This window comes from Silene latifolia, chromosome 10 (genome assembly GCF_048544455.1).
Source record: "Silene latifolia isolate original U9 population chromosome 10, ASM4854445v1, whole genome shotgun sequence".
Classification (NCBI taxonomy): domain Eukaryota; kingdom Viridiplantae; phylum Streptophyta; class Magnoliopsida; order Caryophyllales; family Caryophyllaceae; genus Silene; species Silene latifolia.
Window position 1 is genome coordinate 135,801,179 of NC_133535.1, and position 72,089 is coordinate 135,873,267.

Below are 72,089 nucleotides of genomic sequence, written 5' to 3' on the forward strand. Positions count from 1 at the left end.
ACAGCTAGGGCGACTTCCGGCTCCTCATGAAACTCGACGGGCCGAAAATGGACGCGGTGTGAGGGGGGATAAAGGTAGGGGTGTGAATGGTCTGCATACCAAGACATGTATCCACTAGTACACTCGAAAGGCATATATGCTTTCTTTGACAGGTTTCGGAGGTGTATGGTGGATATCTCGGTCATCCATGTCCTATCGGGCTCTTGCCCGAAGTCCACCCTGTAAAGCCCGTTCGCGGGCCGAGACTCATTCACTGCAATAGGCATCGAGACCGGGACATCCTGACGGTACCCAAACTGACGCATGCACCGATCCGGCTGGTACGGCTCTACTATATCAAGATGTCTGATAAAACCCGAGTAAAGCGATTCTCTGCAAGCTCCCTGAGGACGGTTCCCGTAAGGCAACCATCGGACATGCTCTGACCTAAGATCGTCCAAACTATGACGATACAACTGAAAAGTACGAGACTCGCCCTTACTCCGAGGCAAGTTGGCCCAAGCCTCAACAAGAGGACGGTCCTCAAAAAAGAATCCACCACCGGGTCGGAACCTGGGAAAGTACTCGTATATCCACGCCTGGAGTAACGGTAGACACCCACTAACACCAGCACTATCTCTGTAATACTCCGTATTTATATGTCTTGGGGGTACTCTATCGAGTAGCCCTTACTCTGTCGAGTATGGGCAAGTTGCGGAATAAAATAGTTTCTGACCTGTGGGGTACTCGATCGAGTAGTCAGCACTCGATCGAGTAGGGGGTACTCGATCGAGTACCTTGGGTACTCGATCGAGTGTCCGATTTTACGGGGAGTTTTCTCGGGTTTTGTTAATTACGCGATTAAGGTATTTAAACATATTCGTAATTGTTTTAAATCACTTTTTACAAAACCTAAAACCTGTTTAAGAGAGAAAGCAACTAGTTCTTCTTCCTAATCGCGTTCTTGACAATTCCGGAGTTCGACGGTCGCCGTATCGTAGTTCGTGTCGTTGGATTCCTTGCGTCGAGGGTAAGCTTTTAATATAATTTCTATAATGTTTTGTTAAGATTGATGAAACCCTAATTTAGGAATTGGGGGTTTTTATGAGTAGTATTTGAATGGTAGCATCTATGTGTTGTATGGTAGGAGGAGAATTCGTAGAGGAGCCGTTTTGATACAAACGTAGATACCGTCTGCGTGTTGTGCTTTCCAGGTAGGATTTCCTACTCGGTATTAGTCCCATAATGGGATATTGGTGATGTCTTTGTAGTTAGTTGTTTGATATGATGATTGTGATTGTGATTGTGATTGTGGTTGTGTTTGTTGATGGTTCTCGAGATGCGTTCTCGGTTGAGTGGGGTCACTTGCGGGAGTGATCTCACGCCCTAGTTTCGCCCTTCGTGGAACCCGCCACGAAAGGGGATGTGCACATTAATGGACGGGGTTATCGCTCGTACGATGAGCGGGGCTTAGGTGGGAACGGGCATGCGGTCCCCCATCGCGTGGTGGTCCAAAGGGACGTCGATTGAGATGATGGGAGTTGGTGGTGTGTGTATGTGTGTGTGACGACAGTCAATATGTTTTGTCTTATTATTGTTATTTATATTGATTGTGTGATTAGTGACGACCCCTGTTGTTTTGTAAAACTGCGGTGATCCATTCGGGGATGGTGAGCAGATATTGAACAGGTATAGAGATGAGTACTGGGATAGCCGGGATGGCCACGACATGACGATAGAGTCTTCCGCTTGTAGTTTAGCATTTATTTACATTTCGATTGAGAAAGATAGTTTGGAATAATGTATTGTACTTTGGTTTGGTTTTGAGGATTGCATTTATCATTAAACTATTTATAATAAATATTGTTTCCGTTTTGTCTATTTGATTATCATACCTCGGGCGACCGAGATGGTGATGTCTTCGTACCTGAGTGGTCCTGGTAAGGCACTCGGAGTATGGGGGTGTTACAAATGGTATCAGAGCGACGATCCTGAAACCTGTAACCAATGAACTTAACGAACATAGGGAGTCAATTAAAATGATTCCGGGGTAAAAGTTGTAGGAGCTAGTGCAAAGGCTTGGGAGACGTCCTAAAGTCGCGGGGGTCGCCCTACAACTTTGAACCGGTCACATGGGGAAAGTGTTTGTCGAGTCATCTGTATGTTTGATTAACGTATGCAACAAAGTGATGAAGTGTGTTGATTGTTTGGTGTTGAAATAGGAAGTTGAGCAAGTGAAAGGAAATAATATGTGGAACATGTTAATGAGATGATAACATGTTGAATGATTTACAATGTGGCTTTAATAGCATGATGAATTGAGCTTGTTGATAGTAGAATAGATGCGTAGCATATTTATTCTGATAGCATGTGATTTTATAAGGTTAGCATGTAGCATATGACGTAACATGCGGGTAGCTTTAACGTATTGGTGATACTCGATCGAGTGGGGCGGACTCGATCGGGTGGGTTTTTGGCGATTTTGAGTCCAGAATCGCGTTTTGGGGCACTCGATCGAGTAACTAGGGGTACTCGATCGAGTAGAAATCACTCGATCGAGTAGCCTAGATACTCGATCGAGTGGGTTAGAGATCAGAAGGTCCGTTTGGTTCTTGAGTTTGGGTACTCGATCGAGTACATGGGGCACTCGATCGAGTAGCCCGTTACTCGATCGAGTGGGTTTGGATACTCGATCGAGTAGGTTCTGGGCAGCGTGTTTTCGTGTTTTGAAGTTTAGTACGTATGTTCATATCTACCCTTTCTTATATATGTATAGTTTCAAGATGCCGCCAAAGAGAAATGCTTTGTACGCGAGGCGAGCTTATGACCATGGATGACATCGTAAAGATGTTAGAACACCAAGATGCTCTCACCGAGACCCTAAAGAAAGTGAATGAGGACAAGAATAAGGATAAGGAGAAGGAGGTTGACCATGCTAAAGTCAGCCTCTATATTGCGAGGTTTAACCCGAAGGAGTACAAGGGAGTTGAGGAGCCTAACCTTCTTGATAGTTGGCTGAGGGAGATGGAGAACATACTAGATTTAGTTCACTGTCCTGATGAGATGAGAGTGGATCAGGCTGCATTCTATCTGAGGGAGGCAGCTGGCAAGTGGTGGGATTCAGTGAAAGTGAGTGCCAAGGAGATATATACCAACCAAGGGTTACCTGCTATACCTTGGGAGGAGTTTCGTAGGGGTCATGAGGAAGGAGTTCGTACCCGAACATGTGAGGAGTAAGTTGAGAGAGGAGTTCGACAAGTTTAAGATGACTCGCCGAGATGTCTCGTGGGCTGAGTACTACAGCAGCCTTCAATGAGAAATCGAGATATCTTTGAGGATATGGGTTTGAGTGAGGAGAATCTGGCTTTGAGGTTTGAGAGAGGGCTAACCACGAAAATTATGGATAAGTTACCCGTGGGAGTCCTTACGATGTAAAGGAAGCGTATGAGAGGGGGAGGGAGAGCCGAGAGACTAGTGGAGATGGCTCAGGAGAGGTCGGGTGGAGAGAAGAGGAAGTCCGAGAGCGAGGGTGGTGGCCAATCTAATTTCAAGAAAGGCAACCACAATCGCCTAAGGATTTTCTTCCGGGTCCGGGTTTAGTGCTTTGGGACTTCCTTTGGGCGAGGCCGAGGGAGTGTGAGTAATAGTTGGGGAGTGACCTGCTTTGGTTGTGGTGGAGTAGGCCACAAGAGACATGAGTGCACGAGTGCACCGGGATCTGTTCAGAGACCTGCACAGAGCTTTGCGAGCAACAGACCAGCTGGATCATGGCCAAACCGGGGAGGTCAGAGCTACCAGAGTAGAGGCAACCGCAACGGCGGTAATTCTTATCAGAGGACACCGATGAACAACAACAACAACAATCAAGGGTCGGGTGCTAAGCCGATCGCATCGCCCAAGATCTTGTCCAGGAGGTGGGCGTAAGACCATGGGAAGTTGTTCATGATGGACAAGAAGGCAAAGAGGAGGATGCGCACGTTATCACCGGTACATTCCTTGTTAATGGTATTCCTACGTTTGTTTTGTTTGATTCGGGGCTTCTCGATCGTTTGTGTCTTCGAGTCATGTAAAACAGTTGGGTTTGAGAGTATATGAGTCCGTTAGGGAGCAAGTTTTCATACCTTCGGGTGAGTCCGTATCGTGTGGGAGGTTGTTTAGAGATGTATCTTTGATAGTTGGGCAAGTCGACTTCCCCGTAGACTTGCTAGAGTTTCCTTTTAATGGTTTTGAGATGATAGTTGGGATGGATTGGTTAGGAAAGTATAAAGCCAAGATAGACTGTCATCAAAAGAAAGTGTCCTTAAGGGGTCCAAAGGGTGTAAGTGTGCCTTATCGTGGGTTTCTAGTCAAACCCAAAGTTAAGTTGATTGCAGCTGTTACCTTGAAGTCTTATCTAAGGAAGGGATGTCCTCTGATCTTGTGCCATGTGAGAGATGACCGGATAGAGAGTCCGACAGTTGATGAGATACCAGTGGTGGGAGAATTTGCAGATGTTTTTCCAGAGGAGATTCCGGGGTTGCCACCGAAGAAGGAGATAGATTTCACCGTAGAGTTGAAGCCAGGGACGGGGCCAATCTCTAAGGCACCGTACCGTATGGGTCCTAAGGAGATGGAGGAACTTAGGAAGCGATTGGATGATCGATAGAGAAGGGATACATTAGACCAAGTGTATCGCCTTGGGAGCACCATTCTGTTTGTGAAGAAGAAAGATGGGAGCTTGAGGTCAGTGCATAGATTACAGGAGCCGAACCGAGTGACGATAAAGAACAAGTATCCTTTGCCAAGGATAGATGACCTGTTTGATCAGTTGAGTGGTGCAACAGTCTTTTCTAAGATTGATTTGAGGTCGGGGTACCATCAGGTGAAGATTAGAGATGTGGACATACCGAAGACAGCTTTCACGTCAAGGTATGGCCATTATGAGTATGTGGTGATGCCATTTGGGTTGTCTAATGTGCCGGCAGTTTTTATGGATTTGATGAATAGGATCTTCAGACAGTTCTTGGACTAGTTCGTGGTGGTGTTTATCGATGATATCTTGGTCTACTCTAAGACTAAGGAGGAGCATGAGGAGCATCTGAGGATCGTGTTGCAGACTTTGAGAGATCATGAGTTGTATGCTAAGCTGTCCAAGTGTGAGTTCTGGTTAGAGAAAGTTGCTTTTCTGGGGCATGTAATCTCTAAAGATGGGGTAGCTGTGGATCCGGCGAAGATTGAGGTCAGACAAAGTGGGAAGCACCAAAGAATGTTCTTTGAGGTGAGGAGTTTCTTGGGTTTAGCTGGATACTACAGACGGTTCGTGAAAGATTTCTCCAAGATAGCTAGACCGATGACAGCGTTGATGAGGAAAGAGAACAGGTTTCGTTGGGATGAGAGTTGTGAGACGGCGTTCCAAACATTAAAGAAGCGTTTGACCACAGCTCCTGTCTTAGCATTGCCTGAAGGGAGCGAGAATTTTGAGGTTTATACTGATGCTTCGAAGAATGGGCTAGGATGTGTGTTGATGCAGAATGGTAAAGTGATTGCCTATGCTTCTAGGCAGTTGAAGCCTTATGAGGAGAATTACCCTACTCATGATCTGGAGTTGGGTGCAGTGGTGTTTGCTCTCAAGATTTGGAGACATTACCTTTATGGAGCAATCTTTAAGGTATTTTCTGATCACAAGAGTCTCAAGTACATCATCACGCAGAAGGAGTTGAACATGAGACAGAGGAGGTGGATGGAGTTGATTGGCGATTATGACATGGAAATCATCTACCATGAAGGGAAAGCCAATGTTGTAGCTGATGCTTTAAGTAGGAAGAGTGTACATTCTTTGTGTACAGCTCTATCTTTGATGAGGCTGAGAGATGAGGTAGCGAGGTTCGGGATACATATGATGCGAAAGGAGATGCCATGGGTGATATGACAAGACACTTGAGTTTTATGATGATATTCGGGATAAGCGGGCTTTGGATCCTAAGATAGTGGAGTGGAGAGTCAAGGTAGAGAAAGGGACAGTGTCCCTGTTTTCTATTCATACAGATGGTAGTTTGAGGTTTGATGGTAGGTGGTGTGTTCCTAATGATGAGGAGTTGAAAAAGACTATCATGACAGAGGCACATTGCACACCATATTCAATGCATCCGGTGGAGACAAGCTTTACAAAGATTTGAAGAAAACGTTTTGGTGGCCTGGGATGAAGAAAGAGACAGCTGAGTTTGTGTCCCGTTGTTTGACATGCCAGAGAGTTAAAGGGGAACAGAGAAGACCACAAGGTAAGGTTCAGTCTTTGGAGGTGCCTGAGTGGAAGTGGGAATCCATTTCCATGGATTTCATTGTGGGTTTGCCTAAGAGTCAACAAGGTAACAATATGATTTGGGTGATAGTGGATCGTCTGACCAAGTCAGCTCACTTTGTTCCAATGAAAGATACATGGACTAAGGCACAATTGGCTATGGCCTATCGAAAGAACGTGCTTTAAGTTACATGGAGTCCCTAAGGACATAGTGTCCGACAGAGATGCGAGATTTATATCGAGGTTTTGGAAGGAGTTGCGGAATCGTTAGGGACAAATCAAGATGAGTACACTTTTCATCCTGCGACGTAGACGGGCGATGAGAGAACAATCAAGACTCTTGAGGATATGTTGCGAGCTTGTGTGATGGATTTTGGTGGTAGCTGGGAGCAGAGGTTGGACTTGATAGAATTTTCTTACAATAACAGCTATCACACTAGTATTGGTATGGCACCGTTTGAGGCTTTGTATGGGAGGAGATGTAGGAGTCCAATCTGTTGGGACGATAGTGCTGAGGCAGTGGTCTTAGGACCAGAGATGGTGCATGAAATGGTGGAACAGATTAAGATGATCAGGGAAAGGATGAGAGCAGCTCAGGATCGACAAAAGAGTTATGCAGATCTACATCGTCGGGACATAGAGTTTCAGGTTGGGGACAAGGTTCTTCTGAAAGTGTCTCCTATGCGCGGGGTTATGAGATTTGGGAAGAAAGGCAAGCTAAGCCAGAAGTTTATAGGGCCTTATGAGATCTTAGAGCGAGTTGGGGAAGTTGCTTATCGTCTGGCTTTACCAGCTGCGTTAGAGAGAGTACATAATGTGTTTCATGTATCGCAGCTGCGGAAGTATGTGAGCGACCCTTCACATGTGTTAGAGGCCGAGAACTTAGAGCTTGATGAGTCTTTATCATATCTTGAGGTACCTAAGCAGATCCTAGACCGAAAGGTTAGAAAGACTAGGGGTGGTGAGACAGTTTTGCTCAAGATCCTTTGGTCTAACCACAAGACCGAGGAAGCTACATGGGAGGCAGAGGATATCATGAAAAAGCGTTACCCCTTCCTTTTTGATCAGGTATGTATGGTTACGGGGACGTAACCTTGTTTCTTTTAGGGGGGTAGGAGATGATCGCGAGCAGTTTCTAAGAGTTTTATACACCTTTTTATATGTTGCGTCGGTAGGTTGTCGGGATGAGTTGGGTAAGTAGTGTGTTTTATATTGAGTTTTGTTTTGGTTGTTGAGTCGGGAATGTTTTGGAGTACCTTTGTTTTAGTAGTGGTTTGAACTTCGGGGACGAAGTTCCTTTTAAGGAGGGAAGACTGTAATACTCCGTATTTATATGTCTTGGGGGTACTCTATCGAGTAGCCCTTACTCTGTCGAGTATGGGCAAGTTGCGGAATAAAATAGTTTCGACTGTGTGGGTACTCGATCGAGTAGTCAGGGGCACTCGATCGAGTAGGGGTACTCGATCGAGTACCTTGGGTACTCGATCGAGTGTCCGGTTTTACGGGGGAGTTTTCTCGGGTTTTTTTAATTACGCGATTAAGGTATTTAAACATATTCGTAATTGTTTTAAATCACTTTTTAAAAAACCTAAAACCTGTTTAAGAGAGAAAGCAACTAGTTCTTCTTCCTAATCGCGTTCTTGACAATTCCCGGAGTTCAGACGGTCAGTTCGTATCGTAGTTCGTGTCGTTGGATTCCTTGCGTCGAGGGTAAGCTTTTAATATAATTTCTATAATGTTTTGTTAAGATTGATGAAACCCTAATTTAGGAATTGGGGGTTTTTATGAGTAGTATTTGAATGGTAGCATCTATGTGTTGTATGGTAGGAGGAGAATTCGTAGAGGAGCCGTTTTGATACAGCTGTAGATACCGTCTGCGTGTTGTGCTTTCCAGGTAGGATTTCCTACTCAGTATTAGTCCCATAATGGGATATTGGTGATGTCCTGTAGTTAGTTGTTTGATATGATGATTGTGATTGTGATTGTGATTGTGTGTGGACAAGGCCCTCGGGAACTGCGTCCGAGGGATCCACACTAGGCATAATCGACTCGAGGTTCTTTCGAATCGAATTAAGACAAATTAGAGTCGCCACCAAGTTTTTTGGGAACTTGGAACCGTTCAGGTCAACTTTACACCTTTCATCGAAAAGCATAAAGCCAATCGACTACGAGTGATTAAAGATAAAGACTTGTACCCTATATCACTCGATTTGAATGACTCTCGTAATCCAATGGTATTTAGACGGATCCACAAACCATAGATCTTGAGTAAGGGGTGAGGGTACGTGTTGGGAAGCCCATAAGGACACCCAACCCCGCCCGTCGATAACGGCCTCTACTAAGTCAAGTGTCGGATTTCAAACAAGGTCATAGCTACTACGATGTATGATATGCAAACGTTGTTTTAACCCTAACATGTGACAACAATTTCTATGTCGTTTTAGATGCAACTAAACTAACTTTGTCAAAGTTGTAATTTAGCATGTGGGTTGATTAATCTAGCAACATTCAAACGAAACACACAAGGCTTGATGGGGAATGGGGGAGCCGTTGGGATCTACCTATTACAAACCAGGCATTTCATGCCGACACAACGATAAATAAATTACAACTCGATCTAATTACAATTGCTACATACAACTCAAAACACGACACAAAACACACGGCCATTGAGCCTTGAAAACCGTGCACATGAGGGTGGCCCACGGCTCACATGACCCACGGTCCTTGGGTCACTCCTCGTAATGCGTGCTCGCGCTTAATCTCATCGAATTAGACATAAGGCTACGCACCAAAGCATGCATTAGCATAAACCGGGCCATGTTGCTTTAAACAACATGCGGTTTACTACGCTCCTACAAGCATTGGGGAACAACCGTCTAACCAAACAAGACCAAGGTTTTGAAAAGGTTTTGACTCAATAAAAGAAAACAAACTTGAAAGATTACAACTCGATAAACCAACGATAAATTACAAACAATGAAACAACGAGAAAACAAACGGTATAAAAACAAAACGAGAAAGGTAAAGAAAACGGCCACCTCACGGCCCAAACCAACGGCCACCCTCACGGCCAAGACACGGCCAACCTAGTTCCTAAGTTAGATTCATTGATTAGATCGAGTGATTGCGAAAAGGGATAAGAAACAAGTTAGAAAACGAGTAAAAAAACGATGCCGATTGATTGTCGCGCAAGGGTGCATTCTACACGGCCTAAAGGGTCTAATTAGGTCAAGTTCGCTAATTAATTTAACTCATCGAGTGTCAATAAGAAGGTGCTAATCACGCACTCTTATACTAGCGAGAAATTAGGTGAAAGAGAGAGATGCATTCAATTAATTACAGAATTGTCGATTGATTTTATAACTTACGTCGAAGCCACCTATCGTGTCTAATTAAATTATTAAATTAAATTAAAGTCATCTAAATACGTCATAGGTTAACAACCAGAGGTTAAACTAACATGCAACGGGTCCTAGGGTCTGTCGATTTGGCCGAAACAAAAGGGGGTCGAAAACGAAGAACAAAGTTAGATAATTGTTTTATTTATGCCCTACTTTGAACACGAGGATATGTAAATGAGACGGGGGTGTACGACCGACAGATGTAGCGGTTTCTTTTCCCATCTCAAGTCAACGCGGGTGTTCATAGTGGTACTTTAACTCATACTCGGACTAACTAGTTTCATAGTTAATTTAAAACAATCGATAAACAAGCGAAAAAACAAACAAAAAAAGACAATAAAAAAAGGCATAAAAAAACGAAATAAAAGAGAAAAAAGAAGGGGATTTAATGCACCCTCAACCTACATGTATCGTTGACACCGTCTTGGGTCGTAATCGATGGTAGATTTTATCTCGAGAGGCCGTCGTCGACGAAGAACAAAGCAAACACGGGTTTTGGAAAGTTTCTGGACAGCGATTTTAAAACAGTGATATCTCCCTCGTTTCACGACGAAAATTCGATTCGAAAGATGTTTTAAAAACTAGAAAGAGAGGAGAACAAGGATCTTAAAGCAACCCCTGCTCGATTTGGGTTATTGGGCACGAAAAACGAGCACAAACAGAACTGGACAGACAAGAAGAAACCGCGAAAACAGAGTGTTATTTCACTCTGTTTTTCGAGGGATTTCGTGTACTCTCAAGGGCAATTTGGCTCGTAATTCTTTGTCTAATGTGTATATGGATGTTATGTGGTTAATTAGGAACAAGAAACTCGAATTTTTATGGAGTTTTGATGGAGGAACGAAAGGGTTTTCGAAGAGGACACACAAACAGTTTCAGTTTGTGTGTCGGTTTTGTTTAGGGTTTTTGAAGGATGTTTAGGGTTCGTTTCTGAGGTTTAAAGCTTGTATGTGATGCTTGGATGTATGGAGAACTTAAAGGAATGAATGTATGGTGAAGGGGTGGTATTTATAGGGAGTTAAAGTAGGTTAAAAGAGAGGAGGAGGCAGTCGGGCTCAATCCCGTATGGCTGCTGTCCATCGGTTTTTTGTGAGGGTTTGAGGGGGGTTTTCTTGGTGATTAAGCTAGGATAATATGGGTAGGATACTAGGGTATGGGTTAGGGTTAATGGGTACGGGTCTTGGTAGTGTTTGGAGCGGGTTTGGGCTCGGGAATTGGCTCGCAAAAACAGGGGGCTCGGTTTATGCGTGGGCTGCTTGTAGGGGTTTGGGACGAGGATTTGGGCTGCTTGTGAGGGGGTTCGAACATGGGTTGATGGGTATTGGTCTAGGTGGGTTAGTGTACTCGAGATTCGTGCCAATTCGCAAAGGAAACGGGCTAAAAAACCGAGCTAAAAACGAGGTCAAAAACAAGTGTTCAAAACGAGTTTTCTTCGCTTTTTAAAATCGATTTTTTCAAATCAAATAACCCATTAAAATAAATGACTTTTCAAATCAAATATACTCATAAAATGATTTTTCAAATCAAATATTTATTTTATTTCCAATAAAATAAACTTGGGAAAATAAATTCAAAATAAAATAAATTAAATTGAAATCACTTTAAAAAAGCTTTAATTTAAATATCATTTAAATTAATAAAATGAACTCACTAAAAAAAACATTAATTTAAATATCATTTAAATCAATAAAATACTTCATTGACGACGCCCATTCTATATCGTAAAACGAGCTCCAAATAATGACAATGACAACTAAAGAATACATGTGTCCTATCATCATCGGGTGTTTGTCGGGTTCTCTATAAATTCCAATATCGACGGATACGGGTATCTCTGAGCCCCCACTTTGACCGAGGCTTGGACAAGGCGAAAGTCAAAGTATACCCCAGTCCCTCTCGACCCGAGGATTCTTCGGTCGTTTATAGTCCATTAGACTTGCGTATATAAGCTCGCTTGACCATAAGAAGAGACCATACCCGAAACTTCGTTGGAGATTGACTCTTGCTTCTGTTGCGTCAAATTATCGTCGTTGGTCATCGACCCATAAATTGCATAAATGGTGGGTTGAGCCTTATCCTTAGGCGCCTACGTATCCGTTTCTGACGGAATCAAACCCGCGTCGTAGTTCGGCAACTGCTGACACATGCCCAAAGTTTATCATCTGCTGGCGTATGTCCAAAATTCATCATCTGCTGACACTTGCCCAAAGTTTATCATCTGTTGGCACTTGTCCAAAATTCATCATCTGTTGACCCTTGCCCAAAGCTTATCATCTGCTGGCAGGTGTCCAAATGGGACGGGACTTTCCGAGGAGGTTGCCGCCACTTTCATCATTTGCTTTCGGCTGCGGAATTCTTCCATTTCATACTCTTGTATTGAATTGAATTCTTGATGGATGTCATCCATTACATCTTGATAATGGTCTCTGAAGCCAACGGCTTCAGAGCCCCCAGTTTGCAATGGCTCTAAAGTCGAAGACTTTAGAGCCCCCAGTTGAAGCATATCCTGCTAAAATTGGAACACAAAAACGTACTAGCAATAATCATCACATAAGCACATTTGGATCATCGGTCTTGAAAATGGATCATTTTGAAGTACTGGGTCATCGACCCGAAAATTGAATTTGAAAAACTGGGTCATCGACCCAAATTTTGAATTTGAAATGAACCACTTGGATGCTGGGTCGTCGACCCAAAAAGTTTTTGAAATTTTGAAAGTTTTTGAAATTTTGAAATTTTGAAAGTTTTTGAAAGTTTGAAATTAAACCTTGATGGGTGAGCATGAAATGTGATTCAGACATTCTATACGACCGGTAAACAACGTGGGCGTAGCCCGCTACCGCAAAACAAAAAAAGAAAATAAAACCGTAAGTGTGCACGGGCTTTAATTCAAATATGGACTTGTCGAGGGTAGAAAATGTAAATCGGCCGTTCCGGCGCCAAAATATGGCAAATGGGAATCACAAGGTCGTCGAACTTGGGACGGAGATATCGTATGGCATGGGCGTGCTCCCAAGGGCACATGGGAATCAAGATCACTTGGCATTGACAAGGTGGATTAAACTCACAGAGGAACAACGTTGGCTTCGCCCAGACGCTAAACACAGGTTAATTTTATGAGAACACTTAGACATCACGTGTCACTCTTGTTGGGAACATTCTGTCACTCTTCTCCTCGCCTCCTTTCTTTTCAAATGAGTATTCATCATTTCTTGCCACCGCCTTCTTTCTTTTCAAATGGGCTTTTACTATTTTTCTTCCACGCCTTCTTTCTTTTCAGCGGGTTTTTACTATTTTTCTTCCACGCCTTCTTTCTTTTCAGCGGGTTTTTCATATTTTATGTTCCCAACACAAACCTACATCTATATGACTCGGCATCTTTGCCTAAACCGTTAGATAAAGCTCATTCCGAGACTTGACACTACTCATCTGAACCTATATCCTCGTCCTAGCCTACGTCGAGTGCTAAGACTGAGAAGACTCCTAAGACTGACTCACAGGTGACAGGTGTGTGGAAACGGTTGGGTTCAAAGGCACACTCGGGCTCAGCCTTAGAAGGGAGGCTTGGTCCTCGCTTGAGTGTAAAAGATAGGCTGGGCCCTCGGGAGGAAAGGACGATCCCTCCTAAGAAGCGCGCTAGACAGAACACAACTACCCCTCCTCCACAGGAGCCTCGGTCACGTGACCCAAAAGGCAAAGGGAAAAAGAAGATGTAGGAGCCTTCGACTCCAAATATATTATTTGATACTACTACTTATTATTTGTTGCTAGTTGTTTTCTTTTTTTCTTTGAAGGATGTAACGGGCATCGCCCGATCTTTAATAAGACTTACTATCTATTAAAAATTCCCAGTTTCTGCATAAAATTTCATTTTATTCAAGGAAGGGTCGGTTGTACTCTTTTAAAGAGTCGCCTACGTATCTCATTATCAACGAGAATCAAACCGAGCTCGTAGTTCCACAAAACAAATGCGCTACAATCATCGATTTATAACGCACAAAAAGCAGCGAAGCAAAAGTGCCGCGGCCTAGACTCGCTCACGAGCACTGCAATTCAAAATTTTTATTTTACGACATTGAGAATGAGTTCTACGGATAGTATTTCTTCAGTTGATCCAAATTCGTCGGATTCGCGAAGTCATTTCCATCTAGATCTGTCAGTCTGACTGCGCCTCCCGATAATATCTTCTTTACTGTAAGGACCGCCCATTCGGCTTGAATTTTCCCCTCGGGTCAATTGGTAGTAAAGCGCGGACGGACTTTAGGACTAAATCCCCATCCTTTATTCCTCGAGGTTTCACCTTTTTGTTAAATGCCCTTTGTATCCTTTTCTGATAGAGTTGAACATGGTGTAACGCATTTAGCCGTCGCTCGTCGAGCATGACCAAGGAATCATACCTGGCTTGCAGGCCGATCGACCGGGACCCGACTTTCTAACAGGATCCTTAAAGAAGGTACCTCTAATTCGATAGGTGAACCGCCTCCATCCCATATGTTAAATAGAACGGAGTTGCTCCGGTGGCCGTGCGAATAGACGTTCACGTACCCCCATAGTGCGAATGGTATCTTTTCCGGCCATTCGCGATAATTGTCGATCATCTTTCTGAGAATCACAGTGATTGTCTTGTTGGCGGCTTCTACTGCACCATTCGTTTGAGGTCGATACGGTGACGACTTGTGGTGTTTGATTTTATACTTTTCAAGTATTACGACAGTTTCAGCCTGGAAGTGAGTGCCATGATCGCTAATGAGCTCATGCGGCACCCCATATCTGCAAATTATTTCATTCTGAATGAACTTTGCTACCTGCTTTGCTTGTAAGACTTTGTATGATTTCACTTCTACCCACTTCGTGAAGTAATCGATGGCGACCAGCATGAAACAATGCCCACCTGTTCCAGATGGGTTGACCTTTCCGATAATGTCGATTCCCCATGTTGAGAAAGGCCATGGTGATGTCAAAGTATATAGCAGTGATGGTGGCACATGCTGTATGTTTGCGAAGATTTGGCAATTATGGCAATGTTTGACATATTGGCGACAATCTGTCTCCATCGTGGTCCAATAATACCCTAATCTCATGATTTTACGGACCAAAGATATGGGCATTCATGTGTGGGCCACACTCTCCGTCATGGACTTCTTCCATGACTCTTTTCGCAGATTGGTGAGTCTATGCATCGCGAAGGATGTTCTCGCGCAGCTTCTTCTGTACAATTGTCCGTCATTGGTTCTAACGAATTGAGCGGCTAGCATTCGAATAGCGCGCTTTCCGCGGTTATCCATGTCGGGTGGATACTCTCCGATTCTTTAAATTTCGAGAATAGCGTAATACCAAGGTTCGGCCTCGCTTTCTTCGTGTCTCCGATTACATTAACATAAGCAGGTGACGATCTTCGTTCGACACATATCGGCATAGTATCCATATGATCGGTATGTTGATCGAGCGGCTAGCTTTGACAAAGCATCAAAGAACTGGTTTTCGTCTCTGGGGAGGTGCACGTATTTGACCTCGGCGAACAACTTTTCTAGTTCTTCGATTTTTGCTTGGTACGGAGCCAAGCTATCACTTCGGGTTTTCCACGTCCCGGCCACTTGATTGATCACTAGTGATGAGTCCCCATGTACTACAAGCTTTTTGATGCCTAACTCGAGAGCACTGTGCAAACCGAGTAGGCATGCTTCATATTCAACCGCGTTATTAGTGACGTTAAAGTCCAACTTGATCGAAATAGGAACATGTTCACCTTCCGGTGAAATGAGTAGAACTCCTATCCCGTATCCCCTATAGTTCGATGCTCCATCGAAATAGAGGTCCCACGTATCATTGTCTATGTGAACGATATCTTCGTCGGAAACGACCATGTATCCACAACCTCGCTTCTTCTATCGGGTTATCTCGCCAGAAGTCCGCAACCGCCCTTCCCTTTATCACTTTCAGCGGTACATATTTCAGGTCGAACTCGGAAAGCATTAAAGTCCATCTTGACACTCTGCTCGAATCGGCTTTTCAAACAAGTATTTGATAGGGTCCATCTTCGAGTGGATGCAGACACTATGACTGAGCATGTAGTGCCGTAACTTCTTTGTCGCCCATACTAAAGCCAAACATGTCTTTTCGAGTTGGGTATACTTGATTTCATACTCCAAGAACTTTTTACTAATGTAGTAAATCGCTCTTTCCTCTTTATCGATGTCTGTACAAAGATTGCCCCCATTGCGATATCCGTGACTAAGATACAACAAAAGGGTAACCCACCGTTGGTGGGCTAAGCACGGGAGGGGAAGATAGTATTTCTTTGATCTTATCGAACGCAGACTTGGCAAAGTGATCATCCCATACGACGTGTTCCCCGACCTTCAATTTCTTGAAAATTGGCTCGCATATCATAGTTAGCTTTGCCACGAACCGACTTATATATTGGATTCTTCCCAGGAAACCTCGAATTTCCTTCTCGGTTTTCGGGTGAGGCATTTCCATTATGGCCTTTATTTTCGATGGGTCCACTTCGATGCCACGGTGGCTAACGATGTGACCCAACATTTTGGATGTGACTACGAATGCGCATTTTTGTGGATTCAACCTCATGTTATACTTGCGCATCGCTCAAGAATTTGCGTAACGTACCAAGGTGGCCATCACGCTCCTTTGACTTGACAATCATGTCGTCGACATAAACCTCGACTTCCTTGTGCATCAAATCATGTAACAATGTTGTCGCGGTCCTCTGGTATGTAGCCCCTGCGTTTATCAACCCAAAAGGCATCACTGTGTAGCAATAGGTTCCCCATTGCGTTCTGAACGCAGTCTTATGCATATCTTCTACCGCCATCTTGATCTGATTATAACCGGCGTATCCATCCATAAAGGATAGTAACGCGTGTTTTGCCGTGTTGTCCACCAGAATGTCGATGTGAGGTAATGGGAAATCGTCCTTCGGACTTGCCTTGTTTAAATCCCGGAAGTCGACACAAACCCGAACTTTACCATCTTTCTTAGGCACTGGAACGACGTTAGCCACCCAGTCCGAGTATTCTGACACCTTGATGAACCCAGCTTTGAGTTGCTTGTCGATTTCTTCTTTGACTTTTAGAGACCAATCTGTGTGCATTTTGCGTAGCTTCTGCTTGACTGGCTTATACCCCGGCTTGATTGGGATCCTGTGCTCTGCAATTTCCCTATCAATGCCTGGCATGTCTTTGTAGGACCATGCGAAAACATCTTTGAACTCATGCAACAAATCAATGAACCCCTGTCTTTCGGTGGGACTTAAAGTAGTTCCTATTTTAAGCTCCTGTGGTTCTAAGGTTGTACCCACATTGATGGTTTCGGTATCTTCGATGATCGAAGTTTTCTATTCGTACTCTTCCAATCCTTTTATCAACTGTAGAGGTGGTTCCATTTCTTCTTCTTCTTCTTCTTCGACCAACTGTTCATCCTCGACCTCAGTCCCAATGTCATTATTAAAACAATCATTTTCAAAGTTTGAATTGCAATGTAAGTAAGACAAGTCGTAAGCAAACTAGTTCATATTATTATTGATTTGAAATTGCGCGAAATGCGCTAACATTTAAGCCAACTGATCAGAACTCAGTGGCGAGATAGGGGTATTCGGGACAGGCCCCGGAATACCACCATTAGGAAAAGGTGCATAGGAAGGGAAAGCTAGGGGAGGGGTATTTTCAACACCTGACTCCTTAGACTCAATCTTAGGACCTATCTCGGACTCGGACTCCGACTCGGACTCGGACTCGGAATCGGTAACATCATTTGGCTTGAACATCTCTCCTTCTCCCGTTGTCAACTTGAAAAGAAGTCCTTTGTTGTCAGTCCACTTGATTGTTTTCCGCCATCCCGTGTTGGTCCTAAGAGGATCCACATCGGTGATGAGGGTAGATGGGTCAAACCGCTCGCTTCTCAGGATCATGCTTACCAAATCTTCGTTTGGTAATGGTGATTTCTTCTCTTCACCGAAAAGGAGACCCATAGCTTTCTCGTCATTTATTGGATCCGGTTTGGTTTCTACTGGCATCACGGTCAGAATGTCTTCAGGGATGTAGTAGCAATCTTGGAATACTTCGATTCCTGGGACCATAAGGTTCTTCTTTGGGTCAAAGATAGGTTCGGGGAAGTCCATGCAAGGGAGTTCTTCCCCAGCTCTCACGAAGTGACCGTTTAGAGTTAGGTGATACGGTCCCATTTTGATATCTCGATCTTCGATCGTTCTTCCCCTCTTTTCCCGTAGATCCTTCTCAGTGGGCTCATATCCAAGCCCGAAGGTTACTCCTTTGGCTACGGGTGGTTTCAACTCGAAAGCCTCCTCCTTTCTAGGATATAATGAGAAACCGAAGTACTTCCCGCTTTGAGAATCACCTCGCAGACATGACTTCCCGTATATAGATCCATATTTTCGGAGTTCAGCTCGATCATGTTGACGATCTCGAAACCACATGCGTCATTGGTAGCTTCGACCCTTACTTGGAAGTAATGTCTCCTCCCGCTACATGACTGGCGTGGCGTCAATGGTGACGGTTTTGCCATTGAGTGGGACCTTGATTTTTCGATGCGGCGTTGATGTTACGGCCTTCGCAGAAGATGGATCCAGGGCCTTCCCAACAATAAGTTGAAGGATGAGCATATGTCAATCACTTGGCAACTTATTTTCTTTTCCACTTGCCCAGTCTGTACTACCAGGTCGACAAGTCCACTCACTCGACGCACAGTGCCATCGAATGCCCGAACTGTCTGCGTAGTGGGGATGAAGTCATTCTTCTCCAAGCCCAGAATGTGCGCCGTTTTCAGAGGGAGTACGTTGACGGTCGATCCGTCGTCAACCAAGGTCATAGGGATATGCTTGTTGAGACACACGGTAGCAATATAGAGGGCCAGGTTATGTCGAGGCCCGAACGGTGGTAGATCTTCGTCGGAGAATGTCACACCGTTGGTAATCTGAGGCCGATTCTGGGCGATGTGGGTGACCATATCCGCAGGAGTAGTATTGGACGACACGGTCATGTTCATCAAAGCTTGCAACAAAGCTTGACGATGCTCGAAAGAGCTCAAGATAAGTTGCCAGATAGATACGTCGGCCTTAGTCTTTTGGAGTTGCTTGATGAGGGAAGCCTCGGAGGTCGACCCTTCACCAAGAACTTCGACCACTGCCGGCTCCTTTTGAGGTGCCTTACTCGGGATATCCTTAGCTTTCTCCACACGATATGGGCGCCCGAATCTAGTCAAATGGTTTGACTCTAGGGCATCTTGCCTCACTTTTAAGATTTCTTCTTGGGTGTGAGGAATTGTCGCACCTTTGACGAGGTAAACATCATCCTCGTCATCGGCCCAAACGCCGTTGATTTCATTGCCGCTTCGGAGTATGTAAGGAGTACAATCGACAATAAAATCCCCGAATGTGATCTCATTTCTCGAGCTTGGTAGGAATTCGGAGCAATCCACGAATATTCTTCCGACGAAAACCCCTTTTAGACGACATGGGCGAATCAAGTGAGAGTAATCGACACTATCTTCGGTAGAGACAAAGTTAGTGTGGTCGCCAAATGGATTGGTGATGTTGTTGGGCTTTATGGCCGGGATTGGGAGCGTTCCGTTCTCAATCATATCTTGAATTTCGTGTTTTAGTCTAAAGCACCTTTCGCATCGTGTCCCTTCCCTTGATGAAAGGCACGAGGGCATTCGGTTTATACCATTTGCCTTGTTGATCAGCAGGAAGGTCCGGAGTTGGACCAATGGGCTTCAACTTTCCTTGGGCCATGAGCCTTTGAAGAGCATAGGCGTAAGTGCATCCGATATCAGTGAATACCCTCGGAGCTTGGCGCGGAGGCCTTTTTGACTGTCCATCTAAGAGATTGACGGTGTCAACAAAATGGGCCGCTGCGGGTGCTTTTGCTTTTGATGATGAAGCCCCTTGGTATCCCTTTGGCTTTTCAGCTTCAGCAATTCGGACATCGTCCTCTACCTTTATCCCGATCCTTATCAATTCTTTGAAAGAACCAAAATTTTGGTATTTCAGAGCATTACGGTAAACCGGTCGTAAATTCTTCACGAACTTATCTACCATTTCAACTTCATCAGGCTTTTTAGCTAACTTCACGCTTTCAAATACGCCACCTTGCGAGGAATTCAATAAAGCCCTCTTTCTCCTTTTGCGTCATAACCTCCAAAGTTCTTATGTTGGTTTGAATCTCGACATTGTCAGCATAGTGCTTACAGAACTCCACCGTAATATCTTCGAAAGTGGGGAAGTTCTTAAGGTCAAGATTGTAGAACCAAGCCTTTGGGTGTTCACCCAGAGATTGGGCGAAAATTTCAGAGAGCATATCAGCAGGTACTCCCTTCAGTGCTAAGTACCCTTTATAGGCCTTAACATGGTGGATCGGATCTTGATGCCCTTGAACTTTGGGATGTCGTGAGTACCATGTTCGTGGGCAACTTGTCTGAATCGGGGCATAGGCCCTAGCATTCTCATAGTGGATATTCTTCCCTTGGGAGAGCTTCAAACGGTCCTCGATGAACTTGAACCGTTTCTCCAAATCGATCGAGGTGGAGTAGATGAAGAGGAATCTTCAACCAACTTAGACTCGATCACATCCATTCGGGTCATCATGAGGTTCACGGCCTCCGTGAGCTTGTTGATAGCATCTTCCATTGCTTGACGTCGGGTTTTTGGCGGCCTTTCTACAAGAAAACCCCGTACTGAGTCAATATTTAAAGTAAGAGCCCCTGCACACTTAAGGACACGACCCTAACTTGACTTGAACAAAGACTCGACTTGAGATTGATTAAACAAGGGTTCGACTCACGGTTTGATTTAGACATCGGTTCACTTTAGACTCGACAAAACGACATGACTCAAACTGTCATAACTCGATTCTAAACTGGACTTGGTGTGACTAAACCCGTGATTGGGCTAACATAGCCCATGGGCTCGAGTGAAACGTCCATAAGGCCTAGCTTGGACGTTTTTGTGGACTATTCTAGACCAAAAGGTTGACCAACATGACTCAAAGCCCAAGAGGTGAGTTTGGGTGACCCAACAAGGTCGTGTTCTAGACTCTTGAAACAAACCCGGCCTAACACGGCCATGACCCGGACACGACTCGACGCATTTCATGCTTGGTTGAGGTTCGAGAAACATTTTGGATTGATTTTGAAAAACGAATGATCGATTTGAAAAAAGGAGATTTGAAATGGGCAGCATGCCGGCTATAAAAGCTTGTTTTGGGCCGAAATTCTAGTCCTATTTGGGCAGCATTCCGCGTTTTGAAAATCATGCTAGGTTTGAAAGTAAGTTGTTCAAAAGTTCGGTTTTCAAAAGGACTTGGAATTTTCGAAAAAAAAAGGACTCGGGAAAACACATTGCACATTGTCATTCTCATGTTACAAGGATGTATGCTCCTAGACATCTCTAAGTCTCGGCAAGTCTTCTATAAGAAGGTCTATGCCCTCCATCCTTTTGCGGTCTTATAGAGCAAGGTGTCTTAAGGTAAAGTACCTAGAAGATCGTCCCCACCCTCAAGAACCACGCGAGGCGGAGTGGAAGCGAGCAATGTGCAGCTTCCTGGCATAGTGGGACGTCGCCCCCCACGCATCACGAAGAAACGCTGGGACGGCCCGGGAAAGTCCTTAAGGGTTTATGCATGAATCGTAGCACTATGAGTAATGTTTTACTTTCCAACACTTTCTTTTCAAGTTTCACCTCGGAGGAAAAGACCCTAGAAACACAAAGGTAACTAGTCCTCTTTTCCCAGTAGTCGCCAAATCAGGACAAGGCCCTCGGGAACTGCGTCCGAGGGATCCACACTAGGCATAATCGACTCGAGGTTCTTTCGAATCGAATTAAGACAAATTAGAGTCGCCACCAAGTTTTTTGGGAACTTGGAACCGTTCAAGTCAACTTTACACCTTTCATCGAAAAGCATAAAGCCAATCGACTACGAGTGATTAAAGATAAAGACTTGTACCCTATATCACTCGATTTGAATGACTCTTGTAATCCAATGGTATTTAGACGGATCCACAAACCATAGATCTTGAGTAAGGGGTGAGGGTACGTGTTGGGAAGCCCATAAGGACACCCAACCCCACCCGTCGATAACGGCCTCTACTAAGTCAAGTGTCGGATTTCAAACAAGGTCATAGCTACTACGATGTATGATATGCAAACGTTGTTTTAACCCTAACATGTGACAACAATTTCTATGTCGTTTTAGATGCAACTAAACTAACTTTGTCAAAGTTGTAATTTAGCATGTGGGTTGATTAATCTAGCAACATTCAAACGAAACACACAAGGCTTGATGGGGAATGGGGGAGCCGTTGGGATCTACCTATTACAAACCAGGCATTTCATGCCGACACAACGATAAATAAATTACAACTCGATCTAATTACAATTGCTACATACAACTCAAAACACGACACAAAACACACGGCCATTGAGCCTTGAAAACCATGCACATGAGGGTGGCCCACGGCTCACATGACCCACGGTCCTTGGGTCACTCCTCGTAATGCGTGCTCGCGCTTAATCTCATCGAATTAGACATAAGGCTACGCACCAAAGCATGCATTAGCATAAACCGGGCCATGTTGCTTTAAACAACATGCGGTTTACTACGCTCCTACAAGCATTGGGGAACAACCGTCTAACCAAACAAGACCAAGGTTTTGAAAAGGTTTTGACTCACTAAAAGAAAACAAACTTGAAAGATTACAACTCGATAAACCAACGATAAATTACAAACAATGAAACAACGAGAAAACAAACGGTATAAAAACAAAACGAGAAAGGTAAAGAAAACGGCCACCTCACGGCCCAAACCAATGGCCACCCTCATGGCCAAGACACGGCCAACCTAGTTCCTAAGTTAGATTCATTGATTAGATCGAGTGATTGCGAAAAGGGATAAGAAACAAGTTAGAAAACGAGTAAAAAAACGATGCCGATTGATTGTCGCGCAAGGGTGCATTCTACACGGCCTAAAGGGTCTAATTAGGTCAAGTTCGCTAATTAATTTAACTCATCGAGTGTCAATAAGAAGGTGCTAATCACGCACTCTTATACTAGCGAGAAATTAGGTGAAAGAGAGAGATGCATTCAATTAATTACAGAATTGTCGATTGATTTTATAACTTACGTCGAAGCCACCTATCGTGTCTAATTAAATTATTAAATTAAATTAAAGTCATCTAAATACGTCATAGGTTAACAACCAGAGGTTAAACTAACATGCAACGGGTCCTAGGGTCTGTCGATTTGGCCGAAACAAAAGGGGGTCGAAAACGAAGAACAAAGTTAGATAATTGTTTTATTTATGCCCTACTTTGAACACGAGGATATGTAAATGAGACGGGAGTGTACGACCGACAGATGTAGCGGTTTCTTTTCCCATCTCAAGTCAACGCGGGTGTTCATAGTGGTACTTTAACTCATACTCGGACTAACTAGTTTCATAGTTAATTTAAAACAATCGATAAACAAGCGAAAAAACAAACAAAAAAAGACAATAAAAAAGGCATAAAAAAACGAAATAAAAGAGAAAAAAGAAGGGGATTTAATGCACCCTCAACCTACATGTATCGTTGACACCGTCTTGGGTCGTAATCGATGGTAGATTTTATCTCGAGAGGCCGTCGTCGACGAAGAACAAAGCAAACACGGGTTTTGGAAAGTTTCTGGACAGCGATTTTAAAACAGTGATATCTCCCTCGTTTCACGACGAAAATTCGATTCGAAAGATGTTTTGAAAACTAGAAAGAGAGGAGAACAAGGATCTTAAAGCAACCCCTGCTCGATTTGGGTTATTGGGCACGAAAAACGAGCACAAACAGAACTGGACAGACAAGAAGAAACCGCGAAAACAGAGTGTTATTTCACTCTGTTTTTCGAGGGATTTCGTGTACTCTCAAGGGCAATTTGGCTCGTAATTCTTTGTCTAATGTGTATATGGATATTATGTGGTTAATTAGGAACAAGAAACTCGAATTTTTATGGAGTTTTGATGGAGGAACGAAAGGGTTTTCGAAGAGGACACACAAACAGTTTCAGTTTGTGTGTCGGTTTTGTTTAGGGTTTTTGAAGGATGTTTAGGGTTCGTTTCTGAGGTTTAAAGCTTGTATGTGATGCTTGGATGTATGGAGAACTTAGAGGAATGAATGTATGGTGAAGGGGTGGTATTTATAGGGAGTTAAAGTAGGTTAAAAGAGAGGAGGAGGCAGTCGGGCTCAATCCCGTATGGCTGCTGTCCATCGGTTTTTTGTGAGGGTTTGAGGGGGGTTTTCTTGGTGATTAAGCTAGGATAATATGGGTAGGATACTAGGGTATGGGTTAGGGTTAATGGGTACGGGTCTTGGTAGTGTTTGGAGCGGGTTTGGGCTCGGGAATTGGCTCGCAAAAACAGGGGGCTCGGTTTATGCGTGGGCTGCTTGGAGGGGTTTGGGACGAGGATTTGGGCTGCTTGTGAGGGGGTTCGAACATGGGTTGATGGGTATTGGTCTAGGTGGGTTAGTGTACTCGAGATTCGTGCCAATTCGCAAAGGAAACGGGCTCAAAAACCGAGCTAAAAACGAGCTCAAAAACAAGTGTTCAAAACGAGTTTTCTTCGCTTTTTAAAATCGATTTTTCAAATCAAATAACCCATTAAAATAAATGACTTTTCAAATCAAATATACTCATAAAATGATTTTTCAAATCAAATATTTATTTTATTTCCAATAAAATAAACTTGGGAAAATAAATTCAAAATAAAATAAATTAAATTGAAATCACTTTAAAAAAGCTTTAATTTAAATATCATTTAAATTAATAAAATGAACTCACTAAAAAAAACATTAATTTAAATATCATTTAAATTAATAAAATACTTCATTGACGACGCCCATTCTATATCGTAAAACGAGCTCCAAATAATGACAATGACAACTAAAGAATACATGTGTCCTATCATCATCGGGTGTTTGTCGGGTTCTCTATAAATTCCAATATCGACGGATACGGGTATCTACATTGTGGTTGTGTTTGTTGATGGTTCTCGAGATGCGTTCTCGGCTGAGTGGGGTCACTTGCGGGAGTGATCTCACGCCCTAGTTTCGCCCTTCGTGGAACCCGCCATGAAAGGGGATGTGCACATTAATGGACAGGGTTATCGCTCGTACGATGAGCGGGGCTTAGGTGGGAACGGCTGCGGTCCCCCATCGGCGGGCTGGTCCAAAGTGGACGACGATCGATTGAGATGATGGGAGTTGGTGGTGTGTGTATGTGTGTGTGACGATTGGTTGTATGTTTGTCTTATTATTGTTATTTATATTGATTGTGTGATTAGTCTTGACCCTGTTGTTTTGTAAAACTGCGGTGATCCATTCGGGGATAGTGAGCAGATATTGAACAGGTATAGAGATGAGTACTGGGATAGCCGGGATGGCCACGACATGACGATAGAGTCTTCCGCTGTAGTTTAGCATTTATTTACATTTCAGTTGAGAACAGATAGTTTGGAATAATGTATTGTACTTTGGTTTGGTTTTGAGGATTGCATTTATCATTAAACTATTTATAATAAATATTGTTTCCGTTTTGTCTATTTGATTATCATACCTCGGGCGACCGAGATGGTGATGTCTTCATACCTGAGTGGTCCTGGTAAGGCACTCGGAGTATGGGGGTGTTACAATCTCGGCGCGATGCTATCCCTAGCTGTCGGTACAAGTAAGCCAAACAAGCCGCACCCCAAGCATATGAACCAACCCGCTCAAGACTATCAATCAAGGGCAACAACTGAGCGGACACCCTATCACCACTCTTATCCATGAAAAGAGTATGACCCAGTAACATCAAGAGGTAAGCCCGTAACGAGTCATGCTCGTTCCCTAGGTAAACAACCTGCCTCAACTCCGATGTTAGTATACCGCCATTCTTGTAGAGCGGTGGTGCAACATCGGACTCAGGAACTCCATAAAACCTCGCAATCTTGCCCCGCAAACCACCTTTGTCATCATCCTCGCCCGACCGGCCACAAGAACCCGATCACCACTAACAGTATCCCAAGAATATCTTTGGACATCATGGAGCATGATACTAATCTCTCCAAAAGGCATATGGAAAGTGTTAGTATCCGGGTGCCACCTCTCGATAAAAGCACTAAGGAGGTTATTATCTAGACCGGTGGTAAAACACTCCTTCAAAACCCCAAGCCCGCTCGCTTTGTACCCTAGCCGCAACACCCTCGGTGAGAACCATGTGCCTAATCTCCCTCGCAACTTTCGGCCTCTCGTAGAGCTTGATCCACGACCTCATATTCTCCGGGTTAGGGTCCGACCAACTGTTGAACGCAACGTGACCACCAAAACTCCGTAGGGTGCTAATGTTCCTAGGACCACCAGGAACGGGCTCTCTCAGGATCCAAGAACTATCCCTACTCGGCCTCCTCGACCTATCGGTGCTAGAGGACTCTCTAACACTCGAATAACGTCCTCTACTATCCCGGCCCAACTTCGGACTCAACACTCTCGGCGGTGCGCCGGGTTCGGTTGGACCACATACTCTCCAAAGATCCTCCTCCTCCTCCTCCCAGGAACCGTCATCCGACGGCTCATCCTCTCTATCATCTTGGTAACTACCAAAGAACCTCCCGAGACCTCGCCTCCTCCGACTCGCTAACGACGTGACCGGGAGTAGGCATCATAACCATTCCAGACGTCTCTTGAAGTGGGGGTGGCTGCTTGTGGGCCTGCTTAACTCGCAAACGACGCTTCGAGCCCGTAACATTACGCCCAGCGGTACGGTCGTGTATGTTAGGCGGAGGCGGAGCATTTATGATTGCCTTTCCTCTCTCATTTCGATCTGCCATCTGCATTAGGAAATTGGAAGTTGTTAGAAAACACGTTAATCGACTAAATATCATATAAAGTAACAAAAATCGGCAAATAATAGCATAAAACACGGTTTTTTAAAAAAAAAAAATTAATTTACCGCGGACTAACAAAACAAACCCCTTCTTTGACCGCGGTTGAACAAAAAAATCCCTTAGTTGACGGTGGCTAAACATTTTTTTTTTTTACCGCGGGCAAACATTTTTTTTTTTTACCGCGGACAAACAATGAAAATGGATGTTTGACCACGGCCAAACAATTATTTCCAACGTTTGACCACGGTCAAACGTGAGAATTAAATGTTTGACCGCAGCTAAACCTCGAATTCCATCGTTGCACTGCAGTGGCACGTTGAATTCCAACGTTTCACCCACGGCCAAACCTCCATTTCCAACGTTTGGCCGTGGTTTCGGCCTTAAAACCCTTCAAATTCACTCTCAATCCGATTAACAACAACAAATTTCGACTCAAAAATCAATCCCAATCAACTTTCTTTCGCAAACAACGTATAACAATACCAAAATTTACATAATAACAACTAATTAACATGAATTTTAATAGAAAAACTAACAAATTCTACACTAATTCATTTAATTTTAATAAAAAGCTAACACATAACCTAATTTACTAACTAATTCAATTCTAAAACAAAATCCAATCAATTTAATCGATCAACAATAACAATAAAGGAAACATAACTATTTAATTTCATAGTTTAATTCAATTAGTTTCAATTTCAAAACTAATTTAACAAAAAACAAAAAAAAACGGCACTTACTTGGTGATGTCGGAGGCAACGTGGGAGGCAGCAGTGTGGTGGCGGTGGAGGCGGCAAGGTCGGCGTGGTGGTGGCAGCAGTGTGGTGGCGGTGGTTGTGGTGGCAGTGTGGTGGTGGTGTTGAGTGTTGGTGGAAGTTGGAGGTTGAGTAGAGAGAATAGGGAGAAGGGCTAGTGAGAGATGAGGGGTAGTGAGCGTCTTTATTTTAAAAAACGTCGTCGACGTTTACTAAAACGTCGTCGATATTAACGAATCCGGCTTATTTAAACGGTAGATGCCATAGACGTGAGTAATTAGCAAAAACACTCTTGCTTTAATGAACTGACACAACAACAAAAAGTGAGCAGTTTGATTAAGCCTTTTTTTATAAAAAAAAAAACATAAGAAAAAAAACTTAAACCAAAACCTGCTAATGACAACTTAAATAAATTTAAAAGGACTTTAGTAGAGTATGCTAGGTTGTACTTGGTTATCTATCTTTGCATCCTTAGACCATCCCCAAGCAAGGTCAATTGCTTGGTCATGACCTTGCTTGGTCATGGTTAGTGACATAATTAAGCTACTTAATTGGTGACCAAAGTTGCTAATTTGTGACCAAAGGTCAATTTTTGACCTTTGAAGGTCAATTTGTGACCTTTGCTTCATTTTGGTGACCTCTTCCATGACCCAATATGTGTCATTTTCTGGTTTGTTGGACACAAAAAAAAGGACAACTTCAATCCACTTCTCCTCTGCCAAAATGGTGTTCCTCTGTCATTTCCCCAAAAATGAGAAAAGTAAAGAACAAGTTGATAAACAAAATTAAATTATGAATATATACTAAAATAAAACAAGAAAAAATATAAGTATATGAAAAAGGGCCATATTTTTTAATTGTCAACAAAATAAACTCAATTTTGATGTATTTTGACCCACAAAAATTTACCGAGTTGAACAACAAAATCGTTTAAACAACAAAATCAATGCAACATAAACGCAGAGAAACGAGATGAACAAACAAACAAACGAGATGAACAAAATATTCGGATTTAATCTTAACAACAAACGAGATGAACGATACACAGACAAAATGCAACAAATTAATCTTATTAATCTTAGCAGCACAAAACCAGCAGTTTATTAAAATAAATTGAAGATGAAGACGGCTACCTGCAACCATGGAGATCGTCTATGGCAACCCGCAAACCAGCAAAAAAAATAGATCGGCTATTAATCGTGCACAAACCAGCAACAAAAAATAAATTGATGATGAAGACGATGGATCTTGTATTAATCGTGTATAGATCGTGTATTAATCGTGTATGGAGATCGTCTATGAAGATCGTGCTATGGAGATCGTGTTTGGAGATCTCGATGGCTATTAGATGATAGTTATTGAAGATGGAGATGATCGGCGATTGAAGATCAAGACGATTGAATATTGAAGACGATTGAAGATAGAGATTGAAGATGAAGGCGATTGAAGATTGAAGATAGAGATGGTTTATTAGATGATCAGCGATTGAAGATGAAGACGATTGAAGATTGAGATTGAAGATGAAGACGATTGAAGAAGATTAAAGGTTATGAGAAGACAATCGGCTGTTGTGAAGGTTTTGTTTCAAGATATAGTTTATAACCCTAGTTGTAACTCGATTTTTATTAATTGGTTACTCGTAATTAGACAAATTACTCGGTTTTTATTAATTGGTTATTGGAATTACTTGTATTAATTGGTTACTCGACTTGTATTAATTGGTTATTCGGATTTATTTATTAAATAAAAAACTCTGTTTCAATAATTAGATGAGTTACTCGGTTTTAATTATATTTCACTATAATTATATTGTAGCATTTGGATGGTTTTAATTTAATGTTTTTTTTTTTAATTATGTATGCAGTATTTTATATGTCGAATCATGTTTTTCATTTTTTTTTAATTGTTAATGAAATCGTCTAATCACTTTTCAAAATTATAACGTTATTTAATATTTTTTTCCGTAAAGTATTAGGATAAATAATGTGGAAAATGATATTTACAATAATAGATAAATAATATATTTATAAATAATAGATAATAGTAATAGATTTATAAAATGTTAGGATAAATAATTGTAAAAGTAAGAGAGAGAAAAGTGGGGTAGAGAATGTGTAAAATGATTGGGAATGTTATAAAGTGGATAATGATTGGGTTGATGACCTAGGTCATGACCTTCTGCTTGGAGGGTGAAAATGGGTCAAGGTTAATAAGGTGAGATTAAGAGTAAAATCGGGTCGTGACCTAGTTAGCGTGACCTTTGCTTGGGGATGGTCTTAGAGAGTTGTCACTTTCATCAACTTTCATCAATAACAATCAACAATAATCTTATCTATATTAATACAAAAGACAATACTCAATCCTCAGCGCGCCACGTCATTAATGCAACCTCTTTTTTTTTTTTTTTTTTGGAAATTCATGTTATGGTGGAACCCGTTAGTGTGCAATGTATTTATTTTATCAGATTTCCGTCTTTTCAAACATGCGATAAATTGTGTCTTGTAACAAATTCTATGAAATAATATTATGAAAAAATTCTATGAATTAATATTATGAAATAATTTTATACATTCCGTGTAAATAAAATTAATAACATATACGCAGAATGAATTACAAATGAGAGTAAATAAAATTGAATTACATAATTTTTAAAAAAAATTAAATAATAATAAAATTACATAATTACGAGAAGAAATTACATTTATATACGGGATAGAACATAAAACGCAAATGAATTACATACATAATTTTTAAAAACTACATGCTACAATAATTTTTGTTTAAAAAATAAATCTTGACGGAGTATTTCCTTGGAGTATAACATATTCATGTATTTTAGTTAATATTATTGTACCATGCAGTAACAACATCACAATATAATTTTTTAAAACTACATGGTACAAAAATTTTTGTTTAAAAAATAAATCATGACGGAGTATTTACTTGGAATATAAAACTCGGCAACTTAACTATCAGCCGTGCACACCGAAAATGGTAGGCGACAATGATAGGCAACCGAGTTAATTTAGTCTTCAACTAGCATTTAAAGCAAATTTTATTTTTTTATTTTACTCTAAAAAAACAAATAAGTTTTAATTTAATTTACAAGTCACTATGCACTACTAATGTAGTGTATTATGAAATTTTTCAATTTTTAGAATAACTTGCATATGTTAAACTTGATTATTAGATTATATTTCTTTTATCCGGATGTAAAGTTTTTTATGTATGCAATTTTTATTTACAAGAGTAGATTACGTTATTTCCTCATAAACCAGTGCATGTCAACACGTGTTTGTAACAAATTTAAACATTAATTATGTAGATCGTTGATTTAGACCAACTAGATAAGTACAATAGAAATGCAAAAATAAATATACATCCAAAAACATTAATATCGGCCAAAATACATACCCGTGCAATTTTGCACGGGTTTAAAACTAGTTCAACTTTAACTCTAAAGTTACTAGTTAGCATTACTAAAGAAATTACCAAGGAACTGAATGATGTGACGATCGGTGTATTTATCCGATTTAATTCATACTAAGTTATGTTACTGTTGGGTTAGGTGAGGGTCATCCTCGTAAAAAAAAATTGCAAGCGTTTAAACCTTTCAATTTAGGGTTTGAGGGTGCTAATTTACATTTTAGATGCACACGACTTTCTTGGTTCCGCAACTCTTAAAGACGATGACTAACTGATAAACAGAATCAAAATAGTCAAGAAGTTTGGGCAACGGAGCTCTATGTGAGAACGATATTACAGAAAAAAAAAGTATGAGTCGAGGCTAAACATTTTTTGGGAACCAAACCTCTCTTAATTGACATGGCTAGGAAATTTATTCATCATATTAAGGAAATTAAGGCAAAGGACGGTACTAGGGAATGTACTACGACTATCCAAAATGTGATAGGTAGTCCTAGAGTTTGATGATGAACAGTCAAAAGCATGAGAATGAACAAAATAGGTAGTGGTGGAATTAAGGCAAAGGACAGTACTAGGACAATGTACTACGAGTATCCAAAATGTGATAGGTACTGCTAGAGTTTGATGATGAACAGTTAAAAGCATGGGAATGAGCAAATTAAAATAGGTAGTGGTGGACTTGTCTAACTTAATGTAACTAACCATAAAACTATGCAAGCAACATTTAGGGAACTTATTATTTGCACCAAGCAGACTACACAAATCAAATAAATCATCTTGGGGCACAACAAAAAAGGAAAGGTAAACTATTGTATCAAAGCTAAATACTATTGTCTATTACGTTTCACCAACTTCTTCATGTATAATATTACATATATTTTGATATTATAAAGACCTCCAAGATTGAAAATTACAGTTAAAACATGAGAAAGACAAGTGATAAAATAAATCTTTCAACTGATGTAATACTATACATAACGAAACTAAAAGCTTCTCTAAGTTTACTAATTTTTTTTGCAGCAGCTATGAAACCTATGAAACCTGAGAAGAAGATGGTGAAGGACCTAAATGATAAAGTTGGGCCGCATTCTATTCGCCTAAAGGTTATTGAGAAGAGTAATATGCAAATTTCGCCAAAAAACAAAAATCATAATTACCAGAGGATTATTTTTCAAGATTAAGAGGTAATTCATAATTACATGTTAATTCATTCTGCGCAAGCATGCAATTGTGATCTCAAATTTCAATTAATTTTAGGCGAAGTTGCAAAAAATTCTGCCTATGATTAAAGTTTGTAGCAAACATTTTTTTTTGTAGCAATTATATTGGTTTATAGTAATATTAACTTGCTCTAGAATGTGGAAGTTGTTCTGATAGCAAGTTCACCTAAACTATAGTGTCAGATTTGAGTCGGAATAAACTTTATGTATTTGCATTATTGTTTTCAAGCTAGGTAAGCACACGGCATGTACATTTCTAATGTGTGATCTTTACTACTATCTAATTCCTGCTAAATTAAGAAAATGTAAACAAACACCTTTGAAAATAAAATTAACCATTAGAGCAATAGCAATAGTGGTTCTTATTCTTGGGGTCTTCAATAAGAACCCAATATAAAAAGTTCTTCTATTGCAACTACAAGGTTGTTCTTAATTTTAAGAATTAAGTTCTAAAATAAGAACTTGGTTGTTTATACTTGGGAATTTGAGGACCAATAAACATGACTTTGAAAATTGTGAATACCAATTACATATTTACTATTTTTCATTTAAGAACTTTATAAAAATGACATCTGTTGTGAATAAAAGTTTTTAAACATTGGAATTAAGGAAATGTGACATGGCAGAAGAAGAACTTTATATAGAGTTCTTCTATTGCTATTGCTCTTAAAATGTTTTGGGAAAGATACAACTGTTGTATTAAAATGAAAAATAGCGTTTAGTATGCGGCTAATGTTTATTGAATAAATACAGGGTGGCAAGATCAAAACTACACTGTATGACAATGAAATAGCAGCGTATGAACATGTCATCTACGACAAAATGGAATATGAGATTTGCAATGCAAAGATAAAGCTGATGCCTGAGAAGTATCGACGAAATGCTGACCATCCATATCACTTGAGATTTGGTGCTCAGGCCATTATCACACTTGTTGAAGGCTACAAACCACCTATGGGTTTTGAGTATATCAGCATTGCCGCTCTCCCGAGAACAATCACAGATGATGACAGATATGGTAATCACTAATGCTCTACTTGATGATGACTATATTGCTCTATATAATCTTTAGAGTTTTAATTTGTTTTCATGTTGAAGGAACCATTAAGTATTAACATAATAACTATTCAACTAGTCTGTAGATGTTATTGCCATCCTAATCCACGTGGAAATACTACGCGAAGTGCCCCGTTCAGCTGGAGAACCTTTGGCTGTGCGTGAACCGGTGGTTATGGATGGCAGCTCCAAATTTGCAGTCTAAAAATTACATTCGTGTGGAATTTCATTATAATTGTTGGCTAATTACTGTCATGCACTGTTGTAGTACGGAACAACCACTAATAATAACAGCCTACGCAGAACTTGCAACTAGAGAAGGAGAGTAGCTTAAGGAGGTGGTAGAAGCATTTCCGGTCATTGGCTTCACCTATATAAAGCCATCATATCACAAAGGTATACAGTCGCATATGTCATTAGAATTCAAAGATACTGTTCCAAATTCACAAATTAACATGCTTTGATCTTTACAACTGCCATGCTAGGCTTCTCAGTCTTCACTACTTCAACAACATTTGTGAAGTTTAATCCTGATGGAGAAAAGGCAGAAATGCTCCGTGATTGGTAAGGTTCATAATCCAGCTTCATAGCCCCTATAAAATGTAAAATGTAACCAGGAAATCTTATTGGTTTGCTAAATGAAATCAGAAGCAATGCAAATAGGCCAGCCATATCCGCTAAGCACCAACAAGTTTTCGGAGCTCGCGAACCATAAAGGGCAGTATACCAACAACCATAAAAAGTCTGCATGGTCAAAAGGTTTGCAGTTCTGTAACTTACCCACAACGAAAAAAATGCAATGCTAAGGCATTTAACAAACTTTCCCCAAATAAATGAAGAAATGGCTTAGAAAAATGCACTACAGTATAACAACCAAGTTATACTTTCACAGGTGCTGTATTGTTGTTTCTGTATAAACAACCTCGCAGGTGGTCTAACAAACAAGCTCTGCAAATACAGCACAACGCACATAAAAATGACACTTGGATGAGAAATTATGGTTCTTTGCACAATAACTTAATAGATATACATTTAGAAGAGTGTCTATTCCAAGTTAGAGATCAACTACCAAGTTTAGTTAGCTCACAAATCAATGATGTAGAAGACAGTATGCATATGTAAATTAGCTTTGCAAATTTAAACATTGAGGAATTCAAGTTCCTTGGTACACAAAAGAAATTGACATTTGTAGTACTGTATATTACAAACAATGCAAATGTTTGAGACTTTGGTGGCACCCACAAGCTACAGGTATCTTACAAGACGAGCGGCACTGGCTACATGTATCCATCCCTGAATTTGATCGAAAAGACGTGCGCTTCTACCTAGGTTGTAATTACTGCGAGACGGGCAGCAATAAAGATCTCAATGTGACCTACAAATGTGATACATGCAAGCGACAAGGAGTAACTTATGTGCCTAGGTAATAATCACATTCGATTGTTATGTTAACACGATCCAATTTCCTATCATTAGCAAGTCATCTGTAACATTATGTGAACTCATGAACATAGGATGACCATCACCTTCGAAGCAATCGACAAAATAAGATCTTTCATGTTCACTGCATTCAATATGGACTAAGAAAAACTGCTGAACAAGAATACTGAAGAACTATACGCAATGGCGCCAGGAGTAAGTAAAAATGCAACCTTTATTGTCAAGGTCTCTTAACAAAAAATAGCACCCAAAAAACATTAATGGCCTTATTTCAAACAATGACCAAGTTATTGAATTGCTAAAATCAATGTTGTTTCATAATAAATAAAAAAAAGTATGCTTCCAATCATAGTTATTGTTTTTAGCAGGAAATTCTTAGCATTGTTACACAAACAAATTGATGCAGAAGTGCAAATGTGCAGGGCAAACAAGACTACCTTAACGATGCTGAAAGTAGAATTCGAACAAGCTCAATCTACATTCAAGTTGGGCCATCAGCGGCTCTCTCAAGGAACGGAGTGCTAAAGTGGGTGCTCAAGCAACTGTCACTTGAGTAGAGTCGTGTATAAGATAGTAGCAGGAGACCATTTTGAAGCATGTGTTAGGTCCTAAGCTAAGTGTTGAATATTTTGTACTTTTAGTGAAACATTACCTTGTTCAAGTGAAGAAGGGTTATTTCATATAGCAAAGGCCAGTTCAATAGCATGGGTGCAATGCCATCTCAATGCTAATTAGCTTGAATAAGTCCCAAAAAATGAAAACTATGTACTTATAAGGACGCACCTTTAAAAGTCGGAGCTACTTTAGAACATTTTTTCTGCTAATTACGTAGAGATTATCTTAGATAAGAAATCCTATGAATTTCTAATGAAGTATGTTTTGCATGTTGGAATATTTTTGTGCTTATTAGTTGAGTTCTAAAGTGTCGTAACAACATAAAGTGACAGTTTGGTAATACTTTACAAACCAAAAAATTATCAGTTTGGTTTGTAAAGTATTACCAAGGTTAATCTCAGTGGATAATCGCTATGGTAAGGCCTTATTAAATAAACTGGCAATTTTTTCTTCATCTAACAAAACTCAAAACTCCAAACACAAATTTGTCGTCGTTGACTTTCTTCAGCTAATTCCAGATGTACTCGGGATAGTTTTATATGTGGACACAAATTCTAAAGTACCTCGTTCAACTGGACAAACCTGGGATATTTGTGAAGTAGTTATTGTTGATCAGAGGTACATGAGGGTGTAAACATATCAGTCTTCCTAATTAAGAATTCAGGCCATCCTTAACTACACCCACGTATTTATGTGAGTTATTTTCAAGTAGTTCTGAGCAAATGATGATAGTGACAGCTTGGGAAGCCATGGCTATTAATGAATGCAGGAATCTGCAATCAATTGCAGCGTCCTTCCCAGTTGTTGGGTTTACAAACCTAAGGGCATCTTATCTAAACGGTAATTTATATTGTTAGGCATAAGATTCAAAGCCACAGCAACATTTAGGCGTGTGACTAAACCAAAAATATAACCCCAATAAACTTGTAGGCTTCTCACTTTCAACAACACATAGAACAATTGTTGACTTGCATCCACTAGGGAGAAAAGCTGTTTTACTACATGCCTGGTAAGAGCTTATACAATCACACACTGTAAAAAGCAATAATTGATTGTTCAGTCTAACATATAAAAAATGATAGGGGACAACTGCTTGCTGCTAAGTAACAACAAGTCTTTAACGTGCGACATGCAAAAACACAGCGCAACATCATTACATTGGAACAACTTCTTCAAAAAAGAATTAGCAGTAATCTTAGGAACCTACAATTTAATGCTGCGGAATTGCAGTGCTTGTTTCTGACTGCAAATACTAAATATAATGTCATGAGGAGCTCTTAAAAATGGTAATACTTTACAAACCAAACTGATAATGTAGATCTGGCGTACAAAAAAACTTTCAGAAGTTAATTGAACGAATAAAAAGAGTTTCAAATGCTGAGATGAAATCGTTGATGCAAATTTTTGAGTTCTTCAAACGCCATGAATATCAACTGACAGGTTAGTGATACTCTACAAGAAGAACAACACTGGTTAAAGGTCCAACTGGATGAATTTGAATGTAACAAAATACGCTTATACCTTGGTTGCAGCAACTACAGTATAATCACTAATGAAGGCATAGGCGTGGCGTATACATGTACTGGGTTCCTGAAACAAGGCGTTGTTTCGTCTCCAAGGTAAAAATTAACTTTAAATACACATGGCGTCTACAAAAACTTACACTGTTTACAAACTGACAAATGTATGAATACAGGATGCGTGTAACATTTGAAGCAGCAGACGAAACTTCAAATTATTTTTTCACTGCCTCAGATGAAAATGCAGAAGCACTGCTAGAAGTGGATGCACCAACCTTGTACTCAATGTTTCCCCAGGTACTTTCAATGTTTCCCCAGGTACTTTCATTAACAAGTATAGCGGCAAACTTACGACTGTATATTGGCTCCTTACACACTTGCTCAATTTCATGATACATATAAGGTCAATACTTTGTAGACCTTTCACAGATTACGCAACCTTTACCAAACTAAGACCACAATGTTATATGTTGCAGGAAAAGAAGGACTGCCTTCTCCAAATTGAAAGGCAGGTTAGAAGTACTCCAATATACATCCAGGTGGTACCATTATCATGTCTTGCAAGATATAGGAAGTTGTTCTAGGTGCTCCACAAAATCTCTTGGACCTAAAATATGACAGTCGAGGCGACCTGCTGAACTTAGGATTCACTTTTCAGCAGCGTCACATTTTGAACACTGCACATCTGAAATCTAAACAATAACTACGCAACAACAGGTGCAAAAGACTGGACTAGGAAATAAATAAAGCAGGTCATTATTGGCGTTCTAAGATGTTTAGTAATAGGAAAAATTACAAATAACCACCACGTATTTGCGTATTTTTACAAATAACCACCATGTATTTGTAATTTTATAAATAACCCCCAAACTTTCATCGAAACTCCCCAATCACTACTGTATATTTGCCATGACACTGGTTTTTCTTATTTCTCGACTCGTTAAGTAATATTTTACGTAAAATGTCCATAACACCCTTCCCTCTATTTGCAAAATCAATAGCAATACTCCCGATCAAACATACCACATATCAAAATCATTTGCTGACAAATGCCAATCAATCACTAATATCTAATATCTTTGCTGATCCAACCCACCGGAGGCAACCACCATCAAGAACCGATGTTTCTCCGAAAATGTCTCCGTACGACTCTCTTCGATACCCGAGCCCAAAATCCAAGGCATATACCCTTGATTATTCGGATGTTTCTAGAACTCCACCTCTTCTTTACTCAAATTCATGGCGGAAATCCGTGTGAAGGCAACAGAACCATCTCGCTTTTCGACAGTATCAACTCCTCGCAGTAGCCTGAAATAAGGGCGGAAAAAGAAGCGAGGTGAATCGGGGAATGGAGAAGGCAGTTGGGTTTATGAGAGACCTTAGTGGTGCCGAGAATGAGGAGGATTGAGACGACGAAAAAGGTGCGAGGGAGAAGCATAGGAGGACGAGAGATGAAGAAGGATGAAGGAATTTATGGGATTGTAAGAAAGTAAGTGGAACATTAATGGTGTCTTCATTATTCGGGTTTACGCCATGGACGTAGCTTCGAGTTTGATTAATGGAGTTTGTGATTGTTGAACAATACAGAGTAGTTTTGTTCTGAGGAAATTGATGGATCTTTGTGAATTAATTAGGGTTAACAATTTGGGGATTTAGGTTCATAAGTTTAGGAGTATATTGTTGATGATTTTTACATAGCAGCGAATGATTTGATACGTTTGGGAGTAATAGAGGGGGTGGTTTTTAGGGGCAGATATAATCAAACAAGGAGAGAAAAGCCTTCTATGCAATTGCTCTTGCATTCTTCATCGTTTTCTCTTTTACTTCCTTTTGTTCATCAGCTGATATCTTTTGTTCAACTGTTGATTCAGGTAGTTTAAACCTTTGTTCGATAATCTCCCATAAATCAAGAGCAGTTAACAAAGCCTTCATCTTGATACACCAAAAATCATAATTTTCACCTACGAAAATTGGTGCGGAAGGCATTGCTGAACTTGATGAAGCCATGCTTCTGTATATATGTTTTTTTTTTTGGTGTTTTTGATTTTTTTGGTCCCGAAAGATAAAAAATGCTCTGATACCACCTGATGGTTTTTAGGGGCAGATATAATCAAACAAGGAGAGAAAAGATATATAAGATAATTTGTATTTTATTGTTATGTGTTAAATCAAGCTAACACATGAAGTTTTTATAGAGGAAGAAGGACTTGCAACTTTCCTTAAACATATAAGGAACAAGCTTAAACTCCCTCTACATTAAACTTATAGAAGTAGTAACTCTAATCACATTGAACATCACACAAAAATTCCAAGGAGTAGTAATGTAATGAGTTACTTTGTAACTTTACTAGATTAATTGTCATATTTCAACACTCCTCCTTGACAATTAATTCTGACATTCCTAGCCGATTCCTTAGTTCTTCAAAGTTTTGCTTAGGTAATGCCTTAGTGAAAATATCAGCAAGTTGATCTTGTGTAGGACAATACTCGAGGTTGATTTCACCTTCTCTTTGTGTGTCTCTCACAAAATGGTACTTAATCTTGAAGTGCTTGGTCCTCTTATGGCACACTGGATTTTTTGCAATGGTAATAGCTGATTGGTTATCACAAAGTAACTTGGTTGGAGTAAATTGCTCCTTTCCCATATCTTTGAGAACTTTCCGCAACCAGATCGCTTGATTTACAGCTGCACATGATGCTATGTATTCTGCTTCTGCGGTAGATTGAGCAACATTATCTTGCTTTTGTGACTGCCATGAAAATATCCACTTCCTAGTGTATATGCATATCCGGATGTACTTCTCATGTCATCAATGGAACCACCTCAATCACTATCAGTATACCCGACAAGTTCAGAGTTTTGAGTTGTTTTATACCAAAGGCCCAAATGTGTAATTCCTCGAATGTACCTTAAAACTCTCTTCGCAGTGATGTAGTGAAGTTGACTCGGGTTTTGCATAAACCTTGATAAAAGACTTGCCGAGAACATTAGATCAGGTCTTGAAGCTGTTAGATAAAGCAAATATCCAATTATACCTCTATAAGTGGTAGGGTCTGCCTTTTCAGTGTGACACCCTTAAATAACCCGATAAATAAACGCGTAAATTCTACGGAAAAACTGGTAGAATATGTTTGTAATTGGTTCAACTAGCCAAAAACCTGTAATTTCAAAAATTTTCCTAAACCAATCACAACATTTCCAACGTTCCCAATAGACGGGTGCCAAAACCTGCAATTGCTAATAATCTAACTTACTTGCACCGCTAAAGGTAAGAAAATACATAATGATACAACCCAAAATAGAAAAGGGAGACATATGTCCCTTCAAATTATATACAAAACCAAAAGTTAAAAAGTTATATACATAACTAAAAGATAAAAGGTTTCTACAAAAGAAAGCCAAACTAGGTCCAAGGTTCCTTGCTCACTAGCTCGTCTGTGACCCCAACTAAGCATCAACAACCTGTCAATCGCATTTTATACAAACACGAAAGCCACAATTCAGTGGGGAGTAACTTCGAGTCCTCCCAGCCACGAATCGTCATAACTAATGTAACATGTAGTAAAACATGTAAACTATATGATAATTCATCTAATTTCCAAGCATCCTAACATATGAATGCTAAATTGACTAATTTAAACTAACATGTGAAAAATTTAACAAATTGTAATCCAAACTCTATCAACCATAGCCGGCTTGCATCTCACCTTCTATGATTCATAGAATCATCAAACAAGAAAGGGCAATATATCAAAGACAGGCATAAATTCTTAGTCCCGTCAATAGTCACTTTGTAACTCGAGTCTATACCACGAGGTAGGGAAGGTAATCGAACCGGTATCTTGGCTCAGCGGTTAATATTAATAAAACATGGCCAAGAGACAACACAACCCTAACCTAAAATCTGCGCAGACCTAGACATGCGGATACACACCACCGCACCCAAGACCCACAATTTTACTAAAAACAAAGTGAGTACCCTAAGGAGTCCACCAAAGGGTTGGCTAGTACTTAAGCTGACCCCTTACTATCAAAATAAGTAACTGAGGTCATGCCCCAACTTGGATATAAATCCACTAGTCAGGAACACAAAGGCTATCAAGCAGTGAACATATACTCGTCAAAGACTATAAAGACTTATCTATGATGAAGGCCGAAATACTCACCTAGGACCTAGTCCAAGCTAGTCCCAGCTTGAATACTTTAGCCCACACCACACAAGACTCACCACACAAGTCAAGTAAGACACCCACTTAACCTTAAGAGGGCAAAAAGTCCTACTTACCAACATAAATTCTAACATTCTATCATGTGAAAGGCTATATAAATGTCTATTCAGCAAACAATCCAACAGTGTCCTCAATAAGTATTCAAAACTAAATTCCAATTCTAACAATATTAACAATATTAAAGGCTTTAGGGGAAACTAGGGCCATTTCTACAATACAAGACACTATTAAATTCAATAAGCTATACATGTGAACTAAAGCTTGATAAATGGCCTAAAACAAGAAAAAGGCCGATTATCTAATTCATACAACCGAATTTTTACCCGCAACCCCAGCCCTGCGACAGGTACGGGTTAAATTGCGGCTGACCAATCACTCAATTAATCGACATCGCATCGATCAAAGGGACTAAGGCTCGGTTTTGGCACAATCAACAAAACATTACAATTATCCCTATACAATTCATTCTGAGCCTATTATTTACAAATTCATTTTGTAAACTATCCTAACATGTGATAACTATTAACATAAGCATAGTTTTACCATTAACATAATTTTTATTACTTATATGATTCAATTCCTAAAGTGTACTCATACTAACTATGTCATTAATAAACCTGAAATGACAAATTTTGCAAGGAAAACCGCGAAACAAGCAACGGACCAACCCGGGCCAACCCCAAGGCCGGCCGTGGGCTGCCGTGGGCTGCTTCGCTGGCTGCCGACCGTCCCCTACACCACCATTTTTTTCCATTTTTGTTTAGTAAAAGACCGTCTGAACATTAATTAATCGTCCCCAATTCAACTTTGATAATTTAAACTAACAAACGGCACAAATTAAGCATGCATGCAACGAATTTTAACATGTGAAAACTACTACTCAAACAAAAATCACCAAACATACAAAAACAACAAAGATTGTGACGATAATTCGTCGAGTAACTCGAAATATGTTACCTTAAGCTAGAAAAAGAGCAATTAGCACCTCAAAACCGAAACCCTAACAACAACTAGCCGCTATCCTCTACAATATACGAGTCCCCGAACTCGTCTTCCAAATCTTCACCTAATTAAACAATAAAAACACCATAAATAAGCACAAATACCGAAAATACCGAAATTTTGTCTTAAAATAACTTAATGAAAACTGAAATTAGAACATACTAAGTTGTAGATCTCGGCGAGGGGATTCCGGAAAGGTAAATTTCGTGAAAATCCGAGTAGAAACGAAGAAATTATGGCCAAATTAGCTTGATTTTATGTAAAAATGGTGTTTGTAAGATTAGAAGTTGAAGATGATGAAGGATAGAAGAAAAATCAGAAAAATGAAGGGGAAGGGGGGGTTTGGTCCGCGGGAAAGGGCGAAAGAAAGGAGGGAGTCGGGTTTGAGTCGGGACTTTTCGAGTCGGTTTTGACTCGTTTCGATAATAATTAAAACCGTAAGTCAAATGCAAATTCCGTCAAGACCAAAGTTTTTAAACACGAGATTACAAGAAAATTGAGTATTCATACGACCCATTTCCAAATTCGTTTACCCAACGTTCAAAAGAATTGTCATTTTCCCCCCGATACGCCCTTATTTCGAAATAAAAGATTTTACACGGTTTAAACTATTTTTAAACATTTCAAAACTATCAAAATAAATACTTTTCTTCAAAATATAATAAAATTATATTTCTTTGAATTATTTTTACTTTAAATACATTAATGTCAAATTTTACTTGATTAATTAATTATTTTCGAAATATATTAACGGTCCGAAATTACGGGGCGTTACAATCACCCCTCCTTTTAAAAAGTTTCGTCCTCGAAACTCAGAAGGAGAAATGACAGTAATAAGAAAATATAGGTATCTTTTCAATGAAACGGTGATACTCTTGTTGATCAGACAAGAACATCCATATTCATATCAAGATATAAAAAAAATATTTCTACACCAATAAATGAGAAAACCCATTATTGGGACGTCACCAACAACGAGATTAAACACTCATTAATGTTAAAACCATTAAAAATCGTATAAGTATTTTCAAAATTTTAGCTTAAAGTTCTATAGTAAGAATACTATTTTTACTAATTATGATTAAAGAAGACTTAGTAACTCGGAAAAAGAGTAAGAAAAGGAATCATTACACAAAACGAGAAATAGCTTAGATATCCAATCGAACACTAGGGTTGAAAGAGAGTGAGAAATCATTTTCAAATGTTATAGAAAAAGGTCAATTTGTAAATTTACTCCAAGTAAATGAACCAAAAGTTTACTCAAACTATATAGAATCTATGCAAGATGGAAAACAACTCGGGAACGAGAAGTGCAAGTCGCGATAGGGAACTCACACCCAACAGACAAGAAGGAATTGAACTTTTAAAGGTGGAATTTTTGGATGAAGTCAATAAAGATGTCAACGAACAAGACGCTTTACTCAAGAGGTCAAATGAGTTCCATAAAGGCGAGCACAACGGAACAAGCCAGAATAGCAAGAATGACAATTGTCGGAGATCGGAATTAGGAAGATCGGTACATCGAGAAAGGTTCACTCAATTATCCAACCACAGAGTCATCCTACTAGGTCCTCCGAACATCAACAGGGCAACAACCAGAGGCCACACTAATCCAAAGAGCCATCTGAACCACTCCTCGACAAGTCTACTCATAAGTTAATCCTTGAGACAATCCTATCCTCTATAATTATAACTTAACAGTTTCTCGATCAAAATGTTTCCACCAGTATCCTCCATCAAACAAACTCAAAATCCAAAGTCGAAACTAGTAACAATATTATACCCTTACCAAGATTCAATATTCTCAAACGCATTCATGCTTGAAACCAACCCACAAGCAACAAGTTGCACTATCCAATCCATAATTAGCACTAACTATAAGATAAATGGGTTCATCACACAAATCATCTGATCGGTTTACTCCAGGTTCATTATCCTACTTCCCAACAATATTCCAATTCCAATAGAAAGATTCCTCAAAGGATTAAATATAAGGTCCAAATTTACAATAACAATCCACAGACTTAACTATCAATCCCCAATTCCGTAAAGTAAGGATCAAATGACAAACGACAATCCCCGAACGACAATGCCCAAAACAAACCCAAAATAACCATAGAAATACTCCACCCAGGTAAACTAATCCCATTAGTCTCATCATCAAATTGAAACCAAAGTGGGTCTTATACCACCAAAACACGCGAACCTTAACTCGCAAGGAGACTACAACATTGCCATCATAAGAATTCCATCAAAAATCTAGCTCTCATATCACATGGTCAAATACAGACACAAACTCCTACACTAATTCCCGACAAAAATCAAAATACAAAAATCCTCAAATCACATCCCACTAACTCTGTAAACATGGTCAACAAAGTACCAACTATACTAAGTAGATAAGGAGTTATATCGGAATAGAGAAACGGTAAAATATTTTCGAAGGATGCATGAGCATGACAAGTTAGGAATCTAAGGAGTCGGACCGTAAAAATAACGGTTGACAGAAATAAGAGGTATTCAAGTTAAGAAGATATCTCGGGCAAGAAGAAGATACGTAAAATTTGGCATAAAAACAAGGTTCAACGAACGTTAAAGAGAAGGAAAGGAGAATAGAAGCGGCACAATGAAAGGGTTACCGCTTACCAAACACTCATCAAAGCTTATGATCGCTTATGATAAGGTTACATCACTAAGGTGCTCAACCAAGCCTCAAAAGTCTACCAAATTATAAGACTAACAAGAACTCCACAAAGGTAGGTATTCCTCAACTCAATTGGTTCTAAGAGCCAAAATCAATTTATCACACCAATTCATTTGTTACCACCCATGTCACAAAGTATCTCCTTTACAATTCTCGTCATTGAACTTCACTTACTATGTCATCCCCAAGTACCATAGCTTGTCTACCCTTTATCTCACCACTTAATACTTCTAGTCTCTGATACCATAAATTAGCATCACATCTTTGAACTTACGAACTACATCGAACAACATTCCACCAAAATTCCCAAATTCGGATATCATTAATAAAATCAACCACATGTTCCCAAATTCGAAAGGTCATCAAGGGTTACTCTATACTAGATTTGGTCAACTCGAAAGGTTTAACAAACTAACTAATTCCAAAGTACGATACTAATCCATTCAGCGACGTCAACGTCCTATTGTATTTCTTTCAAGGCCTTCAAGGATTAGGGCTAACTATCATTCCTTTAATTTTCCACAAGAAACATCAAGACTCTCAAATGAAGAAGCTCAGATTCATTCCATCTTATGTGCTAAGGTAGTACCCATGCTCAATCATCTATAACAAACAAGCTCTCATATCAAGCACAACTAACAAGACTAACCTAAGGATCCCAAGTCATATTCTCCTATACAACTCAAACCTTAAACAATCAATTTCTCAACTCGTTCACGCCCTCCAATGATACATTCTCTCAAAACCGGGTTCTCTTGAACAAGGGGACTATCCTGCGGAATAAAAGGAAGGTGTCCACATGAACTTTTATTATAAGAAGGAAACGAACTAAGGATGAATCGGGGAAAGAATTGAAGAGTAGTTACCAAGGCGAGAGAAGAGGAATTTGAAAGACGAAAATTAATTAGTACCTAACAATTAGCAATCACAAACAGACTACCACATAAAATCCTAAATCTACCCATCCTACCCATCTCTCAAGTTTATTATTTAAAGGTCAAGTGCTTTTTAAGTGGGGTCCACAAACGTGCGTCGGGAGCAACAAGCTCTGATACCAACTGTGACACCCTTAAATAACCCGATAAATAAACGCGTAAATTCTACGGAAAAACTGGTAGGATATGTTTGTAATTGGTTCAACTAGCCAAAAACCTGTAATTTCAAAAATTTTCCTAAACCAATCACAACATTTCCAACGTTCCCAATAGACGGGTGCCAAAACCTGCAATTGCTAACAATCTAACTTACTTGCACCGCTAAAGGTAAGAAAATACATAATGATACAACCCAAAATAGAAAAGGGAGACATATGTCCCTTCAAATTATATACAAAACCAAAAGTTAAAAGGTTATATACATAACCAAAAGATAAAAGGTTTCTACAAAAGAAAGCCAAACTAGGTCCAAGGTTCCTTGCTCACTAGCTCGTCTGTGACCCCAACTAAGCATCAACAACCTGTCAATCGCATTTTATACAAACACGAAAGCCACAATTCAGTGGGGAGTAACTTCGAGTCCTCCCAGCCACGAATCGTCATAACTAATGTGACATGTAGTAAAACATGTAAACTATATGATAATTCATCTAATTTCCAAGCATCCTAACATATGAATGCTAAATTGACTAATTTAAACTAACATGTGAAAAATTTAACAAATTGTAATCCAAACTCTATCAACCATAGCCGGCTTGCATCTCACCTTCTATGATTCATAGAATCATCAAACAAGAAAGGGCAATATATCAAAGACAGGCATAAGTTCTTAGTCCCGTCAATAGTCACTTTGTAACTCGAGTCTATACCACGAGGTAGGGAAGGTAATCGAACCGGTATCTTGGCTCAGCGGTTAATATTAATAAAACATGGCCAAGAGACAACACAACCCTAGCCTAAAATCTGCGCAGACCTAGACATGCGGATACACACCACCGCACCCAAGACCCACATTTTTTCTAAAAACAAAGTGAGTACCCTAAGGAGTCTACCAAAGGGTTGGCTAGTACTTAAGCTGACCCCTTACTATCAAAATAAGTAACTGAGGTCATGCCCCAACTTGGATATAAATCCACTAGTCAGGAACACAAAGGCTATCAAGCAGTGAACATATACTCGTCAAAGACTATAAATACCTATCTATGATGAAGGCCGAAATACTCACCTAGGACCTAGTCCCAGCTAGTCCCAGCTTGAATACTTTAGCCCACACCACACAAGACTCACCACACAAGTCAAGTAAGACACCCACTTAACATTAAGAGGGCAAAAAGTCCTACTTACCAACATAAATTCTAACATTCTATCATGTGAAAGGCTATATAAATGTCTATTCAAAAAAACAATCCAACAAAGTGTCCTCAATAAGTATTCAAAACTAAATTCCAATTCTAACAATATTAACAATATTAAAGGCTTTAGGGGAAACTAGGGCCATTTCTACAATACAAGACACTATTAAATTCAATAAGCTATACATGTGAACTAAAGCTTGATAAATGGCCTAAAACAAGAAAAAGGCCGATTATCTAATTCATACAACCGAATTTTTACCCGCAACCCCAGCCCTGCGACAGGTACGGGTTAAATTGCGGCTGACCAATCACTCAATTAACTGACATCGCATCAGTCAAAGGGACTAAGGCTCAGTTTTCGGCACAATCAACAAAACATTACAATTATCCCTATACAATTCATTCTGAGCCTATTATTTACAAATTCATTTTGTAAACTATCCTAACATGTGATAACTATTAACATAAGCATAGTTTTACCATTAACATAATTTTTATTACTTATATGATTCAATTCCTAAAGTGTACTCATACTAACTATGTCATTAATAAACCTGAAATGACAAATTTTGCAAGGAAAACCGCAAAACAAGCAACGGACCAACCCGGGCCAACCCCAAGGCGGCCGTGGGCTGCTGTGGGCCACACCTGCGGCCGTCCCCCACACCACCATTTTTTTCCATTTTTGTTTAGTAAAAGACCGTCTGAACATTAATTAATCGTCCCCAATTCAACTTTGATAATTTAAACTAACAAAAGACACAAATTAAGCATGCATGCAATGAATTTTAACATATGAAAACTACTACTCAAACAAAAATCACCAAACATACAAAAACAACAAAGATTGTGACGATAATTCGTCGAGTAACTCGAAATATGTTACCTTAAGCTAGAAAAAGAGCAATTAGCACCTCAAAACCGAAACCCTAACAACAACTAGCCGCTATCCTCTACAATATACGAGTCCCCGAACTCGTCTTCCAAATCTTCACCTAATTAAACAATAAAAACACCATAAATAAACACAAATACCGAAAATACCGAAATTTTGTCTTAAAAAAACTTAATGAAAACTGAAATTAGAACATACTAAGTTGTAGATCTCGGCGAGGGGATTCCGGAAAGGTAAATTTCGTGAAAATCCGAGTAGAAACGAAGAAATTATGGCCAAATTAGCTTGATTTTATGTAAAAATGGTGTTTGTAAGATTAGAAGTTGAAGATGATGAAGGATAGAAGAAAAATCAGAAAAATGAAGGGGAAGGGGGGGTTTGGTCCGCGGGAAAGGGAGAAAGAAAGGAGGGAGTCGGGTTTGAGTCGGGACTTTTCGAGTCGGTTTTGACTCGTTTCGATAATAATTAAAACCGTAAGTCAAATGCAAATTCCGTCAAGACCAAAGTTTTTAAACACGAGATTACAAGAAAATTGAGTATTCATACGACCCAATTCCAAATTCGTTTACCCAACGTTCAAAAGAATTGTCATTTTCCCCCCGATACGCCCTTATTTCGAAATAAAAGATTTTACACGTTTTAAACTATTTTTAAACATTTCAAAACTATCAAAATAAATACTTTTCTTCAAAATATAATAAAATTATATTTCTTTGAATTATTTTTACTTTAAATACATTAATGTCAAATTTTACTTGATTAATTAATTATTTTCGAAATATATTAACGGTCCGAAATTACGGGGCGTTACATTCAGCCCCATCATCCTTAGAAAGCTTCTCATTTACTCCAAGTGGTGTTGACATAACCTTGCAATTATCCATCTTGAATCTCTTAAGAATAGCTTCTGCATATTTCTTTTGTGAAATAAAGATACCTTCCGATGCTTGCTTAACTTCTAAACCGAGGAAAAAACTCATCAAGCCTAGATCAGTCATCTCAAATTCCTTTTTCATATTCTTCTTGAATTCACTAATCATAGCTTGATTGTTTCCGGTTATAATCAAGTCGTCAACATATAGAGAAAGGATCATCAAATCTGATTTTGTTTTCTTCACATATAAGGTTGGCTCACTTGGACTTCTTTCAAAACCAAACTTTAGTAAATACTCATCAATTCGACTGTACCAGGCTCGTGGAGCTTGCTTCAGCCCATAAAGGGCTTTCTTGAGCCTATAAACTTGATTTTCCTTCCCTTTTATGACATATCCTTCTAGTTGGTCAACATATATCTCTTCTTGGAGATAACCATTCAAGAATGCTGACTTTACATCCATTTGATAGATGTTCCACTTATGTTGAGCAGCCAAAGCAATTAAGGTTCGTATTGTATCATGTCTTGCAATAGGGGAAAACGTCTCAGAGTAGTCAGTACCATACTGTTGAGAATAACCTTTCACGACGAGCCTTGCTTTGTACTTTTGAACTGAACCATCTGGATTGAATTTGGTTCTAAAGACCCACTTGACTCCAACAACATCCTTATGTTTTGGTCTTCCTGTGAGATCCCAAGTATGATTCTTTTCAATCATCTTAAGCTCCTCCTTCATTGCATCTCTCCATTCTTGATATTTAGAGGCTTCATGATAGTTGTTAGGTTCATAAACCGCAACAAAACATGATTCAAATGGATTCTCTTGGATTGCGACATTATTGTCATACAAATCAGCTACAAGTCTTTTACCTCTCGGTCCCGTAGCATTTTGAGAATCTGAGAAGATTCAACTTCATTCCCGGGAAGAACTTGCTTGATCTCTGTATAACTCTCTCGGAGTTGAAGGTGAATTTTGTGGTGTTCTAGGAGAATTTGGTGGAGACACATGTTCAAAAACATCCTTTTGTTGATTTTGGCCTTGTGAATTTTCATCTTCCTGCATAAAATTCCAAGGTGTTGATTGTTGTTTCACCACCTTCTCTTCTTCCCAATTCCAAAGGGAATTTTCATCAACTTCGATGTCTCTACTAATCACTAATTTTTGAGTCTTCAAGTTTAGAAGTCGATAACCTTTAGATTGAGAGTTATAACCCAAAAAGATGCCTTGTTCACCTTCTCTTGCAACTTGTGTCTATTTACTCATAGAAACATGTATGTAACACAAAGAGCCGAATACTCTAAGGTGTTTCACAGTAGGCTTGTGATCTGTCCATGCTTCAAAAGGTGTTTTATCTGTCACAGCCTTGGTTGGACACCTATTAAGAAGATATACAGCTGTGTTTACAGCCTCAGCCAAAAATCTTTTAGGCATTTTCTTCTCAAATAGCATGCATCGCGCCATCTCCATAATAGTTCTATTTTTCCTTTCAGACACACCATTTTGTTGTGGTGTATAACCAACGGTAAGCTGATGTGTTATACCTTCATCTTCACAAAATTTGTCAAACTCGTTTGATGTATATTCCGTGCCTCTGTTGGATCTGATTCGTTTCATGCTACAACCACTTTGGTTTTTAGCCATAGCCTTGAACTTCTTGAAAACGGTGGTAACTTCTGAGCGTTCTCGAAGAAAGTAGACCCATGTCATTCTTGTAAGATCATCAATAAAAAGAATGAAATACCTATTTCTCTCATCAGTTAGTGTTCGCATGGGACCACAAACATCAGTATGCACTAACTCGAGTTTCTCTTTAGCTCTCCATGCTTGATCTTGTGGAAAAGAATCTCTATGCATTTTTCCCAATTGACAACCTTCACAAACGTCTTTTTCAAGATTCACCAAAGGCAAATCTCTTAACATATCCTTTCTGTGGAGAGTTTGTAAAGCATGAAAGTTGTAATGACCAAGTCTTTTATGCCATAGCCAAGAGTCATTATCTTCTACTCGGGCAACAATTTCTTTTGGGTACGTCCATGAAAGAGGAAAACTTTTGTTCTTCATTTCAATTCGAGAAATCTCCTTTCCATGATGATCATAAATGTTACATGTATTTCCTTCAAAGTTGACATTGTAACCATTTTGCATCATCTGGGGGACACTTAGCAAATTTGTGGCAAGATTAGGAACTAACAAGACATTGCTAATGTAGCGCGTTCCTTTCTTTGTTTGAACGGCTATAGTTCCTTTGCCTTTTGCCTCTATAATGGAACCATCGCCCATCCTTACCGGAGTCTTCAATGAAGTATCGATATGAGTGAATATACTTTCATTGTTTGTCATGTGATTTGTGCAACCACTATCAACTAGCCACACATCTTTATTGCTTTTCGTCGAGGCTTGACCGGCAACAAATAGATGATCTTCAAAGATTCCGCTTTCGGAAACATTAGACTTTGCTTGTTGATCTCTGGACCAACAATCTTTTTGTTCATGTCCAAACTTTTTACAAATATCACATGGTGTTTTATCTTTGTTCCAACATTTTTTCTCCATGTGATTAGTCTTTTTGCAGATTCCACAAGGTGGAAATCTTCCTTTCTTTTCGGTACCATTAGTACTCGACTTGTCTTTGGACATTTGCTTATTTTTGTTATTTTTGAAATTTTGGGACTTTTGTTTATGTTTTGCTTGAAAAGCTCCTTCCGATGAACCTTCGTTTCTACCGGACACCTTTGACTCATGGGCTTGTAAAGACCCAAATAATTCTTGCGGAGACAATGTATCAACATCTTTCGACTCTTCTATAGCGGTAACAATGAAATTGAATTTGTTGTCGAGACTACAAAGAGTTTTGTTGACTATCCTCTTGTCGGAAATATCGTCGCCATAAATTTTCATTTGATTTACTGTATCAATGATTCGAGACGTATACTCCTTCATTGATTCAGATGGTTTCATTTTCAAGTTTTCAAAATCTCTTCTCAAGTTTTAGAGTTTAATAGCTCTTACTTTTTGCGAGCCTTGAAAATCCACCTTAAGAATGTCCCATATTTCTTTTGCCGAAGTTGCATTGACGATCCTTGGAAAAATCGCCTCTCCAATTGCAGAATGTAAGTATGCAATTGCTTTTGCATTCTTCATCGTTTTCTCTTTTACTACCTTTTGTTCATCAGCTGATATCTTTTGTTCAACTGTTGATTCAGGTAGTTTAAACCTTTGTTCGATAATCTCCCATAAATCAATAGCAGTTAACAAAGCCTTCATCTTGATACACCAAAAATCATAATTTTCACCTACGAAAATTGGTGCGGAAGGCATTGCTAAACTTGATGAAGCCATGCTTCTGTATATATGTTTTTTTTTTGGTGTTTTTGATTTTTTTGGTCCCGAAAGATAAAAAATGCTCTGATACCACCTGATGGTTTTTAGGGGCAGATATAATCAAACAAGGAGAGAAAAGATATATAAGATAATTTGTATTTTATTGTTGTGTGTTAAATCAAGCTAACACATGAACTATTTATAGTGTAAGAAGGACTTGCAACTTCCCTTAAACATTTAAGGAACAAGCTTAAACTCCCTCTACATTAAACTTATAGGAGTAGTAACTCTAATCACATTGAACACAGAGCCGGCCCAAAGGGTGTTCAACCCGTGCGGCGGAACAGGGCCCCCGATTTTTTGGGGCCCAATTATTTGTGCAACTGTAACTAACCACTATATATAATGTTAACGTGTTTAAACGGCAGTGTAATGCTTGTAGCTCAATTGGTAAGCAAGTGATCAATGATACTAGGCATGTCGCGTTCGATCCTCAGTAGCTGCATTTTTAAAATTAATTTTCTTTTGTAAATACTATAAAATAGGGTTTACCAAGATACGAACCTGCGTCAACTACCAATATACATGGTCGATTCTTACCACTAAGAAATGAATATGTGAATGCTACTTAAGATGCAAACGTTTATTTATACCGTATGGCGAAGTCTTTTCTTTTCTTTCTTTTTTTTTTTTTTTTGCATCCAATTATAATAAAATGTCTTTATTTTTTATAAGAAAAAAATCAACTACTTTCTTAAAATTATATTATTTTTTTGTATAAATATAACATACCGCTAATAAGGGGCCTATTTTATGAATCTCGCACAGGGCCCCCGAAATGTCAGGGACGGCCCTGATTGAACATCACACAAAACTTCCAAGGAGTAGTAATGTAATGAGTTACTTTGTAACTTTACTAGATTAATTGTCATATTTCAACAAGAGGGAAGGGTATTATGGGCATTTTACGTAAAACGTTATTTAGCGAGTCGGGAAATAAGAAAAATAAGTGTTGGGGCAGATATACGGTGGTAATTGGGGAGTTTGGATGAAAGTTTGGGGGTTATTTGTAAAATTACAAATACATGGTGGTTATTTGTAAAAATACGCAAATAGGTGGTGGTTATTTGAATTTTTCCTTTAGTAATATGTAACTAATCGTACAAGGTTCGATTTTATGTGTTGTTATTTGAGTCCAGAACAAAAATACTGAGGCAAGCTCAACTTTGAAACTGTGAAAGCATTGACAAGTTTGGTCTGATGAAAGTGTTGCAGAATATAATGAGACTATCTTCGCAAATTAGAAAACATGTAGTAACTGAGCCACTCACCCCAAAGCAACTCTTGCACGTAGAGACGGTCATTTTTAGATATATTACTGAAGCAGTAATAGGTGTCTCACAAATATATATAGAGTCTGACTAAAAAATAATACAGCTAGATAAGCCTACACATTTACAATTTAAACCAACTACCTTTTACTCAGTATTGTCGTTGCAAGCTCAAAAATACTTTTGTTTAGAAGTGAAGATACACTACACTAGCAAATTCAGTAAATATTAACTGATTCATAATTAAGTTCCCATGGACCTTACAAAATAATTGCAAAAAAGAAAGAAATAAAGAAAACGGGAATGACCAAACCCAAAAAATGTTGGCAATTATATTGAAAGTGAACACAAATACCAAACAATGTTACATACTAATTCATTTGTCAAGTGTTACCTAACCATAGACATGACAACACCTCTATAAAAATACAGTTAACCCAAAATTTCATTCAAAAAGTACCATAATTATGGCTGGGAAGTCCTTAGTAATCCTGCCCATGCTTTTAGAGTACCAGGTGTAAAACAACAACTCAATTGCACCATCTATGGCCCTTTAATACAAGTAAACTCAATTAATATAACTACAATCTTTCAGTACTATATTCACACAACTCTGCAAAATCCTCCATAGTAAATCTAAGGTATTTACAGACTCTACATATTTATTGCTGATGATATCTACAGTGATGTTATATAATTACGCCATTTAACTTATGGATTTTTGTGTATACTGCTTATACAGATCAATATGAAACCTATCAAAAAAACCGTCAAAGAACTTGTAGGTAAAACATCTCTATCTGAAGGGGGGCTCTCTGCTGAACTATACTCCTACAAGCTATAACTCTTGGTCTTGGAGAAAAATCAATGAAGTTAAAGATAAGATGATGGCTGGTTATATCAATGATAAATGGTTGGGGGAAGATGCTGAATATACCATTGATAGTGGTTATAATTGGTTGAATCCTGAAGATCATGGCAGGGTTCCTTGGTACACTGAGGTCTGAAATAAATTCAATATTCCTAAGCATAATTTTATTCTCTAGTACACTGATAATCAACTCTGTTACATCTTTGGTGTAGCTGCTAAAACTCACACTCATTTGTTTCTTGACTGTACTTACACCAAGAGTTGCTACACTTTGTTGAGTTGCTACACTTTGTTGTTTGATTGGTTGCAAATGCAGGAATGCCAGTGATGTTTTGAGAATGAGGCAGCTCACAGGTTTTCGCCGACTCCTCATCAGCTCCTTGGTTGCTGCAATTCAGTATAGGATATGGAATATCAGAAACATTTGTAGAATTGAAGGCTACGTGACTCACCCTGGGAAGATGATACAAGAAGTGAAAGCAGATTGCAGATTGCAGATTGAGACTTCAAGGCTTACCTATATGTTTTATTAAACATGATGATAAGCTGTGGTGTATTAATTTAGGTGTGATGTAGGCTTTTCTTTGCTGTATTGTTTCATTCTAGTAGAGATGGCCTAGCTATAACTTAAAGTATGTAAGTTTCTCTTGGTTAGAGCACTTACAAAAATGGATGTTTGTATGAGGCACTACGTCAAATAAGACCTTCAATAACGGTCAAATAATGCAATTACCGTTTTTAAATAGACACACGGGACCGTTATTGCAACGACGGTTGTTAAATATATACCACGGTTGTACAAATAACACGCGGCCGTTATATAACATCAATAACGGATCTATAATACCGTTATCACAACTCAAGAACCGTAATAAAATCTTTTAAGAAACCGTTATTAAATCTTAATAACGGTTTCAAATCCGTTTTCGTAGTTGACTATTGACAACGTCTTATCGTTCCAAAACCGTTGTTAAATATTATATATGATAACGGTTCATTTCGTTATCAGTCCATTGTTATATTTATCTGTTGATAACGGAGTGTAACTGTTATCTATTTTTATTGATGAAACTTTGACAACGGTTCTGCTTAAATAAACCGTTGTAAAATTTTTGAACTCGACAACGGTTATCGTTCGTTATCTTATATTTTTGGCGATTTGAATGGGAGGGAAAATATGTCAACGGTTATTTATCTAAATAAAACTGTTGTCAAATATTTGTTTGCAACTGGTTGTTTTTAACCGTTATCGTTTTTAGTTATTTTTTTTTTTAAAAATGATTTTAGCTTGTTCTAGCAGTTGCTGAAATGCTATTTTTTCAGCAGCGTTTGTAACAGCTGCTGCTGAAATGCTATTTTTTCAGCTGCTGCTGAAAAATAGCATTCCAGCAGCTGCTGCACTGTAAAAATTCAATCCTATATCAAAATATTATACCCCCTGATCAATTAAACCCAATTTAAAAACAGTCAAACAGGATGATCAAAAGTCAATACACAACTTTCTCAAAAAAACAAAAGAAGCCAATACACAACAGCATGAGCAAACTATTGAGACTCCGCTAATGAAACAACATAACTAGCCCACATATTTCTCAACTGGGTGATGTCCTCCGGCGAATATTCTGGGTTTTTGTTGAGTATTAGTGGAAAGTACAATTCAAAATATACATAATTAAAATAGATATAATACATGGAAGTATACAGAATTGAACTCAATTTACGTTTGAAATAGTTTTTAAATCACACTAACCCGTATCAGAATGGTAGAAAGTTTTCAGTTGATAATCTCCCACATGGACTGACAAATGTAAAAGGCCCATTGTTTGTCGTCTGGTGCTTTAAGAGACTATTATATAAATCACACACAAATCAGCTGAATTAGATAATCAACCTCTCGCATAAACATAAATTAAATGATACGAGTAATTATTAAGGATACACTTACTAATGGCGTGATAAAATTGGGAACAGTATTGCTTTCATATTTCCCAAGTGGACATAATCTTTTTTTTTTTTTGCTTCAAAAACACTAATTCATAAATATACAAACAAGCCATTATTATTTGCATATATATGACTCAAGTCATACAATAACAAATGACATTATTGAAGGTTGTAAACTAACTCAGTTATCATCCTTACACAACTGTCAGAGGGTTTGCCTTCGCGAGAGTCAATCTAGTACACTGTTTTTGTTTTCACTTGGATTGCCAGTAGCATCCAATTCTTCCTATTCAATTTGGGACATTGAACTGTCAGTTCATTTACACGCATGTAAACATGTTAATAATAAATTTATAGAACCGTGATTCATTACAATAATCACGTACTATACATACATATTCTCACTGTAGGGGGCAAGTCATAGTTTTTTGGTCGACATCAAGCGATGAGCGATACTATTGATTTGTTCTTCGTATAAAATTATGTGCACATAGAACGCCATAGGACTCAAGAGTCCGTATGCGTGAATTGGGACCTTCCACTCAGCGATCTTATTATTCAGGTACTTATTACGCCACATGGAACAAATAATTTTATTGTAATTAATAATTTAAACAAACATCATTATTCGTAATTGGAAATGACTAAATAGTTTTATTAATAAAACTTACTTCATCCAAATCCAAATGTGAACAACATCTAAATTGTCAAGGTCGACAAATTTCATCAGCTGCTTCGGGTCCAGTACGGCTATATCAGCTGCGTCCATAATTTCATCTTCAATGTTAATCATAACTACATCCCCTCTAGGTGACATCTTTACAGCCAGGTTGTGCAAAACCTTCAGCGAAGTAGTTTTCATTTTTTTTTCTTATATTCACACGATTCATAATAAGAATCATAAGCAGGCTTGACTGCAACAACTTTCGTAGCTGGCTTATATTGTATGTCCTTTGGTTTTGTTTTGGGAGAAGACGTAGTTTTTTTCGGTGACTTTGTCCGTTGACGTAGTAATAATTGCTTTAGCTGCCGCCATGGCTTTGCTTAACTTCTACAAATGTAAAGATTAAAGTACTTACGATATGTTAATATTTGTACCCTAATATATTTAAAGAACAAGTAATAATTAACGTCTGCGTATAGGTACCTCGGGGATGACAACATTGATGAGGTTTTTAGGCCATTGCACATAAGAACTTAGGGGTTCTTTAAAAAAAGTGACCTTATTAGAAAATGGTACTTTTACTTCCCCATACTCGTCTTTATATAATTGGGACACTTCCACTTTCCTACATTTGTCACAAAGGGGTATACCATGAACCTTAACTTGTTGAAGCCGGTCGTAAGCGAACACATATCCCCGGCAACAACAACTTTCTGTTTCCCCTGTAAATAGAATAGACGACAAGCCACCTTCCAATCGCCCTTCACGACAACTTTAATCAATTAGTACACATATATTCACTACCTTTAATAAATTTCATAAGTAAAAAACGTGTACTGAGATGAATAATTATAAATTAGCAGCTATTACCATGTTCGGTGTTGAGAAGAACGACTGATCATCAACTACCTCAATCTCATCCTGTGTCACGGCCTTCTTAGCTTCCTCTTCCTCTTCAACTGCCTGATATCGATCATCGGCTCCCACCTCAATCTCCTTTGCCATTTCCTTCTCCCTTGCCATGTCCTCCTCGGCTTTCTTCTGTACATTAACACTTGTCCATATAACACGTACTGATTTTCCAAATCATATAACACATTGTATATAAGACGTAAATATTATTACATCTTTTTCCTCATCCTTCTCCTTCTTCTCCTCCTCGTCCACGTCCTCCTCCTCCTCCTCCTATGCTTCCTTTATGACTTCTTGAATCATATCCAACTCTTCTTCTGATGGGTTTTCCCCAGTTTTCAACATTCTCAGCATCAACCTAACTATTTTCTGTAGCTGTGTAGTAGAAATTAATGTCACCATATATAGTTATAAATTACGTTGGTTCAAATACAGTATTTATACGATTACCTTCTTGGAATCATCACCGCTCATCATCCTTCGAATAGTTTTCCCAAAATACTTAGTGATACCAACATGCGTTGATACCGCTCTCACACGATCTGGATGCTCTGTTTTGCCGATTGCCCTAGCAAGAATGTCATCACGTCCTTGAGGCTTCCATTTTCCTTCTTGTACCTCCTTCTCACAAATCCTCTACATACAGAAAAAACTATTAAACAACTAAATTTTATTTAAACTCACAATTATATAACTCCGACCACCAGTTTGTCGTAGGAGTGACATATTAAGTCAAACTTACAATTTTCTCTTTAATGTCCTTATCATATTCAGTATCTGTCTTTCCGTTCTTAGGAGTGTGACCTTCAACCCAAGCATCGTGACGACTGAATTTTCCAAGCTTTGCCTACAATTCATTCATCACATTGATATCCTCTCAAAATATGTATGATTACTATGAATATATATAACATCCGACTAAAACACCTAATAATCTAATACTATAAGAATTATGTACTAAGTTACTAACAAGTTTAGTCTTAATTAATTTATAACCACCTCGGGTGTCGTAAAAGACGGTCTTTTTCTTGAAATGTTCGCCTTGTTCCTCTCACTCATAGCCTTCATCAAATAAATTGTATCAAGAAACGTAAGCATGACCAAACACTAAACTAAGTATACTTCTTTACTTATTATTATTAAGTTACCTGAAACTTGTCAGACTGCCTATAAGCAATATAGCTATCCCAATGGTCTTGACTGACATACGGATACTTCTTTGTTGGTGGTTTCTTGTTCATCTCCCCGGTTTCCTTGTTGAACAAGTGGTTCTCAGCAATCTTTAACTTCCAAGAACTGAGGGCTTCCCTTGTCTTTTTTTTAGGTACTTATCATACTTTTCGGGGACAACGTAAGCTAACAGCATATATGATGAGCATAGTTGGTACAAGTGTTTCGGCTAATTTCAGCTAAAGCATTTATTATTGTATATACAGACATTTATTCTGTTTATTAGCATGGTGTTCCGTATTTTACTCAATTCACTGATATGCGGCGTACCTAGAGACACATACTGTCTTACACAACAACCAATCCAACTCGCAAAATACTCGGCATTCTCACCATATGGCAGCCCCGTATCTTTATCCCATTGTAAAGGATTAGGTCTTTGAATTTATTGTTTCAAGGGAAACCCTGTGGCGCATTCGACCCGCAGTGTGTTGCAAATTATTCTCATCTCCTAAGTCGTCGTTTGGCGTATTTTCATCGTTTCTTTTCCGCTTTTCGACCATATCTAAAGCAGAAATCAATAAACAAATAATAACAATCCATACTTATAATAACAAACAAATCTCTAGAGAGGAGGATTTATTACTTCTATAAAGAGGAGCATCCGGATTGAACTGGCGGCGGCAATGGCGATGATGACGATGACTGCGACGGTGATGGGGTAGGCTGGTGGTTGAGGGGAAGCTCAGTGTTTGAGGATATTATGTGGGGGAGGGGAAGCTCAGAGTATATACGTGTGAATAATACAACACTTGCAAGACATTGTTTAATGGAAAGTAATAAACACGGTATAAGAAAAACCGTTGTATTTTGTTTCCAAACAGACAACGGTTTTTTTTGAAACCGTAATCGATTAGTATTATCTACAATGGGTTAGAAATAACCGTTGTCTTAAGTATTTTCATTTTGTTTGATTTTCCCGCCAAGAAATAAAGCATTATTTTTATATACATAACAACGGCTTGAACCGTAATAACTGTATACATCATGAACAACGGTTTAGGTATAACCGTTTTATTTTATATTTGATTTTACCGCCAAGAAATAAATCATCATTTGGTATATGCCAGCTAATTACAATATCTTTCTCAGAAAATCTTGCTTATTTCCATTAATTTAGTGGATTACAAGTTTACACATAAAGAGTACAAACTACCACCATACATAATAAACTAGGTAAATAACAATTAGAAGAAAAAATTTGAAAATTAACTTAAGCCATGCCTTATTATTTTTGAGTTCTACGATATCCATGGTTAACTTCTTGCATTCTTCTTTTGCCTTCAATATTTCACTGTCATTTCCCCGCTTCGATTCTTCAAGTTGATGTAGTATACTTCTCACTTAAGTAATCTCGATATCCATGCTCTTTTTCTCATTCACTGACCTGTTTATAACCTATTTTTCCCACTCAATCATTGGTTCATCAACCCACTTGAAGTAATTGCATCCACGCATTTTAGTCTCGGAATTATAGAATTTGCAAGTAAGAAACTTTCTTCCCGGATTTTGCAAAGTCCAAGAAGTCCGCAATGCTGCCGGAACTGAGTAATTACATGTCCCTGTTGAAATAGAGGAAGAAGATGAGCTGCACTTGACATAATTTGAGTAATAAGAGAGAGAGAGAGAGAGAGAGAGAGAGAGAGAGAGAGAGAGAGAGAAGGTTATTTAAAATCTATGTTATTCAGCAATTACATAATCTAACACGGTTCTTATAAGAACCGTTGTAATTATATTATTAATATCTTCCAATTTTCATTTATTTTTGGAGGTGTTTATATTCTAACACGGTTCTTATGCACTACCGTTGTCATTATATTATATGTTATTGTAATTAATGTAACTTAAATCATTATTATTGTTTCATTCATTTGTTTGTTCTCAAGTTATTTAAAATCTATGTTAATAAGCATTTGCATGTAATAAAGAGTAGAACTATATATTAAAACGTGTATATCATACAATGGCAAAACAAAAACAGTACAACAAGGAAAAAAAAAGGAAACACAATAAAAAAAATAGAAAACCACAAAACAAACAGCTAACTAAGTAAATTAATTAAACACCCTAACAGGAGCTTGACTAGGAGGTGGGTACTGAGGATAAACTTGATTATAAATCAAGCTTACTACATCGGCATCAAGACGATGATCAAAATGAGGCACTTCTTCGTCTTCCCATGATTTCGGTACATTAATAAACCTGTACGAAATGAACCTTCTCATCAGATGAGCGTCCTCAGCGGTGGCAACCCATAAGTAAGGCCCAACGTGTACATAACTATCCTTAGGGTCGTCGACATAAAAATCACTTTTGCCGCTTTGATGGTCACGTGATGCATACCTTGCAGCGAGTTTGTTTTGCTTGGCGAAAATGGTCAAGACCATCCCCTCGAAACTCGATCAGAGCATATCCAAGAAACCCATGACCAGAAATCAAGTCGGGTGGATTGCCCTAACATTTGAAAACCCATTCTCAATGAGGATGTCCCTCAATGGGGTAAGGGTCTTAGAAGCTGGCTTCCTAGCAGCATCGCGTATGACTGTGAGATTGTGAATTATGCACGTAATCGGGTTGATAGAGCGGGTTACCGATTGCTGAGGAGGTGCGACTGCGGATGATGAAGACGACGACATTTTAATTATGATATGTATGTATATGTTTATTATTTAAAAAGTGAAGTAGAAAGGTTAGTAATAACAAAGTGATTCTTATTGTTACTGCTAATGTGATGCTATTTATAGTATAATAAAGCTATAATTTATTAGATTAATTTCATCCATACGTTACATTCAAACTTCTATTAATTGTGCATGCATGCATGAGGTGAATAATGGTCAAACAACCAATAATAATAGGCATGCATTGGTAAAACCATCAACTTTTCAGTTTTTACAGTGGATCTGTATTTACAACGGTTATAAGAAAAACCGTTGTTTATTGGTGTAATATGACAATGGATTTAAAATAACCGTTGTTGATATATGTAATATGATAATGGCTTAACAAAGAACTGTTATCATTTTGTGTTATACATATGGTCAAACAATCAATACTGCAACTTTGAATTAGAAAAAGTAAAAATTATAAGGCATGCATTAGTCAAATCACAAATATTACAGGGCATGCAACCGTTGTGTTTTTATTCATTGGACAACGGTTTTTTTATAACCGTTTTGTTTTTACTAATTGGACAACGGGTTTTTAATAACCGTTGTATTCTTACTCATTGGATAACGGTTTTTTGAATAATCGTTGTAAGTTTATATGTTTAATTTTAACTTGTATCGTTTCCACTTTCCAATTTTTAACTTGTTAAGTTTCCAATTCTTATCTTATTGTACCGGTTCCAATTCTTATTATTTATTGTACCGTTTCCAATAAAACTCAAACTCATTATAAGTAGAATTATAATTTTCACAATCTTAACTTGTACCGTTTCCACTTTCCAATTCTTAACTTGTTAAGTCCTCCATTAATTTTCCACATCGATTATGTCGTCAAGTTCATCAACTTATAGTAGTTCATATTATTCATCCGCAAATGATGATGATGATGATGATGTTAGAAATCATTAATCTCATTAATATACATATTCATATATGAAAATATTTATTTAGTCATAAAATAAATTGGATCTTATGCATGCAAACATAAATAAGATAAGAGAAGAAATCATCCATCTTACTATATGATTTCGGTTTTATGGGCACCAACAAGATCTCCTTCTTGTTAGTTCTTGAGCTTTCCAACAATGGATGAACAAGATTCAAGTTTAGAATTTCTCCCAAAAGCATATACCCAAGGAAACCTCTTAATAACTAATATTATTATGATCTAGTAATAATATTAATCTAGCTTAAATATTTGACCCAAAATATTGATTTTATTCTCCTCTATTTCGGTATAGAGGAGAGGATATTTGTGTGTTTTTCTTTCTCTAAAATTTCACAAGTTATGTAGAGAAATCCATTTTCTTACACTAGAAAATATAAGTTGAAGTGTGTATGAATAAAAATGATAGAGGAAAAACTCTATCATTTCCTTTTGGCAAAACCGGTTGGAGGAGGGAAGGTGGCCAATACATGAGGCCAACTTTCTTCCCAAGAACAACTAGGCATGCAAGGCTAGATTAGGTTGTAATAATTATGTTTTCCACTTATAATCAAAACACAATATAAACCTTATACTCCCTCCATATTTTCGGCACATTTAACATAAAATGGATGGTCCATTTTATTTTGTCATTTGTCAATTATGACATATGTGACATGTTACTTGACATGTGAAATTGTAATGTATTTTTAACATATTAAATATCAACATACTCATAAAATATGTCATATACAAAATCGACTAGTAATTCGTAATTACTTGTGCCAAAATGGTTTATCAAATTATAAATTACAACGTCTTGTATTTATAATAAATTATTCATTCAATTTCAATTTTAATTGTTTCATAAACAATAATTTTATCTAAGTAATAAAACAATTCGATTACTTAGACCGTATCCAATTTAATCGAATTACAATAAGACACGTTAACTTTACTCACAAAATCATCCGTCAATTTTAAGCAATTTAATTAACTCGTATCGGCATACGATTAATTAAATAATCAATTAAGAGTATTTCCCTATAGGTATGACCTAAGGGGATCAACTGATCACCACCGTCGCACGACAGTAATGTCAAACTCTAGTCAGCCAATCATTACCGATATGTGTGAACCAGTTGACTGTAAAATATTATATCCCACATGTATTCTTAAAATGAGATTTAAACATGTGATCATCATGATCGACAATTGTGATCGCATTATTGTCAGAGGACACATATTCCAACAGATGAAGCATCATATGAACCTCTTGCAAGACCCTCAAGTAGAATTATGTACGCTAAACCCTTTACGTGCATCATTCAAAATCTCTCGAATACAGAGGACGGGCATGGAAAGGGCTATACTGTCGTATAGCCTTAACTGGTTAATAGGTTTGATTCAGTTAACCAGATTGAATTTGGTTCAAACTATCTACCCGGACAATGATGCGCATGATGGCTTCGGGCGGTGCGCCCTCATCGAGTTTGGCGGGGGTGAGGAGCGGAATGCTTTCGTCAGGCTCGCAAACTTGAGCGGACATTCTATAACAATGACTCTTCGAGACTCTGGTTTGATCACGATGATCAGTGGGTAGGCCCATATTTATGGGTTGCGAATGAATCTGACCGTCTCCTACTACTTCCAATTCTGCACCGCCAAGGTCGCAGTGCCGAGCAGAGGACAGTGCCATTGGAATGGGAAAACGACTATGTGGATTGGGCTAAAAGTGAAAGAGACATATATGGTGATATTGTCTCTAAATTCCAGAGGATGGGGTAACAAAAAACATACTCCCTACATTCTACTTCACACTACACATTTCCTTTTTCACGTTTGTCTACGCTTGTTTTACGCGATAAATATCTTTAACTTGATATTCTTAATGTACTCCTAAAAACCTAATTCATTATAATAAAAGTTATATATTTTTCAGGTTTGATATTGACTCTGAATTCCAGAGGATAGGGTAACAAAAAACGTAACAAAAAACAAAAATAATTAAACTTTAATTCAAACCACCACCAGGCCATAATCCAAATACAACTTATAATGCCAGATAATAATTAAAGACTTACTTATTAGAATATGATGAAGTATTAGGATATTCATCAGGAATTTCGGTATAGAGCAAGTCGTAGATCGGTCCTTCATTATCACCGGGAAGCGCAGGTGGAATGATCTCTTTCTCCCATGACATAGGCACAGTGGCAAGAATGTGATGCTTCCTGTTATGTTTCAGCAGATGATGATCAAGATGGGTCGCAACCCATAGATAAGGGCCTTGTTGTTTATCATCCGAATAGAAGTCCTCTTTCCCCGCATCTTCTCCCGCAAATCTAGCCCCTAATTTTCTTGTCTGACGAAACTATCATGGCAGTTGGCTTTGTCAAACACGTTAAAAGCGAAGCCTACAAAACCTTGCTTGTTTGTAAACACAGGGTACACTTTTTTAACCGCGGTGAAACCAGAGTCATGAAGCATTTGCGTCAACCACCGAAAATTAGGGTTTAAACCCTTTCCATTCACACCATAATGAACCAGGAGATTATGGAGAATACAAGCAAAAGGTTGTGCATAACGAGAATGTGATTGTAGCTCCGATACAACAGCCGTATTTTTTTTAGAAATATTTAGAGAGAAATTAAAGTAAATGTTTGATAATTTAGAATTTGACCTAAAATATTATGAAGACATATTTATAGAATTATTTTTGTCAAATTGAATATTATTGGTCAAATTGAATATTTATTAAAGTTCTGATAAAGTTTTAAATGCAGTAGTCAAACTGAAAAATCTAATCAAATACTGACAACTGTTGAATTAAAAAACCGTTATTTCATAATAGAAAATAATAACGGTTACGAAAAAACCTGTAGCTATAACATAACAACGGGTACCACGAACCGTTGTTGGTGTTAATTTAGTAACGGTTTTCGAAATGCCGTTTTCTTAAACCGGTAACGGTTTTCTAACAACCGTTGATAAGAGTGGTTCTACAACGAGTTTTTGGAAACCGTTAAAATGTTTTTTACAACGGTTTGTTAAGCAGCCGTTGTCACATTATAATAACAACGGTTTTCGAGGGAAACCGTTATTCCTATTAGCGTGGTGTAGGTTTCTGCCAATATTTGGAAAACGGTAATCGAAGTGTCTTTATTAAATGTATTAAACCGTTGTGATACGCTCCTTATTGATTGCTAGATTTGGTGTAGTGAGGGGACACCTCTATTCACGAGGTGCTGATTTTAATGAAACTCACAGTTCCACAAAAAAAAAGGACCATGTTCTATTAAAGTGAAGGTCATTGAGAAAACAAATGTGCACAAATCAGTAGAAGGCCAAGCACTGGATTGCCAGATATTCAAGCTTGAAGATCAAGAGGTAACTTTTTTCGAAACCGATAATGAGGTTGTAGAAATAGAGTTTGGAACTAGGGCAACCGCAAACAGAAATAATGTGAGTTTGTAGAATTTTTTAAAACCTAATGCACATGCTTAGGGTATATATGCGACGAATTGTAGCATTTCTTCGTTGCCTAAAGCTGCTGCACCTGCTGCAGGGCTCTCAGCTTCAAACTATACTGTATCAAGAAGAACAAGAAATATTTGAAGATATTATGCTGGATGATATGACATACGAAATATCCAATGCTAAAGTGAAGATGATGTGTGTTGAAGACTTGGAAAATCCAGATAAGCAAATATATCAACTAACTTTCAACAGTGACACCTTTGTCCTGTCTAGTTTGGACCCAAAACCTCATGTGAAACCTGAATACAGATTAATTGCATCTATTTCAAGGACAGTCGAACTTAGTGATCAATATGGTAAGGGTTGATTAAATAATTTGTTCAATTTTTATTATCTTAAGCTGATTAGTTTCTAATCCAAAATCTTTGTAAACTTGGATATTTTGGGGATTGTTATATATGTAGACAAGACTTGCCAAGCTCCTCGGCGCGAGGGCCATCCTGAGAATATCTGTAAAGTTGTCATTGTTGATCAAAGTTTAGGAAAGACCTACACACAGAAATACTCACATTTATGCGTTTTAACAATGCATACCTATACCTGCCTGTTACTTTTAAAGGTTCGTTTTTAAAGATCACTTTATTGTTTCTCGTGTGTAGCTCTAAACAGATAATGATAGTGACGGCTTGGGAATATTTGGCTATTGAGCACTGCAAAGCTATGCAATCCATTGCAGCATCCTTCCTTATGGTGAGCTTCGCAGCTCTAATACCATCGTACCGAAGAGGTTTTACTATTGGCAAAGATACAATTGCAAATTCTAAGAATAGTAAGCACTTTCAATAATGTAATAAAATGGGTATCCTAAACATGCAAGGTTTTCACTTTCAACCACACGTATGACATATATAAGCGTAGAACCAGAAGGGAAAGAGGCTGATGCACGACTATTTGTAGTGCTTGAACTTACCTTTATTAAACAAATAAATGTCAGGGGACAGGCAAACAAAGAACTGCTTGCTGCAAAGAATCATCTGGTCTTCCAAAGTCGCCATCCAGGAGCTGATCGCACTATAACTACAATAGAGATATTACGTAAGAAGAAAGTAAGAAAACATCTGACTAGCAATAGATAACTTGATTAAATATATGTTGGAGTAAATAGGCTATCTTTGCATAATGAAATTAAATTATATAACTTTTAGTATTTTACAACCACAAGTTAATCAGAATATCTGTTAATCTAAATTGAAGGGTTAAGGATACTTTATAAAAGAGGCGGCACTGGTTATGTATACAGCTTACTGGATTTGACCATAGAGATGTGTACTTATACCTTGGTTATAACAACTACGGCACATGTAATTATGAAAGCATAGGCGCTGCATATACATGTACTTCATGTTTTAAGGAGGATGTTATTTCTTCTCCAAGGTAAGAAATCATACAAGTGCACATCAAACACAAACAATCTAAAGAACCTTGCATACCTATAAATTTGTAAATGCAGAATGAACTTTGGATTTATAGCAGTGGATGAGACTGGAACTTATTATTTCACAACGCTAAGTGAGAATGCCGAGAAATTGCTAGAAGTAAGCGCAACAACTTTGTACTCAATGTTTCCACAGGTACCTTCCATTCAAAATTAAATAAACATTTTGCACTAAAACCTATGCCCGATACAATGCCGACAAATTGCTAGAAATGAGCACAGCAACTTTGTACTCAATGCTTCCATAGGTACCTTTCATTGAAAATTAAACAAACAGCTTGCACTAAAAAATCTGCCATAAACCCAACATCTATTTCTAAAGATACAGAATTCCATAGACCTCCCCAAAAACCTCTTAACTGATCGTGCCTAACAAGCAATACGCATATAAGGAAAGTATATGTGATGTATCACTTTCATATATACTTTTATAGCTCCCTTTATACCGTTTTACATACCGTTTCGTGCCTATTATATCATTTATATGCTTTATTTCAATGAATTGTCGATACTGCCGCTATTTTGTGTTTTGATGCAGAAATGACTCGTTACGAGTATGATTAAGCTAAGATTAGCACGGCGGAGACGGCATAGAAGAATACACGAAGCATGGCACGGGAAACGAGGAATCATGAAGACTAGAAGTAAAAGAAGAGAAGAAAGAACCTGTGAAGAAGTTCCTCGATCGAGTCACTGCTGACTCGATCGAGCAGCCGTCCTCGATCGAGTCACCTCTGACTCGATCGAGGATCCTTTCTGGCGGGTTTATTTCCGGAATTTCCTAAAACGTTAATCTTTTGTTATAAATTAAAGACTCGGGTTTTATTGTAAACTTACGTTATATTTTGCTAAGTATTGCTGGAAAACTCTCTTACGAACCCTAATCTTCCTTTTGTATGGTACTAATCTTTCCTCTTTAATTAAATCATTGTTTTATGTTCTTCAATTATTGTTTTCATCTTGCAATTATGTTTTCATCTTTAATCATGTTTGTTGTTGTTATTATAATCATGAGTAGCTAATCCCCTCATCTAGGATGAAGGGGATCTAGGTTAATTAAGAAGGGAAAATCAATTAGTTGCTATTGATATCGTTAAAGTTGTTGTTTGATTGTTGTAATTCTTCTAGTTAATCACTTGAGGCCTGAGTTATTAATTAGTGTAGCGAATCGATCCTATCGCCGACCGGGTTAGAATTGATACAGGCTGCGATAATCAAATAGAAAGTATCTAATCATAGCGACCGCATGTTAGAATCGATCTAAAGGGCATAATGGAGTCGACCGATCTTATGACCTTAAACAACTTGATAGATTTAGTAATTGATTGATAATCTCCGACTGATTGACCTAGTGAACCTAATTCCTAGACTTTTAATAATATTGTTATTCATCCTTTATTTATTGCAATTAGTTTGTTAGAATCAACTCAAAACAAAACCCCCAAAATTGGTTACTTCTAGACAGTTTAAATACTCTTAGACTAGCTTTTACCGCCTCCCTGTGGATTCGATACCCGTTTATCACTAGCTATTCTTGTTAGTCCTGAGATAGTTTTACTTTGATTTGGTAATACGACTTTAGCCACATCAAATTTGGCGCCGTTGTCTTGGGAGGCAACAATTGTTTAGTCTTTTTGTGTTTATTTTGTCTTTTTGTCTCAGGGAACCCGGTTCCTTGAGACCGTTCTCACACTTTCTTGTTAGTTCTGTTTATGCCCAGTCTAATAGGTCCGAGATTATTCCTTTTGATCCTGAACCAGAGAAGACTTTTCGCTACAGACGGAAATTTAATCAAGAAGTGAGTCAAGTAGAAGACTTGAGTATACTTGACGTCGAAACGGCGAGCCCTACGAGAGACAATCGATCGGTCCTACGAAGAGGAAGAGGAAGAAATTCCTATCTCTCGATATTCCTATTCCCGAAACTCCTGTTCTGAAACTATCATCATGTCTGCCCTAGCCAGTCACTCTGAGCCAACCTTAGATTCTATTCCACAAGGTTTCAAGCTGCCCACTTCTACCAATGGAACATTCGAGATTCGGCCATCTTACATTAATTTGGTGGAATGAAACATGTTTGGAGGGACAGCTGCTGAGGACCCTGCGACGCATATGGAAAAGTTTGTCACTTACTGCTGTTCAATCCCATTAACAAATGGAGTGACACAAGATCAAGTTAAGCGGTGCTCTTTCCTTTCTCTCGAAAGATGGAGTCACGAGTGGTTAAGAGATATGGATATGGATACAGAAGGAGTTACAGACTGGAATTCCTTGGCTCTTGCTTTCTACAAGTGGTACTTCCCACCTCAGAAGACTAATGCTTTGAGGAATCAAATTACTAGTTTCAAGCAAGCAGCCACTGAAGATTTGAATGAAGCTTGGACTCGCTTCAAGTGTTTAGTTCGATCAGTTCCCCATCATGGTTTCCCAAAGTGGTTCCTTTGCAACCAGTTTTATAACGGGTTGTTTGACGATCATCGTGCCCTTTTGGATTCATCTGCTAATGGGAGGTTTCAAGATAACACACTAGATGGTGACGCGTGGAAGTTGATTGATCAGATTGCTACCCACACCGCGAGGTATGGAAATCCTAGGGGAAGCACGCGAGGCACTGGGGTTGATAGTGCTTTGGCGGCACACCGGAGGCTATTTCTGCCCATTGCTTTGAGATGAAGACTACCCAATCATTGGGTAGTAAAGAGAGAGTTCATGCTATGAGTCAGCAAGTAGAGGAGACTTGTGCTAGATGCGGTTTAGATGGTCATGGTGCAGCTGATTGTATGAGCACATTTGAGCAGGTTAATGCCTTTCAGGCTTACAGACAAGGTGCACAAGGTACACCTTTCTCTAATTTCTACAATGAAAGAACGAAGGAGCATCCGTTCCTTCAATGGTCTAGCCAGAATGTGCAAAACCCGCAGCAGTCACAACCGCAAAAGAATACTTATATCCCTAATAACAATCGCGGTAATCAACAACAAGGGGGATATCAAAGGCAAAATCAAGGAGGCCAGCAGTTCAACAATCAATATCAGCAGCCTCCTCAGCAAACTCCTCAACAAATTCCTCAACAAGCTCCGAATAATGATATGGCAGAGTTGCGCAATCTTTTGCAACAAACTTTGTCAATGCAAAGGCGCAGACGGCTCAGATTTCTGAGTTGATAGCCCATAACAAGATGCTAGATAATCAAGTGGCTCAGATGGCACTTCAAAACCCATCAAAACAGGCCGTAGGTCTTCCTCCTCAAGGTAAGCAAGCTCATGAGCAAGCTAATGTCATTCAGTTGAGGAGCGGTACTTCTTATGTGAATCCCGACCTACAAAGCCTTGAGAGAGATGTGCCCATTATTGTTGATGAAGTCCCTTACATGCATCCCAAAGGATTGGGTAATTTGGAGCTTAGTGATGATGAGAAAGAGCCTGACGAAGTTGAAACACGAGCTGACGATAAAGGAAAGAAAGACGAAAAAGCTGAACCTGTAAAGGTTCCTCGACCGAGTCACAGGCGACTCGATCGAGGATCCACCCAGCTCGATCGAGTCGCCCCTGACTCGATCGAGGATCCAATATTGCCAGCCGACGGTGTTTCAAAAGTGGTTTCTAAAGAAAAGCAAGCCGAGCCCATAACTATTTCTCTACCTTTTCCTCACCGACAACAAAAATCCAAGCTGGATAAGCAGTTCGGTAAGTTTATGGAGGTCGTGAAGAATCTACAGGTAAGTGTCCCTTTTACTGAATTGATCACTCAAGTGCCGGCTTATGCAAAGTTCATGAAGGAGATTTTGACAAGGAAGAGATCCTTTGACGCGGTAGAAACTATTGCTTACACTCAGAAGTGCAGTGCCATGTTACCAATTAACTCACCACCGAAATTAAAGGATCCAGGAAGTTTTTCTATCCCTTGTCAAATTGGTCATCTTTCTATTAGTAAAGCTCTTTGTGATTTGGGAGCTAGTGTCAGTGTTATGCCGTATTCTATCTGTAAAAAGTTAAATATGGGTCCGTTGACAGTTACTAATATGACACTGCAGATGGCCGATAGAACTGTTAAACACCCTCTGGGGGTGTTAGAGGATGTTCCCGTTCGAATAGGGAAGTTTTTCATCCCCGTTGATTTTGTTGTCATGGACATGGCTGAAGACAACCAAATCCCTATCATCTTGGGCAGACCGTTCTTACATACTGCGGGGGCGGTCATAGATGTTAGGCAAGGGAGATTGACCTTAGCTGTGGGGGATGACACGATTATTTTCAACTTAGAAAAAGCATTGAAAAACCCCATGATAGAAGAGACTTGTCATAGTATAGATGTTGTTGATTTTACTATTGATGAGTGTCTTCCTATGTGTTTTGACAGGGATCCTCTGGAGATTGCCCTGGTTTCTGATCCAGCTGATCAGACGGGTTCATGGAGTCCAGAAGTTCATCGAATTGAGAAGCTTCTAACTGGAGAGGAATGCCCACATCAGAAGGTATACAGTTTGGGTGTCACACCTAAGGTAACTGAGGTAAAGAAACCTGAATTGAAACCCCTTCCCTCTCATCTCAAATATGAATTTCTTGATGACTGTGAGATGAATCCAGTGATTGTCAATGCTAACCTAACTGAAGGTCAACTATCTGCTTTGTTGACTGT

At 38.9% G+C, this 72,089-nt stretch overlaps 4 long non-coding RNA genes across 4 annotated transcripts; 2 read left to right on the top strand and 2 right to left on the bottom strand.

Annotated features, from left to right (window-relative positions):
• The first annotated feature begins 31,696 nt into the window (after window positions 1–31,696).
• On the top strand, window positions 31,697–33,603 carry LOC141609209 (uncharacterized). The gene is made up of 3 exons (XR_012527288.1): window positions 31,697–31,947; window positions 32,737–33,435; window positions 33,525–33,603. It is a non-coding gene; the product is annotated as an uncharacterized LOC141609209 (long non-coding RNA).
• A 688-nt stretch (window positions 33,604–34,291) lies between these two features.
• LOC141609210 (uncharacterized) lies at window positions 34,292–35,290 on the top strand. Its single transcript, XR_012527289.1, has 3 exons — window positions 34,292–34,462; window positions 34,554–34,674; window positions 34,902–35,290. It is a non-coding gene; the product is annotated as an uncharacterized LOC141609210 (long non-coding RNA).
• Window positions 35,291–39,938: 4,648 nt separating this feature from the next.
• LOC141609211 (uncharacterized) lies at window positions 39,939–42,154 on the bottom strand. The gene is made up of 3 exons (XR_012527290.1): window positions 42,009–42,154; window positions 41,802–41,910; window positions 39,939–40,077 (listed from the first exon to the last, which is right to left on the bottom strand). It is a non-coding gene; the product is annotated as an uncharacterized LOC141609211 (long non-coding RNA).
• A 3,589-nt stretch (window positions 42,155–45,743) lies between these two features.
• On the bottom strand, window positions 45,744–48,079 carry LOC141609212 (uncharacterized). The gene is made up of 3 exons (XR_012527291.1): window positions 47,934–48,079; window positions 47,727–47,835; window positions 45,744–46,006 (listed from the first exon to the last, which is right to left on the bottom strand). It is a non-coding gene; the product is annotated as an uncharacterized LOC141609212 (long non-coding RNA).
• Window positions 48,080–72,089: the final 24,010 nt, after the last annotated feature.